General features: G+C 34.4%; 1 protein-coding gene and 2 long non-coding RNA genes across 3 annotated transcripts; 1 reads left to right on the forward strand and 2 right to left on the reverse strand.

Annotated features, from left to right (window-relative positions):
• Nucleotides 1–23,405: 23,405 nt before the first annotated feature.
• LOC145101331 (uncharacterized) lies at nt 23,406–31,759 on the reverse strand. Its single transcript, XR_013705604.1, has 2 exons — nt 24,037–31,759; nt 23,406–23,721 (listed from the first exon to the last, which is right to left on the reverse strand). It is a non-coding gene; the product is annotated as an uncharacterized LOC145101331 (long non-coding RNA).
• A 5,791-nt stretch (nt 31,760–37,550) lies between these two features.
• LOC145101332 (uncharacterized) lies at nt 37,551–38,573 on the reverse strand. The gene is made up of 2 exons (XR_013705605.1): nt 37,953–38,573; nt 37,551–37,852 (listed from the first exon to the last, which is right to left on the reverse strand). It is a non-coding gene; the product is annotated as an uncharacterized LOC145101332 (long non-coding RNA).
• Nucleotides 38,574–53,721: 15,148 nt separating this feature from the next.
• LOC145101333 (mediator of RNA polymerase II transcription subunit) lies at nt 53,722–56,381 on the forward strand. Its single transcript, XM_079038524.1, has 7 exons — nt 53,722–54,073; nt 54,674–54,839; nt 54,978–55,431; nt 55,540–55,599; nt 55,673–55,741; nt 55,942–55,985; nt 56,074–56,381. Exons 1-7 carry the CDS (start codon nt 53,776–53,778, stop codon nt 56,240–56,242), a joined length of 1,260 nt encoding a protein of 419 aa, XP_078894650.1. The 5' UTR covers nt 53,722–53,775; the 3' UTR covers nt 56,243–56,381.
• The last annotated feature ends 15,708 nt before the right edge of the window (nt 56,382–72,089 follow it).

A 72,089-nucleotide genomic window follows, 5' to 3' on the forward strand; every position in this document is an offset into this window, starting at 1 on the left:
GTGACATCAACGATTGTTTCAAATTCACACGTCTTTCCATACTTATCTCATCCTTATCGTTACAAATGTCGGACTCTTCATATTCATGCTGACTCATCCTTTCACTTTTAATAAACTTCATTCCATCATAATGAAACCGAAGCTATATATCTGAAAATAGCTTATGAGAAACTGAACCAGAGTTTGGAAAATGAAAGATCTTCGTGCAAGATAGTGTTAAAGATAAAGAAATAAATCAAATATTTTGTGGGATATATGTGATGTCTAGAGAGACATAAAACAGTGGATCCCGGTCACGAATCTCTACCTTCAAAGTCAAGAGAGACTTCAAAGTTCTTGTTTGGTTTCCCGTTGATTTACGATCAAATGCTTGTAAAGAGACATTGAAAGGCATCTTTTTATATAGAGATATTAGGGTGGCTTTTGCTTCAATCCATACTTGGGTACTTTACATAAGACCGAAAGTGGAAGAAGTGCTTGTGAGACCAGTGTAGCCTTTTAAACAAGTAGGTTTTGACCTTTTTCAGTGACTTGGTGATAATGGGAAATCTCAAATACAAAAATAAAATTGGATCTTATGGGAAGAAACGTCTTGGTGTAAGACAATTTCATAAAGATCATGCAAAAAAAAATTAAAAAAAAATCCTGAGATAACAAGTAATAGCTCGAACATATACGTGATCACCGTCAATTCATATAAGGTGTTGGATTTTGGGTTTCACTTAGCACGTGGTGAACGTATCTAAGATCATCAACACAGATGTTCTGTAACCATAAATCTCAGGGTCAATTGCTCAATTGCTGAGAGTCTCAAGGGTTACAATTATGGAGTGAAAGGAGATGGAGAAATAAAATAAGGTGGTTAAGAAATCGTAAGTACCCTTGCTATTTGAAAGTGACAACACATAAAACTCTTAACTCAATATGAGAAGAGTAAGGTAGCTCATGACTTGAGTAAATTTAGCAGCCTAATTGGGAAGAAATTATTGGTGTCGATCAAATCATTAAGGCTTCACTCACAGTCTTGGAGGCTCCGGCCTCCGGTCTACATACAACAGTATGCTTCTAGTGACACTTAACTAGTACAAAGATAGAAATGGTATACCTGCTTTAGCTCCAATCATTATAGCTCCTGTGATCATCAAGCTTAAGAAAAGAAACAAACATGAAACGAAATAGAAAAGAATAATATTTTTGAAGTTTTGGAATTTTCTGAAAAAAATAAACAGAAAACAAAAAGAACAGAAAATAGAATATTTTTGGAGTTTGTGAAATTTTAAAAAAATATATTTTTGGATTTTATGAAAAGTAAGAGAAAACATAAAATAAATAAAGATACAATAAAGTGTACAATAGGTACAACGGAAAAGTCACCATTATATAAGAGGGGAAAAGGACCGAGCATTCGGTTCATTTCGTTTCCCGAAAAATCAGGACCCAAAATAGACCGAGCTTTCGCTCTATTTCGCTTCCAACTTTGAATGAGGCGAAAGTGATTTCGGTACAGATTCAACTTCCATCAATGCTAAGCCTTGTAATATTTTATTAAAACTTGCTTTAGGCAAGACTTTTGTAAAGACCTCAGCTAATTGATCAGTGGTTCTTACAAAATGTATTTCGACATTACCGTCTTCCACGTGATCCTTAATAAAATGATACCTCAGTGCTATATGTTTCGTTTTGGAGTGTTGCACTAGGTTGTGACATATCCTCATTGCACTTTCAGAATCACAATATAATGGAGTTTTCTTCATGTTCAGGCCATAGTCTCGAAGTTGACTTTGTATTCAAATGACCTGTGATGTACATGATGATGCAGCTATATACTCTGCTTCAGCTGTAGAAAGAGACACACATGTTTGTTTCTTTGATTGACAGCTGACAAGCTTGCCATCAAGGAACTGGCATCCTCCAGTAGTGCTCTTCCGGTCCAGTCCGCATCCTCCTAGATCAGCATCAGAAAATGCCTGAACAAAGAATCCTGATTTTGCTGGGTACCATAGACCGAGAGAAGAGGTTCGCTTTAAATAACGAAAGATATTCTTCACAGCCAACAAGTGAGGTTCGCGTGGATTAGCTTGAAAGCTGGCACAATAAAAAATAGAAAACATTATGTTTGGTCGACTAGTTGTTAGATACATCAAGGACCCTATCATTTGACGATAGAGAGTCATGTCAGCAACCGATTTGTCCAGAGAAGGTGTTAACTTCGTGCCAAACGCCATAGGAACCTTCACTTTTGACTCTCCCATCATTCCAAACTTAGCAAGTAAGGTCTTTGTGTAAGCCTCTTGATTAATAAAAATGTCTTCGGGTCCCTGTCTAATATTTAAGCCAAGGAAGAAGTTAATTGGACCCATTGAGCTCATTTCAAATTTAGTCTCCGTTAACTTTCTAAATTCTAATGTTAAGCCATGATTCGTGGAACCGAAGATGATATCATCAGCATAAATCAGAACAATCATAAGGTGGTCACCCTCTTTCTTACGGAAGAAGGTTGGGTCAACCAAGCCTTCTTTAAACTTTGACATTTTTAGAAATCGAGTTAATGTTTCATACCATGCTCTTGGTGCTTGCTTCAAACCATAAACCGCCTTGTCAGAACGTAACAATGATCTGGATACTTCTTGTTTACAAATCCTGGTGGTTGCTCTACATACACCGTTTCTTCTAATTCTCCATTTAGAAATGCACACTTGACGTCCATTTGATATACTTCAAAGTTCTTGTGAGCAGCATAAGCCAGAAAGATTCTTACGATTTCCAATATAGCTACTAGAGCGAAGATCTCTTCGTAGTCTATCCCTTCTTCTTGACAATATCCCTTCACAACCAACCTTGCTTTGTTACGAATTACATTCCCTTCCTTGTCCATTTTGTTTCGAAATACCCATTTCAGTCCAACTACAGATGCATTCTTCGGTGTAGGAATCAGTCTCCATACCTTGTTTCGCTCAAACTCGTTGAATTCATCTTGCATTACCTGTACCCAATTAGAGTGATCAAGTGCAGTGTTGATAGTCTTCGGTTCGATTTTGGAGACAAACGAATTAAACATGCAAAATTCCAATTGAGATAATACAGCATTTTTCTTCGGTTTCAGTTGAGAATGAGTAAGAAATCTTTCTGATAAATCACCAATGATTTGGTTTTTTGGATGATCTTTTGTCCATTTGGTGAGAGGAGGGTAACTGGGATCATAGGAGGGATCTAACTCAACATTTACTTCTTCTTTGAATTCTGACTGAGTATCATCATCATTTGTGTTTGCATTCTCCCCCTCAAATGATGAGACAGTTTCGGCTACAGGCATTGAATTCTCCCCCTCAATTGTTCGTTCGGTTGACATGGTGGTAGATGGGTTCTCCCACTGGAATGTTAATTCATGGTTATCGGATGAAGATGAACCTTCCCCCTGAAATGTAGAACTTTCTTTTGGAGGTTCGCTTGTATTAGGCTGTTATGTAGCCTATGGTTGCTCTTTTTCCATATCCTTCGCTGCGTCATCAATGATTTGCTTCAAGGTGTCAATTTTAATGTCAGCTGCCTTTGCTTTAGAGAGAATGGCTTTCTTTGGTTCATCGAATAACGACAAGTATTGTTCAAATAAATTTTACATGGATACAGTGACTTGACCAGACGATGGAAAGATTTCCTCCATTGATCCTTTGGTTGTTTGAAGCTTCTTGACGTAGTTGTCATCGAAGGTGACATAATAGGCTTCTTCAATTTTCTTGGAACGTTTGTTCAAAACCCTATATGCCTTGGAGTTTAATGAGTAGCCAAGAAAAATTCCTTCGTCAACTTTGACATCAAACTTGTTTTGATGCTCATTTGAATTGAAAATAAATCATCTAGAACCGAACACATGGAAGAACTTGACATTTGGCTTACGATTGTTCAAGATCTCATAAGGAGTAATAAAAAAATGCTTGTTGAGAAGAGATCTGTTCTGAGTGTAGCAAGCAACAACAATAGCATCAGCCCAGAAATATAAAGGTAATGAGGTGAAACTGAGCATGGTTCGGGCTGCTTCACACAACGAGCGGTTTCGCCTTTCAACGACATCATTTTGTTGTGGAGTGTAGGGAGCAGAAAAGTTGTGAGATACTCCTTTTTCAGCAAGAAGGTCTTCAAAATCATTATTTTTGAACTCCAGCCCATTGTCACTTTCAATATTTCGAACCATCTTTCGCAGTTGAAGCTCTATTTGCTTGACAAAAACCATGAGCTTTGGTGTAGCCTAGAAAGAACACCCAGGTGAAATGAGAAAAATCATTTACAATTACTAGTATATATTTGTTACCACCAATGCTTTCAATAGCCGAAGGTCCACATAAATAAATATGCAGAAGCTCAAGTGGTTCGATGATCTTTATGTTAACATGTGTTGGATGATTTTTCCTGCTTTGCTTTCCTATTTCACATGCAGCACACAAATGTTCTTTATCAAACTTGAGTATTGGAAGTCCTCGTACATGATCACCAAGAACTAGCTTGTTGATGTCTTTGAAGTTGAGGTGCGAGAGTCTTCGGTGCCATAACCAACTTTCATCTGAGTGTGCTTTTGTCAGTAGATATACAGCTGGCTTCCCTCGAATGGGATTGAGGTTTAGTGGGTACATTTCACCTTTTCTTTTGGATTTTAGCGGAACTGTTTTGGATTTCTTCTCTACTATTTCAGATCCTTCATCATCGAATGAAACCTTCAGTACTGTTCCCACTACCAGTTGTGAAACATTGATGAGATTGTGTTGTAATTCCTCTACATATGCTACTGTTCTGATCGAGAATTCGCCATTTGTTCATTCCATAGCCTTTTGTTGTGCTAAATGAGTTATTGCCATACTTGACACATCAAATTCAGAAGTATTTTCAATATTAATTTTTGTTTCTAAACTCAACTTGGCATTCAAAGAGTCAAATTTATGTATAGGTTCGGTTCTAATCTTCAATTTACCATTTTCGTCAAATAAATTCTTAAGCATGTCCTTATGGTCTTTGGACTGGATAAAAGATTCAATTTTGTCAAGACCAATTTTATAGCCAGGAGAAACTTCATCAGACAAGACAACAACTTCACAATCATAAACATCAGCATCAATTTTGTCCTCCTTTAATTCAAGGAAGGAAAGAATCATTCTGTGGATTTTCCTGCCTATTTCACAATCCAAATGCAACTAAGTAATATTGGAATATAAATGTTTAGCAATTAAACAAAAAACATTTCTCTGTTTTAAAAGCTTCAAATTATCCATTTGCAAATAAATTGTCTCATCCTTAATTCTAATTATCTCTTTCTCCTTTTGCTCAATCCATATTCGCCTCTCCTCACTCTTCAAAGACACCCTGCTGAGTTGATCAGTTAGGTTAGAATTTGTGAGGCGATTTTGGGTTAAACTGGAAAATTTAGATTTTAAACCGTTCAATTCTTTTTCATAGTTTGTGACATGGATTTTTAAAGACTCAAGAATAGATTGTACCTTCTTGATCAATTGATCACACTCATTGATCTGCTCTCCAATAGGCTTGGCAACGAAGCACTTGTCTTCTCGTTCCTTTGCTTCTTCTCGACCCCCATCAGTGGTGTAACCCCTCATCTGTGACACTCCAGTTGTCACCATAAAGCATTTTCCTTCAGCAACATACTCATCTTCTTTTGCCACGAAAGCCCTGCCATGTGTAGGCTTTCTCACTTTTTCATCCTCTGAGTTAGTGGACCAAACTTCAACACCACCAAACTCATAATCTGCAACATTTTCCTGCACAATAAGAACATTCATAGTGTTATTTGCATTAGCTTTCTTCTTCTTAATCTCTTCTAGCTTTAGCAGGTGGTATGCTTCATCATCTTCATTTTCATTCTTCTCTGTCATCTTTCTTAACATACAGTCTTTGGTAAAATGGTTTTTGCCTCCACAAAAGTGACACTTGAATCCTGAGTCACTTAGCATCTTGCTTTCTTTCTTCGGTTCTTCTTGCTGGGGAGTGATCTTCGTTTCCTCCTTTGCCTTTTCGGAACTGTAGTTTCCTTGCCAGTTTCGGTTCTTATTGGTGGGAAACTTTCTGCGAATGAACTTCTTTGGGTTTGACACCATTAAAGCATATTCTTCGTTGGTCAAATCAAATTCAGACAAATCTAAATCTTCTTCCTCCTCAATTGTATTCTTTCCTTTGGAAATTAGAGCCCAGGAACCCATGCTTGAAACCACATTCATTTCTTTAGTCATAGAACATTCATGTGACTTCAGTATCCCACTAGCTTCGCCAAAGAATAAGCCTTGAATTGTTCATGGGCCTTTACAGTAGATACTACAGCCATCCATTCAGATCTTAGGCCATTCATGAAGGTGACCTTCTGTTCAATAACTTTCCTCTTTATGCCATGCTTTATCATTTTGCTAAGAAGATGATTAAAGTGATCAAAGGCTTGAATAAGCTTCTCTTCAGGTTTCTGCTTGAAGTCTCCAAACTCTAAAAGCAATAGAGTTTGAATCGAATGCTCAAGATCCTCATCTGTAGAATACAACTCTTTCAGTCTGTCCAAAACCTCTTTTACCGCCGTGCATGAGCTAACCAACCGAAAGGAGTCAGACTGTAAGGCAAACCTAATCATTTTAAGCGCTTTAATATTGCATACAAACTTATCCTTCTAATCTTGAGGAACATCTTTAACATCAACCATAAGTTGGTTGTACTCCTTTTGAGTCTTTATGATTCTTTCTATGCCAGAGTGAGCGAACGTACCAACAGTGATCGCTTCCCAAATCAGATACCCATTATCTTCAGAACCGATCACATAGTCTTCAAAGTGATGCGCCCATACTTCGTAATCCTGAGTATAAAGAATGGGAATCCTAGTTGTGGATCCAATGATGTTGGAAATATTAATAGGGTTTGTGTTGGAATCGTCGTGTGATATGATTATATTATGAAAAGCATGTGCAAGATCAGACATGTAAACAAAGTTAGGGTAAAATCGAAATCTAAGAACAACGTCAACAACAAGATGCCGGTTTCTAATAGAGATCAATATTAGCGGAAAACCCTGAAACCTTCTTCAACAGAAGAGATGCGTATAGATTACACAGTCTCGTGCTCTGATACCAATTGATGAGTTGAAAAACTCTTCAGGTCGATTAGATCTTCAACAGGTTAATGGAAAACAAATAATCAAACACCGCAAACACAAGTTGAATCAAAATAAAGCTTAATGATTCCAATATAGTCACACCTCAGTAGAGCTCGATAAAGAACTTCCGTTGTAGAGGTGAGCTAGGGTTTTTCAATTCAATTAATGAGAATAATAATCAATGGTGTTGATGATAAGATTGCATGCATGCAACTTATATACTAAACCCTAAAACAAAACAGACGGCTGGACATGCCCAAACCAGTGACAAAACTGGACTAACAGCCGAGCCCAAGACGCAACACTATAAGCCTAACAATACCACATACCATACAATAATATATCTAGCAAAGCATATCTGGGTGTCGGCCTCCCATTGATCTATTTCAAGTGGATAATTGCCTAGCATGTATGGGTGTTGGCCTCCCCTTCAGTCTATTTCAACCGGATAACTGCCTAGCATATCTAGGTGTTGGCCTCCCCTTCGGTCTATTTCAACAAGATATCGGGGACTATTTCACCCCTACCACTACCACATAGAATCATAACATATTAACACATAGAACATAACAGATAGTGGCATACCAAACAATTATCACACAGACAATCATCTAACTACAAGCTCCTACTAGTGGGCTGGCATTGTGGCCTTAGACCCACTTCTACTGGAAGGTAAATCACCACAATGTCGTGTTGCGTTTGAACTCTCCTCGACGTCGGGGTCAACTCCTCTCAACTCCTACACATAACAACCTTCCTTAATTACCACTTCATGCTCTTAACCCTTTTTAAGAGTCAACACCTTGGTCAAAGTCAACATCTGGTTGACTCGACTCGCCGAGTTGGTCCACCAACTCATCGAGTTCCATAATCCAAAAATTCTACAAGTTTCAATCCTACTCGTCGAGTCTTTCAAGAGCTCGCCGAGTTGTCCTTCATATAGAGTTGGGACCCTTTACACATGACTCAGGGAGTTTATCCTTTAACTCGTCGAGTCCGCCTTCATGATAGTTGTGACATTTAGTCCTTGACTCGCCGAGTTTCCCTTGAACTCATCGAGTCCTTCTTCATGCAAGTTGACACTTTTAGTCCTGGACTCACCGAGTTAGTCCTTGACTCGTCGAGTCCCTCTATGTTCAAAACTATTCAGTCGATTTCAGTCGGCCTTAAAGTATCCATAACACATATCTAACCTCCTAGGGTCCATATTACACGTAAAGTCACAAACTTTACGTCCATGCATGGATCTTCAAGCCCTAAAGACCCAAAAATGAGGTCCACAAGGTACATGGGACTCCCATGGCCATAAAGTTGACACCTTTATACCATGGGAACCCTCAATGGTTCAAGATCTGAAGTTATGCCCCCTTAGAATCACAAAATCCTAAAAATGGCTCCACTAAAGCTTAGAAAAGGTAGAAACTTGCCCTAACTAGAGATCTAAGAGAGAAATGGCCAAGGTTGAAGCTTTTTACCTTAAGCAAGCTGGAAATGTGCTAAAACTTCTGGATCTACTTGCATTCTCTTGATTTCCCAAGCTTTCTCCTTCTTCCTAAGATTCTAACACACACAAAATGGCACAAAGAGCTCAAGAACACTCAAAAAGCGGTTAGGTCTTCATGAGGATGGTCTGAGGGTGTTGGAGGTTGTACAGGAAGCCAGTTAAGGTATTTAAATAGGGTGCAAACCCTTAAAACTAGGGTTTCATCCAGACAGGCCTACTCGTCGAGTCGGGGCATCCGACTCGGCAAGTAGGTCCTTCCACACGCATCCAAGTTCCACCTTGACTCGACGAGTTGGGGCCTCCAACTCGACGAGTTCCAGAGAAAAATGCAAAAATTCATATTTAAAATGTGTACCAGGAACCAGGTGCTACATGTAGTGATCTGTTAGATCTGTATCTTGATATATGGGATGTTATGTATGTTGTAGTGATCTGTTAGATCTGTTTGTTGTTAATTGACTAGTTATATGTTTATCTGTTATGTATATGTCGACATGTTATGTGTGGTTGGGTTGAGGCGGACTGGTTCAACCAAAACATTAATTAACTTTAAGTCAACATTCTGTATTGTAACATCCTGATTTCCCAGGTATATTATTTTATTTAATTATTTTGGTGTTTGAGGAGGAACTCGGTGAGTTGGATCCAAGACTCGCCGAGTAGGGTCGCAAATGTTCATCCGGGTTCACGTCCGGACTCGGCGAGTCCATTAGTGGACTCGGCGAGTCCACGTTGTTTAATGAAACCCTAATCCCCCGGGTTTGGAGCCTATTTAAGGGCACTTATAGCCTCCCATTGCGGCTACCAGTCCCTTGAGAGAACCCTAAGTGAGCCAAATCGTTGTGAGGGAGAAGAAGTCACTTTTTGATCCTTGAACCCTTGGTTTAGCAAGAAGAAGGTGACAAGAGCAAAGAGGAGGTGCGATTCAAGTAGTTCCAGAGTTCAGAGACATCATTTTGAGGTAAGGTTCGAACCTCCTTCAGTTTTGGTGTTGATCATTAGATCTAGGGTTTTCTAACCCCTTTGGAGAGTGATTATGTGGAGCAAATGGTCCCTCTTCGAGTTTGTGCCTTGGATCTGGACTCAAAGAGGTCCAGAGACCTTGACCCTTGGAGCTTTATGGACTAGTTTGGGGTTATTGGCCTTAGGTTGCCATTTTTCGGACTAAATCTCCTTTTGATGCCTTGTTGTGGTTATACAAGCATCAAGTTTCGAACTTTACGTGACATTCATGCTTGGGGAGGCTAGATCTATGGTTTGGGGAAATAGATCTGACCTCAGGAGGTCAGTAGAGTTTGTGCATGGCATGAACTCGCTGAGTTGTTCTTGAGACTCGGCGAGTAGGGTTAGGGTTTCACGTAAATTGCTCAGTGGATAGACTTGTCGAGTTGGGGGATGACTCAGTGAGTCAGGAGGGGGGTTAGAGGACTGGAGTTCAAGGCGGTACTCGCCGAGTTGTTCTTGAGACTCGGCGAGTTGAGTCAGGGTGGCCCTGCGATTCCTGTCTAGTATGACTCGTCGAGCATAGGGAGGGACTCGACGTACCAAGCGGGACAAAGAGTTAGTGGACATGTGTGTACTCGCCGAGTCACCGGAGTGTAGTCGGCGAGTTGGGCCAAAGTTTGACCGTTGACTTCTGTTGACTTTTGGGGTTTGGTCAACAATTTGGTCTTTGGGCCTAGAAGGGGGTAAAATGGTCTTTTACCCTTAAGAGAGTGCCAAGAGAGGTTTGAGTCTAGTCTCGAGATTTATGTTCATGAGAGCATTTGCCTTGTGTGATAGATGGTGGCGAGTTCAAGATGCAAGCATGAGGATATCTGCTTACTGCTTGCCAGGTGAGTCTTCTCACTATACTTTACCTTGAGTAGGTAACCAGAGTTATGTGACAGAGTATCTGTATGCTGTGTATGTTATGTGTTGTACCGCCTTATTTCTCTGTGATTTCTGTTGTGCATGTTTACAAAGTTAGAACCGGAAGGTTCCCAAAGTTAGAATCGAAAGGTTCACAAAGTAGGGTCCACGGACCCACAAAGTTATAGCCTCGAGTGGCTAATATGTGTTATGTGTGGTATTTTGGGAACTCACTAAGCTTCGTGCTTACAGTGTTTTGTGTTATGTGTTTCAGGTTTCTCTCAGGATCACGGGACGGCACCGGCTCGATTGTACACACCAGAGAAAGAGTCATGTTTTGAAGATCCTGGTTTATTATGCAAGTGAAAAACGGAGTTATGTTTTGTAATTCGATTATGAATGAGATTTTAAGAAAAGTGTTTTAAGAATTAAACGATTATTTTTAAATGAAAAATTGTGTTGAAATTTACGGTGTTACAGGTATTCCTTTCCTAAATATTCAAAAGTACTTTGTAAAAAAACAATTATCAGAGTATAATCCCAAATTCATCTGAATGCGGAAACATGGGTTGATGCATTGCGATCAAGTCAGGCCTTTTCTTTCAAACTGGAAGTACTTGAAACATAAATTGAAAACCGTAAACACGAAGCTTAGTGAGTTCCCCACATTACCACATACCATGCATAATAAACATGTACTAGGCCCCCGCCCGACCTCGAGTCCCACTCGGACTTGGGCCCCGCTCGGTATCAACTCCCACCCGGCCTCGGGCCCCACTCGACATCGATCCCCACTCGCTTTACAGATCTGTCAATCACCAAGCCCCGCTTGACATTGGGTTCCGCCCATTACACATGTAATCATATAAACATATAATCATACTAGCACATGCAATAATCACAAAGATAATAGCATACCATATAGTCATCGAGCCCCGCCCGACATCGGGCCTTGCTCGTTAAGCGTAAAAACACATACTGATAACTAGCATACAATATACTCATCAGGCCCCCACCTGAAATCGGGCCTTGTCCGGTAAGCATACCATCACATAACACATAGAAGAGTCACACAGACATCTAGCATCCTAACATATAAACCATGGGCCGACATTGGTGCTTTCGACCCGCTAAACTCAGTGAAGAGACTCACCACAAACCAAGATAACCAAACACTCGAACTGTTGCTACCGGAAACCTCGCACTACCATCAACAAATAATGATCCATAAATAATTGATTCCGATCCAATCAAGAATTCTAGTCCAATAACGAAACCTTCAGGGTAAAATTCCATCTTACCTTTTCTCTTACTTTACCAAAATCCACAGGCCAATCCACTAGCATCATAAGCCTAAATCCCTATAATGGCACCACAAGGCCTAATAAGGCCCAGATATCCAAAATGGCCCAAACCCATCATATGGGCTTACCTCGAGAAGGCCCAATATCCTAAAAGGCCCAAAAATATCCAACGGTCAACCCTGGTCAAACTTATGGTCAATGGTCCAAGGTCAAAAGTCAACGAATCAAGAAACCCAACAGACTGAGTACGCACCACGTACTCAGTTGGTACACTCAACGTACGCATATTTAACACAGTACACACCACGTACTAGGAGGTATGCCCACTTACTCTACCCACAACCAACTTAAAAAAATGTCTATTCCTTAAGTCAAAACATCCAATGCCCAGATCAAATTCCAAAACATGCCTTAATCCATAAAGTTGTTAACTTTGAGCTTTTGCATGGCTCAATGGGTCCCAAATCCAAGTTCTTACTTTACCACTTCAACAAAGAGACTAATACACATGCATGGGTTGATATCAACTATCAAGATCACATTTTTATGCATTTAGGACACCTAAAACGTCCACATCTAGTGTCCAACTATTAGGGCAAGCTCGATGTCATAAATACAACCCAAAGGGACCAAAATGTGCCATAAACCACTCTAAATAAGATCTAACCAAAGAAATGCCAAGAGGAGAGCTTTTTACCTTCAATGGGTTGCAAAAGTTGGGAAACTTTTGGATCTACAAGCCCCACTCCAAGTGATGATCCTTCAACAACCTTCAATCTCTTCAATATGCACAAAGCACTCCAAGATTCCTCAGAAAAGCTTAAGAACTCCAAGATGTTGGTTAAGGGTCGAATATTAGGGATTAGGAGGCTTGGAGGCTGATGAGGAACAAGTCTTAAGAATAAAAGTTGCTTAAATACTGGTAAAACCCTAAAATGAGGGTTTCTAGATGAAGGGAGTACGCCCCACGTGCCCCTTAGTACACCCGGTGTACTCAAGAACCACCCACGATCAGACGAGGCATTACGCCCAGCATACTTGGTGAGTACGCCTCGCATACTCAACCGAGCCCCAAAACACCTAAACTTTATTTTACCATAACTCCCTCGATCTAAGTCTAATTTCGACGGACTTTATATCCATGGAAACGTGACGTGAAGCCCTTCACTTCTAACAACTCACCCCCGCCTTAAGACTTCCCGGACAAAAACCAAAAATTCATAAAGACTCAAACTGCCAAATTACAATTATACCCTGGGCTCCGAAACACAATCGAACTCTCGGATCACCTAATCTATAACGCCTACATACAAAACGGGTTAATTCTCCCTTCCCTCAAGGCCTGAAGCCTTATGATAACGGATGATCAGGTCACTGACCCGAATATGAAGCGATTCGAAACCGAGTGTTACAAATTTCCCCCACTTAAATTAGATTTCGTCCTAAAAATCATTCATTACCATCCGGCCATACCAGGCACGCCAAACAGCCTGAGGAACGTAAGCACAAACCTCAAGCATACAACGGCCCTCCCAAGGCAACCGAACCCATCTTAGCAGAACTCTCCAAACCCAATGATGAACGAATCCCTTCTCAGCCTACAAAAATCCTATTCAGAATAACCATTTCTACTAAACCTGAAGTCTAAAGTCTCAAATTGGTCTGAGTCCCCGACAAACCACCCATACTGAACCATTGCTAAATTCCATTCCACTAGTCTTCCAAACTGACTATTCAACTTATGATTATTGGAGGTTCGCACTCAAAGACAAAATCACATACCATACACTGCTACCACAACTTTTACTTGACCAAAGGGATTAGATATTCCTCCGATAAAAGGCTCGTCATGATGTTAACGATTCCATGAATATAATGAACGCCACGATACAACTGGGAGATAAACCTTCTAGTGCTAAACAAGAAACTGATTCCTTTAATTTCCGAACCAACATACCGCTGCTGAGATCCCGAAACCCCATACTTGCCTGACCCCCACACTGGAGGAGCCAAACAAAAACATAACCACAAGAACCTGATCTACCATCAAAACCGAACACATCCCTTAACCCTAAACCCTTCAATTGATGCCCTCGGCATATAGATTCCTTAATTCGAATCATACTGAAATGAAGACTTTGCACATAAGCACTCATGAGTTCTGACCAAAACCAACTCGATATATAATTCGCAACTGGAGATTCAAGGACTTACACCTACATTTCCTCTGAAATCTTCTGATTCACGACAACCCCTTACTAAACTGAGATATAAAGATTCTCAATCATCGCTGAAACTACCAGTCTCACACTTAGTCCAACCACTAGGTTCTTGAGAGTCCAACCGATGAGGCTACCCTAGCCTATGCACCGCACTAGGCCACTCGCTAGCCACCTAATCATCCTACTAAAGCCATAATCCAATTCCTTGACCCAACCGGTCTCTATCAGGTCTCACCTACATTGCCATAATCACACGGGCCTCGCTCACGGCTCTCACCACGGGATACACCTACAGGTCCCACCCCATCGAGAGCTACACAGGCCCAACCTTGCTTCGGACCCCAATGGTCATTCTCACATAACAGGGAGATATTCTCCGACAATACTGTCTGCCTTACCCTAGGCACAAACTGATCCTCTTTCATACCAACGACCACCCTAACGATGGTCTACCCTAATCTGGCGAATGCTACGATCCCATCGCAAACTTATAACGATTCCCACAACTGCCTGATATCCTGGTGAATGCTACGACCACACTATAGTCTTATAACACTTCCATACTATCTTAAAACCGAATGAATGCTATGACCACCCCGCAGTCTTACGACATGACTACCCTGCCATGGTCACCTCCCGTGGTCTTACCACACCTCTACCAAACCAACCACAATCATCCAAAGTCGATCCTGCGTCCGACTATACCCCAATCACGTGTTCGGTTCTTGCTTCAAACCCCAAAGCCTTCTTCAGACAAGAACATGTAGAAAGGCTCTAACAACACCCTCAACCTAAGTCCATCCACATACCCTCTGTGCGCCACTACTGATGTGCAACGAAACACGAATATCATTTTTTGTGCAATCCCTTAGACCAAAAGATTTACCCCCACTTGGGTTCGACTGCGCTCTCCCTATCCTTAAAGATTTGATAGATTTACAATCCATCTCACAACCCTACGACTCAAATTGTCGACAACCTGAGCTTACAAATGTCAACGTTTCATTACTAGCCAATCTCAATGATCACACAACTCTTAAAATCCAGACGAATACTCCCCAAAATTTTAACAATCCCGATAATCCTGATCACTTCCCATGATTCTGTACCAAAACCTTAAGTCCTTTATGTCGGTGACAAAGATTATAACCTTTGACCGGAACTGGCGAATCTTCACTCCAACTTCCCGTTCCCGGAAAGACCTCTGTATTCTGACCATCTTCAACCTCCGTGATTATGAAATTCCCTTGGCACATCCAATGACCAAACAACCCATGCGACTGCCACTACCATGTCCTTGCTACCGCTCCTTTCCTAGGAACAGTAGTGATCGAACTCAAAGGTTCTTCCATAGACGACTGTTGATCCTACCTGGACAAATGCCAACACGACTAAACTCTGACTTTTTGGAGAACTAAGCAACTATTCCGACCATAAACCTTCCAAACGATTCCTCTGAATTGACTGTTGTCAAAGAACTAGAACAATAACCCGGACCGGATGGACCCGGAAAACCCGAAACCGGTTAACGGGATTTTATAGAATCGGAAACCGGACCGGTATATAGGAACCGGTTCCGGTTCGATTCTGGGTACGGTACCGAGTAAAGTGGGTCTACAACCGGAAAACCTGGAAACATCAAAGTGGGTAGGTTGGAACCGAATAAAGTGGGTTTTGAATCGGAAAATCTGGAAAAACTGGAATTTTTTGGTAATTACTTACTACTTAGTGGGTTGAACTTTGAAAATTTTCATATTGATATCCCAAATGTGGGGGACTGTAACTCATTGAAAATGATACCAAAATTGACGAAATTATACTCTAAAATCATGTACAAACTATAAACTGCACTCTGGAAAAAAAAACCGCATGTCAATCCGAATTTAAACGAATGAGATATGCATTTGTTAACATTTTTACAAAATACAAAGTACAAAAACAAATAGCTGAAAAGTTGATAATTTTCAGTTTTGATATCCCAACTTCGGGGGACTGTAAATCATTGAATACTAAACCATAAATGACTAAATTATAGTCTAAACTCATGTACAAACTCTAAACTACAAGTTGGAAAAAAACATATGTCAATCCAACTTCAAACGAATTAGATATACATGTTTTAAAACTTTCAGCTTTGATATCTCCACTTTGGGGGAGTGTAAGACAATGAATATAAAACTAAAAATGGCAAATTTATAGTCTAAAATCATGTACATATTCTAAACTACACGTTGGAAAAAACCTAATGTCAATCGGAGTTGAAGCGAATGAGATATGCATATTTTAAACGTTTCGCAAAAACCGGTTCCGGCCCTAAAAGTGGTTTTGGTTCCTAACACCAGTTCCGGTTTTTAGACCCGGAAACCGGAACCAGTTCTATATATTCCGGTTCCGGTTCCAGTCCGATTCCGATTTTGGTCCGATTTTTCGATTCTAAATCTCATCCCTACTTGGCGTGCAAAATGGCATATAAAATTCTTGATGATATAACTTGTAACACCCATAATGTAACATCCAAAAATATGGTCCTCAAAAATTTTTGATTTAATATTAGATAAAATAGTAATTTTCCATATCATCCAAACATTTGAAATGAACCAATGTATCAATTGTCATAAATCAGAGTAAAACATCATAACAAAATCTCAATGGTGTGTGCGATGTAGTCATCCCGAGCTCTTCCCTCTGGAACTAGAAGTACCTGAAACATAAACTGAAAACGGTAAGCACGAAGCTTAGTGAGTTCCCCCAAAATACCGCATACCATTCATATCAAGCAATGATGAGATACGACCCCTACCCACACTCCAATAATATTGAGATACGGGCCCCACCCACACTCGGAAACAGGCCCCGCCCACACACGGATCAAAAGAAGATACGGGCCCCGCCCAATAGACATACACATACATGTATCATACAGACAGCAAGTACAACCACATAATCATACAAGGGTCGGCCTTGGTGCCTTAGACCCGCAGAACCTGGTGAGGAAACTCACCTCGAATGCTGAATGATAAATGGATAAATCCCCAGCCCCGGAAACATCTCTACTCAACCCCTAAACAGAAACAATCCCTTAGATATCGATCAATATTTCAAAACCCCTTAAAGGTCAAACTTGGCCAAAATCAAAGTCAATGCTCCGAGTTGACTCAACTCGTCGAGTTATCCCACAACTCACCGAGTTTCCCTTTAACTCGTCGAGTTCCTCCATTTTCAATAAAATCGGGACAAACCCAACCCAACTCGCCGAGTCCCCTTAAGAACTCGTCGAGTTCTTTGATCAGCCAACCCACTTAATGCATTAAGCCATTATTCTTCAAACCGAAGCCCAGTCTCCCAGATCTAGACTAATAATACGTCTAGGAGGATAAAATTTCCAACTCTACCCATTAAGAACCACCCCAAAGGCATTAAGCTCAAACCCTAATCCTAAAGTCTTATGTCTTAATCCAAAAACCACCATATCTTCAAGATAGAGCTCATGAACATAGATCTGGACCTTAAAGGCTAAAAGGTCACGTAAAGTCTTCAACTTTACTTACATGCATGGCCAAATGTAGTTTAAGAGGCCAAAATAAGGGCTTAGAAGGTGCATGGAGCTCTTAGGGCCATAAAATTGGCACCTTTATGCCATAATAGCTCCTTAAGACCGTGGATCTGGAAGGGTTTGTACATATGGGTGTCCAACTCCCAATGGCCAGTTAATTTGGACAAAAACAAGCAAAAGAAAATTAAGATGAAGATCTAAGTAACCACAAAGCAAGGTTGAGACTTTTTACCAGAAAGATATCGAAAAAGAAGCAAGGATTCTGGATCTAACAACTCCTTCTTGTAACTCCAAGCTCCCCTTTCTTCCAATGGCTTCAAACATACACAACACATTCAAAAATGGCTCACAGTCATTCAAAGATGCCTTAGGGTTTCGAGTTTAGGGTTTTGGACAGTGGAGGCTGGAAATGAAGCCAACTTATGGGGCTTAAGTTGTTTAAATAGGGAGCAAAACCCCGAAATTATGTTACATTAAATGCAATTAATAAAAACTAAATGAAACAGAAACATCAGTAAATCATGCAACCTTCATAGTTTTCATTCACTTTCGGTTACATTAAACGCAATTAATAAAACATAGGTTAGCCCTGAATATCCACTGAAGATATGAATAAAATAGAAAATATAATGTTCTCATTTCTGGCTACAGTTTTCTTTGAATTTTTTTTTTGGAAACGGCCAAAATTTATTAAAATACTTGAGTCAAGCAAGAAACTAGACAAGGGCAAAATGTGAAAAACACAACAAGAACGACCGACAGATGTTTACAAAATAGAAAAAGGAGACAATCTCCACTCATCCCAATTGCATAAATTACCACAACCTCTAACTTTGATCCAAAGGAACGTCATTGATTATGAACGTCTTTGACTTGGGAAGAAATTGGTGAGCACCAGCAGTATCGATGGGCAGTGAAGCGGTTACCCGATACGGCACATTGGAAGATGAGCCATTGTGAATCAATGTCGGTGTCAATGGCAACGTTTCACAAGGAAGTCAACGAGGCGTCCAATAAAACGTATAAATTTGATGTAGGCGGTAGGAGAATAAATTAAAATGCTCTTTCTTGAATTTTATATAAGGTTAAATGCAACAAATAGCAATGAACTTCCTTCCTACTTTTTCCATATTGATTCTATCTAAATGTAAGGAAAATGCTTTTATTGGTAAAGAAATACAAATGCTTTGCTATTAATGCGTAAAAAATTAAAGTACGTTGCCTATAATGGTACAAAGGGTAAAGTGCACTGCTATTTTTCTGGAATTTACGCATGTACAAATAACCATATAAAAATTGCATATATCAACTTCAATATGTGGATATTTTGGTAGAATTTTCAACGTATAATGTTCAAACACGTAAACATGAAAGTAGGTTGTTATTATTGACATATCAATTATAGTACATTGTAAGAGGTTACATCTTTGCCCTTTGCACAAGCTTAATTTCCCAGAATCATAAACTTAAACCTTTATCATTATGGATGATTGTCAATTGTTGATGACATATGCTGCCAATTGTTGACGCAGAGGGAGTAGATTGCTACTTCATGATTTTAATTCACATTAGTTATCTCACAAACATGGTGTTCATCTTTTCGCCTCTGGTGATGATAAAGGAAAACTAATGATTATAACATAGGAAAATAAATATTCAACGAAATATAAATAGTTCCACAAACATTCATATGTTTAAATAGATTAACTAAAAATAAAACCGCATACATAAAAAGCATACACAAAAACTAAAGGGCAAATTTCTCACTAGGAAACATGGATATTAAAGAATATTCATTTGATAATTAAAATATTATTTTCTACTTTAGTAATGCAAAAAAGTTCTTAATCTAAAATAATTTAAAACCTGGCTAACCTCATCAATTGACAATATAGTCTAGTAGTATAAAATCAAAATACAATTATTAATTGTTCAATTATCACCCAGGTGACACTTTACCAAGGTTGCAAGTTCATGCATCTTCTCATCTTTGAGACGTGAAGCCTCTTCCTACAAAACTATTAAAACTTCCCTGTAACACTGAAAAGAGATCAGTCCTATACATGTAAATTATAATGGAAGACCCTTTGTATCAACATATATTTTTGGAACAAGTGTATGAATACTTTATCAAGTTTGTTTTAACAGTTGTATTACTAAATTGTCATTAAATGTGTATCTTGATTCACATGCATGAGTTGGCTACTTAGATTCAAAACCATATTTTGAGTTCTAGCATGACCGGTTATGTACAAATCTGATGTGGTGTTGAATCTAAGTAGCCAACTCATGCAACATTTTGAACTATATAGCATTGTCAAAGTAAATATCATTGCGTAAATAGCATTTCACTTCTGGAAGGTTGTATAGATTCCCATAGATTCTTCATAGTACAATGACTTGCTAAGAAAAAATTTTGAAAATGTGATGTAATAATAGAAAGAAATGTAAGCAGGATGCTATAATAAGAAAAAAAAATGAAACTTCAATGACCAGGTAGATTTTCGAATGTTTTTATAAGAAAACAAAAAAGCAAAATACAATATGTAATCGAAAGTAATAAAAGTAGAATGCTAAAGAAAAAATATGGAACTACATTTCTATATAAAGGATCAGTTTAACATTGTGTACCTTGGCTTCGCATGGTCTGTCCAGAGAAGTAAAAACTAATATTACTGATCGTCAATTGCTCTTCTATTTTTATTATAGTAACCATTTTAAATTTCTACTTTTGGGCTTCAAAGACAATAAGATGTAGTTGAAACTTTTGCAGGTCGACCAAGAAAAACTTGAGCACGACCTCCACCTGGCTTCCACAAAAAAACCTCTTTTTCTGTGGTACGCTTTTTTCAAGGTTCAACTGTTCAATATATTTAATTTTTTTTAATGGAAAACTAATCTACTAACAAATTTAGGTTTTTTCTGTATTTATTATTTGAGAAGTGTACAGAATAAATACACAAGGCAAATCAAGAAAAGGAAACTATTCTATTGAATCCCTTGATATTAGGGATTCCTACAATAAATGCAGAATAATTTACATTTTCCCACACTCCCCGCCAAGCTGGTGAGTGGGAGCTTTCCATTCCCAGCTTGGATAAGATTCTTTCAAGCATTGGTGTACTTAGCCCTTTGGTGAAGACATCTGCTAGTTGTTCATGAATAGGCAAAATTTGGGTTCAAATTAAGCCACTAACTTCTCCTTGACAAAATGTCTGTCAACTTCAACATGCTTTGTCCGATCATGCTAAACTGGAATGTGAGCTATGTTTATTACACACTTATTGTCACAATAGAGCTTCATTGGTCCCTCCCGGTTGATCCTTAGATCTTCAAGGATAATTTCCAGCCATAATAGCTCATATACATCGTGTGTCATTGCGCGAAATTCTGCTTCAGCACTAGATCATGCCACCACGCTTTGCTTCTTTCTTCTCCATGTCATAAGGTTTCCTCCTAAGAGAGTGCAATACCTTGTTATTGATCTACTGTCAAACTGATGACGTAGCATAGCTTGTATCGGTCTACGCCTCAAGAGTCACACAATTATTTCTTTCAAACATGATCCCTTTCCTTGATGCTTCTTTAAGATACTGTAAATCCAATGTGCTGCTTGCAAATGGGTTTCCTTTGGATTATGAATAAATTGACTGACCATACTTACAGCATAAGCTTTGTCAGGTTTGGTATGAGACAAATATATAAGTTTCCCTAGGAATGGCAATGGGGCGGGGCATGGTGTCCCAAACCCGAACCCGATTTTCACATATGTACCCGAACCCGACCCGATACCTGACGGGTTTCTTATCGGGGCGCCCCGTCGGGGCTGAAACTTTCCCCGAACCCGACCCTAAACCCGAAACCCGATAATTACCCGATAACCCGAAATATGGCAGAAAAAAAAAGAAGGAAAAACTACAAATACATAATGATAAATTAAGACGTTGCATAGGATTAAAATACCAAATAAGTTTACATCTTGCTTTAACTTCATCATTCAATTTAAATTTTATAAAATGTTGCCATGCCGGTGAACGTGTTGCCCTTTTCGAACCAACAACTTCATCTCCATCTTCATCAAAAACTGTATCATTAATATTTGTTCCATCTTGTTGATCCACAAAATCAGTATTTTGTTGATTAGAACCCGAACCTCCCACATCTTGACAAGAAATGCTTTGTATATAGGGATGGCAAAAAAACCCGAACCCGACGGGGAAACCCGATTCCCGAATTTTGCCATCATGCTCCAACTGCAAGTAGTCAAGATGTGGGAGGTTCGGGTTCTAATCAACAAAATACTGATTTTGTGGATCAACAAGATGGAAAAAATATAATGATACAGTTTTTGATGAAGATGGAGATGAAGTTGTTGGTTCGAAAAGGGCAACACGTTCACCGGCATGGCAACATTTTATAAAATTTAAATTGAATGATGAAGTTAAAGCAAGATGTAAACTTATTTGGTATTTTAAGCCTATGCAACGTCTTAATTTATCATTATGTATTTGTAGTTTTTCCTTCTTTTTTTTTCTGCCATATTTCGGGTTATAGAGTCGGGTTATCGGGTAATTATCGGGTTTCGGGTTTAGGGTCGGGTTCGGGGAAAGTTTCAGCCCCGATAAGAAACCCGTCGGGTATCGGATCGGGTTCGGGTACATATGTGAAAATCGGGTTCGGGTTTGGGACACCATGCCCCGCCCCGAACCCGCCCCATTGCCATTCCTATTTGTATGTAGGAGAGAACCTTTGGAAAGATATGTAGTGTGATAAGGGATACAATGGTCTTTTTGTGCATTCTCTTATTCCTTTTCTAAAGGCAATGGTAATGGAGTTGAGATTTGAAGGATCAAAAGGACTAGAATTGGACACTTGGACTTGCTTAGGTCTAGGAATGTTCTTCTTTGTCTCGAGTATACCAGGTTCTTTCTAAACCGTGTGGATTCAGGTTTTGGAATAGTTTCATGAATCGGAACGGTTGAGATTAATTATGGATTAGGTACAAAATCATGGGTAGGAATAGGTGTGGAATGGGATCATATGACTGGAGTGAGAATGGGATGATGCAGGCAAAGATGTAGATAAGTCATGGAAAAGATCTTCCAAGCTTCCATTATCTTCTTTACAATTCTCTCCATAAAGATAAGGTTGGGTGAAGTAGGGATTGTTTTCGATAAAGGTTACATTCCTTGAAACAAAGAACCTTCTAGATGGGGGTGGTAGCATTTGTACCCTTTCTGGGTTGAGGAATATCCCAAAAAAAACACACTTTAGAGCCCGGGGATCAAGTTTGTTTCTGTCTTTGCTGTGGATGTGAACAAATCAAATACATCCAAAGATGCGCGGAACAAGATTGTCGGAAGTGGACACATTCGGGTAGAAGGAAGAAAGAACATCCATCAGACTTTTGAATCCAAGAACTCGGGTAGGAATTCTATTTATAAGGTAAGTTGTTGTGAACACAACTTATCCCCAAAAATATTTTGGAACGTTATTTTGGAATAATAATGCCCTGGTTTGATCTAATAAATGCCCATTTTTCCTCTGTGACACTCCGTTCTGTTGAGGCGTTTTGACACATGAAGATTCTTGAATTAGTCCCTCCTTTTGAAAATAAGAGGTGAGAGTTTGAGTGAAATAATCTCGAGCATTATCAAATCTTATCCTTTAAATTTTGACTCCAAATTGTTTTTTATCATTGAAATGAAATTAGGGAGAATAGTGCTAACATCTTATTTATGCTTTAACAAAAATACCCAAGTAACCCATGTACAATCATCAATGAATGTCACGAACCATCGTGCACCCGATACATTAGAAATATTAGATGGACCCCATATAAAAAGGAGAATTGCTTCTTTTATTATTGATAGAAAAAGGGATATGCTTGTGTTTAGCAAGCTCACATACTTCACAATGCATCATTTGATTTAAACAGAGAAGGAAAAAAAACTTTAATAATCCTAAATGAGGGATGACCTAAACGACAATGATGAAGTATGATTTTTTCTTTATTGGAGATAGCAAATTCTGATATTAGTGAGCGAGAATTTGTTATGAGTGAGTGAGATGATATGGGTGTTTTTTTGCAACTCAAGACGATATAGATCATTCTTTTCCTTAGCAAGTCCAATCATCTTCCCTGAATCATTTTCCTGAAGTACACAATATTTATTGGAAAATATCACATAACAATGTAAATCTCGTGCTAGTTTTTTTTTTTACAGATATCAGATTAGTGGACAATTTTGGGACATGAAGGACACTTTTTAAAGGAATGGATGGGCTAATTTGGATATCACCTTTACCAGCTACAGCAGTGGCAATTTTCTTGTTACTTAGACAAGGTGAGTATGTGGAGTAGTGTTTGGAAGAGTGAGGCATATGGTCAGTGGCTCCCGAATCAATGACCCAAGAGTAATTTAGGTTTGAATCTATGGCATTAAATCCAAATGAAAGTGGTTGTTTACCTGGGAATGAAGGTTTACCACCAGAAGGTTTTTCGAGAGAGCTGAAAAATGAAAGTGGTTGTTTACTTGGGAATGAAGGTTCACCACCAGAAGGTTTTTCGAGAGAGCTGAAAAATGATTTGAGCTTCTCTACTTCCTCTTGTTTAAGGCTTATTGGCTCTTGTTTGACTTCTTCTGGGGTTGGGTCAACTACAATATCAGCTTGTCCTTTGTCTCTAATTGTTGCACTTTTCTGGCCCTATTCATAACTTGGAGGTATGCCATGTAATTTCCAACATTTATCCCTCATGTGACGTGCCTTTTTGCAATGAGTGCACCATAGCCCATCTCGATTTTGAGTTCTAAATTGATCATTTTTCCCAGATCCAGACTCATAGTTGGTTCTATTTTCCCTTCCTATCTTGACATGTAATTTGTCATTGTCGAGCCATTCATTGGAAGGGTTTCAAGCGTTAAAGTTCTCCTGCTCTCCTCACTTCTAACAATGGCCACCACTTCATTAAAGCAAGGAACTTTAGGCTTTCCAAGGATTTGAATCATTACTTGATCAAAATCAGAGTTTAAACCTACAAGAAAATCATAAACTTTGTCTTGTTCAATGAAGTCCTTGAGTATTGCAGCATCTTCTGAGCAATTGGTCTTGATTACCCTATAATGATCGAATTATTGCCATAAAGTCCTTTTGTTCAATATTATGACTGGACTGAATAAGTTTAAATGCAAACAATTATTTTAAACTTCTAATCATAGATCCTTAATTAAATATAAACAACAATTAGGTGTTACTTTTTTGTCCAAAATAAGGTCTTAACTTTTTTTTCATGACCAACAATACTGGCAACTTCTGAGATAAAGATTAGTGGCAACGCTGACTCTACATGCCACAACATGTTAATTTTGAATAGTAAAAGTCACCATTCACAAAACCTAGGAGGCAAATGGTTAAATCTCACAATGGTTCCAGAAAAAAGTAATCAAGCTAATTTTTTTAGCATCACAAAAACCATCCAACAACAAAAGAAAATTTTAACCAAATTTAATGAGCGATGGAGAGAAATTACTGAAAAAAGTGATTGACGGCTTCAACTTGTGTATCTTTTTGGTTGGAGAAAAATGAAAGCGAGCTTATGACAATATATGTCCAAAACCAATGTGCGTTTAAATTTGGTTTGAAAATAAAGCATGTCACGAAAGAAGAAAAAAAAAAGGAATGGCCAGTTTTTCTAGTTTCGGGCACTTCAACAATCCATCAAGCAAAAAGAGGAAAAAACATTACCTTAAGTTGGGCTTCCAATTCTTCAAAATTGACGTTGTAATGCTTGCACAAGAATAGAAATTGAAAGAAAGACTAAAAATTTCTTCACCATGCATATTTTCCAGAAATTGAGAAATCACAGATAAATAGGTTGAGAAAAAAACAAGTAGAACATGGGAAATCAGAAATTAGAAATCAAAACACATGGAAAATCAAACTCAAAACAAAATGCGATGAGAAAATGCTTACGGATTCATATAAAACCCTAGATCGTAATATGAAAGTCTATGGAATTTCTCAAGTTAGAGCAAAGTTTGTGGGTGTAGTTAAATATAGAAGCGAGTGTAGCAAAATCAGAACCCAAATTTCCAATACACATAAATGGAAGTCCATTGCGATTTCCGGATATGATTTTTTCACTTTATGAAAAAAACTTATCAGCATCATATACAGTTCACCTTACGAACTTTATTTAAATACAAAGAAAAAGTTTATAAAAAAGCTCTATGGACTAAATGTTCTTAAATACCAACTAAAAGGTATGTAAAAAACTCTATTGACCGTATCTAAATTCTTTTGGAACCAAGTTCAATTAAATATAACATTATTGAGAAAAGAAAAAAAAATATTGGTTCTAAAAGATTACATGGAAAAAACACCAAAAGTATACTAAGCTAAGCCATTCTAGACAAATTTCAACAAAAACTTTCGGAAAATACTACAAGTAGTTCTTTTGCATTTCAACATGCACAAGGGCCATACAGGCAACTTAAACATTATAAGGTCATATATAGGTAACCAAAGTATAACATCCAAATAATAAAGAGATTGAAAGTATAATGCTATCGTTTGTTAGTTTTTGGAAGTAAAATGGTTGTGTACCAAAAAAAAAGAGATGATTTTATGCGACTTAAAGAAACGTAAGTAACTTAGTATTTATTGTACTTACCCCTAAGAAATAGCAGGAAAGAAAAAATGAAAGGTTAACCTTTACAAGCAGGGGTGTTCGTTTGGATGGATCGATTTGATCTGATCCAATCAAGTGAACCCAAATTGATTTCGGTTTTCAAAACATGGATCCTAATAGTCCAAACTAAATTCAAATCTGATCTGATCTGATCTGATCCGATTACAATTCAGTTGGATCAGTTTTTACAATTCGGTTTTCAAAAACCAAAACATTTTAAAACAACATATAATTATAATATTATAGATAGAAAACTTTTGAGAGAAAATGCATATTAATGTTTTTTTATCGGGTGAAACATTTTGAACCTATTTGAAAAAATAAATTACAAAATTAATAAATAACTATAGATATATTTTATAAATAAATAAATAAAAATATTTAATCGTTTTTTTTTGGACTATTCGGTTCTTATTTTATAAACCAAAATCAATCCGAAATCCAAAATAATAATTCGGTTTTGTTGAAAACCAATCCAAAAATCCGAATATACGAACCAAATAGTCCAATCCAAATTGTCCAGGTTTTATCCAATTAGTGAACAGCCATATTTACAAGGCCATAAAGTTGGCACCTTTATGCCATGAAAGTTCCTTAAGACCCTAGATCTGAAAGAGTTTGTCCATATGGCGCGTCCAACTCCCAATGACCACAAAGCAAGGTTGAGACTTTTTACCAGAAAGATGTCAAAAATGAAGCAAGGATTCTGGATCTAGCCGCTCCTTGTAACTTCAAGCTCCCCTTTCTTCCAATGGTTTCAAACACACACAACACACTAAAAAATAGCTCACAATCAGTCAAAGATGCCTTAGGGTTTATAACAGTGGAAGCTGAAAATGAGACCAACTTATGGGACTTAACTTGCATAAATAAGGTGCAAACCCCCGAAATTAGGTTACATTAAATGCAATTAAAAAAAACTAAATGAAACAAAAACATCAGTAAATCATGCAATCCTCATAGTTTTCATTCACTTTCGGTTAAATTAAATGAAATTAATAAAACATCTATTAGCCTTGAATATCCACCGAAGATATGAATAAAATGGAAAATATAATGTTCTCATTATTGCTTCAATTTTCTTTGATTTAGGGTTTTTTTCAGAAACGGCCAAAATTTATTAAAATACCCCAGTCAAGCAAGAAACTAGACAGGGGCAAAATGATAAAAACACGACAAGAACGACTAAGGAGACAATCTCCACTCATCCAAATTACATAAATTACCAGAACTTCTAACTTTGATCCAAAGGAATGTCATTGACTTGATAAGTTCCACTCCTCTACTTGAATATGATGTAAGAGAAGCAAGAACAATTACAGGGTAGGAAATCGATGCCACCAACATAAGATTGATGTTACCCCGATTAGAGATGAGAAGGGGAGGTCATTTGGAGGGGAATCAAAGATAACTCTTGGGAAGAAATTGGTGAGCACCGGCAGTATCGACGTGCAGTGAAGCGGTTTCTCGATACGACACATTGGAACATGAGCCAATTTGAATCGATGTTGGTGTCAATGGCAACGTTTCAAAAGGAAGTTGACGTGGCGTCCAATAAAACGTATAAATTTGATGTAGGCGGCAAGAGAACAAAAGAGAAAAAAAGGGCTTATATATATATATATATATATATATATATATATATATATATATATATATATATATATATATATATATATATAATAGGTATGTTTGAGGGTATTTTTGGCAACTCCTTGAAAAACCATAAGATCAAGTGAGAAACATTCCGCAAAACAAATTAAAATGCTCTTTCTTGAACTTTATATAAGGCTAAATGCAAAAAAATAGCAATGAACTTCCTTCCTACTTTTTCCATATCGATTCTATCTATTGAAAAAATGTAAGGAAAATGCTTTTATTGGTAAAGAAATACAAATGCATTGCTATTAATGCATAAAAAAATAAAGTACATTGCCTATAATGGTACAAAGGGTAAAGTGCATTGCTATTTTTCTGGAATTTACACATGTACTAATAACCATATAAAAATTGCTTATATCAACCTCAATATGTGGATATTTTGGTGGAATTTTCAACGTATAATGTTCAAACACGTAAACATGAAAGTAGGTTGCTATTATTGACATATCAATTAAAGTACATTGTAAGAGGTTGTCAATTGTTTATGACATATGCTGGCAATTGTTGACGCAGAGGAGAGAGTAGATTGCTACTTCATGATTTTAGCAAATGAGAACTCAAAGATATAGGTGTCATTCCACTACTACATGGGCTAGGTTTTAGTTTACATTAGTTATCTCACAAACATGGTGTTCATCTTCTCGCCTCTGGTGATATAGGAAAACTAATGATAATTAAAATATTATTTTCTACTTTAGTAATGCAAAAAAGTTCTTAATCTAAAAAAATTTAAAACCCGGCTAACCTCATCAATTGACAATATAGTCTAGTAGTATAAAATCGAAATTTTTTTTTTCAGTGAATTTGGTTCTAAATAAGTTGAGATGATTAGTTTGATCTTTTTTTTTTTTTGAATTAAACAACAAGTTCAATTGTCATCGTACAATTAGTTTGATCTTTTAATTGTTCAATTATCACCCAGGTGACACTTTACCTAGGTCGCAGGTTCATGTATCTTCTCTTCCTACAAAACTACGAAATACAAAACATTTTGAACTATATAGCATTGTCAAAGTAAATATCATTGCATAAAAGAGCATTTCACTTCTGGAAGGTTGTATAGATTCTTCATAGTACAATGACTTGCTAAGAAAAAAATTTGAAAATGTGATGTAATAATAGAAAGAAATGTAAGCTGGATGCTATAATAAGAAAAAAAAAATCGAAACTTCAATGACCAGGTAGATTTTCGAATGTTTATATAAGAAAACAAAAAATCAAAATACAAGATGTAATCGAAAGTAATAAAAGTAGAATGCTAAAGAAAAAATATGGAACTACATTTCTATATATAAAGGATCAGTTTAACATTGTGTACCTTGGCTTCGCATATTACTGATCGTCAATTGCAAATGAAATGAACCGGTAGGGTACATTTCTCTCATTAAAAATTAAATGAACTAAATCGGGCTTTATTGCAACTTTTCATTCCATTTCTTGAAATATTACAGAGTTTTAATTGGGCTTTCCAACTCCCAAGTGTTCCAGAAAATTGTTCAAAAAATAAGCATAACTTCAACAACATTCTAAAAAAATCAAATTAAGATACACTTCAAACCAATTGGAAACTCACCTGGACTACATAATTTCCATTATGATCTTGTGGTGGAATGCTTATACAGTCGAAAAAAGTGTTGAATATTGTGAATGGACTGAATAAGTTTCAATGAAAACAATTATTTTAAATTTTTAATCACAGACCCTTAATTAAATATAAACAACAAGTAGGTGTTACTTTTTTGTCCAAAATAGGAAGGTCTAACTTTTTTGTCATGACCACAACATGCTACTTTAGAATAGTAAAAGTCACCGGCAAATGGTTGAATCTCATAATGGTTCCAGAAAAAAGTAATCAAATTTATTTTTTTAGCATCACAAAAACCATCCAACAACAAAAGAAAGTTTTAACCAAAATTAATGAGCGATGGACAGAAATTACTGAAAAAAGTGATTAACAGCTTCAGTTTTTTGGCTGGAGAAAAATGAAAGCGAGCTTATTACAATGTATGTCCAAAACCAATGTGCGTTTAAATTTGGTTTGAAAAAAAAGCATGTCACAAAAACAAAAACAAAAAAAAAAAAGAATGGGCAGTTTTTCTAGTTTCGGGTACTTCAACAATCCATCAAGCAAAAAGAGGAAAAAACATTACCTTTTAGGTGGGCTTCCAATTCTTCAAAATTGATGCTGAAATCAGACACAACAGAAAACTAAAAAAAAATCGAAGAATTTTTTTTTAACGTTAAAACTTCAAGAAAGTGAGAAATCACAGATAAATAGTTTGAGACAAAAACAAATAGAACATGGGAAATCAGAAACTAGAAATCAAAACACATGGAAAATCAAACTCAAAACAAAATGCAATGAGAAAATGCTTACAGATTCATATAAAACCCTAGATCGTAATCTGAAAGTCTATTGAATTTCTCAAGTTAGAGCATAGTTTGCGGGTGTAGTTGAATATCAGAAGCGAGTGTAGCAAAATCAGAACCCAAATTTCCAATACACATAAATGAAAGTCCATTGCGATTTCCGGATATGATTTTTTCACTTTATGGAAAAAACTTATCAGCATCATATGCAGTTCACCTTACGGACTTTATTTAAATACAAAGTAAAAAGTTTATAAAAAAGCTCTATGGACTAAAAGTTATTAAATACCAAGTAAAAGGTATGTAAAAAACTCTATTGCACAAGGGTCATACAGGCAACTTAAACATTATAAGGCATGAATAGCATGAATATAAAATAGACAACTGCACAAAATGTCTTTGTATTTAGCTGAAAATTGCAACTTTGGTCCAAACAAGTTTGGACTAACACTATAGGTCCAAAGGTTTCATTTTGTTGCAAGTTTAGTCCGTTTCATAATTGGTGGAAAATTGCAACCATAAATGTTAGATAGTATAATAAGAAAACTTCAAGTAGAAAGCTAAATGAGATCTTTTAAATTGAAAAAAAAAATGGCTTTAAAAAAATTAAGAAATAAAATGACAACGCTGCAAATAGTTTAACTTTTGAAAGAAGTTAAAACGCAATGTGTTAGTAATAAGAAAAATGAAGGCGGTATGCTAAGATGGAAGATTTTTAAAAATAAATTGCATAGATAAAAAGTTTTTTAAGGATACAAGGCTTTAAAAGAATTTAAAAAAAATAAAAGTAGAATGCTATAAATATTTTGATTTTTGAAAATGTAATAACCGAAAGAAAACTAAAGTATAATGCTAAATGGGTTCACTTTCAAAGAAAAAGCATTGAATTTTTTTTTAAAGGGCATCAGAAAAGAATTTAAGAACTAAAAGTACAATGGGTTCATTTTTGAAAATGCTAGTAACAGTTACAAACTTAAGTTCAGAGCTAAAATAGAAGATTTTTAAAAGTAAAGTGCATTGATAAAAAAAACTTAAAAAATTACAAAGCCATAAATGCTATAAGAGGGTAGATTCTTCACTGTAAAAATCTTTGATATGAAAGAAAAGTTGGATGTTTCAATAACAGAATAAAAAACTAAAAGTACAATGTTAAAATGGATTGATTCTCAAAAATGCAATGTGTTAATAATAATAATTAAAAAAAACTAAAAGTAGAATGCTAAAGGGGAAGATTTTTCAAATTAAATAGCATTGAAAAAATAATTATAAAAATTAACAATGCCATAAATGGTTTAATTTTTAAAAACAAACAAATGCTTGAAAGCTATAAGTACAATGTTGTGATTTGTGAAAATGCAATAACCGAATTAAAACTAAAAGCGCAATGCTAAAAAGGGATGATTTTTTAAAAAGCAATGTGTTAATAATAAGTAAAGTTTTAAAAGTTATATGACTTTAAAAGAATTAAACCTAAAAATATAATGCCATAAATGGTCAAGTGTTTGAAAATGCAATAATGATTGAAAACATTAAGTAGAATGCTAAAATGGGATAATTTTTGAGCATGCAAGGTGTTAATAATAAGAAAATAAAAGTAGAATACTATATTGAAAGAATTTGGGAAAAAAATGCATCGATAAAAAAACTTTTAAAAATGACAACGATTAAAAAGACTTTAAGAACTAAAAAGCTATTAATGATTTGATTTCTAAAAATGCAATATGCTAGTTATAAAAAAGCTAAAAGTCCAATGCTACAATTTTTGGTAGATTTTTCAAAGTAAAATTCCTTGATATGAAAGAAAAGTTGAATTTTTTAATAGCATAACGAAAACTAAAAGTAAAATGCTAAAATGGGTTGATTTTTGAAAATGCAATGCGCTAATTAAAAAAATACTTTAAATCAAAAACTAAATTGGAATGTTTTTCAAAAGAAATTGCACTGATGAAAAAACTTTTTAAAAGTTACAAGGATTATAATAAACTAAGAACTAATAGCAGAATGCTATAAATGTTTTGATTTGTGAAAATGCAATACCAGAATTAAAACTAAGACTGGAATGCAAAAAGGTGTTATTTTTTAAAATGCAATGTACTATGATAAGAAAAAAAAAAAAGCAGAATCTAAATTGGAAGATTTTTCAAAAAAAATGCATTAAAATTATTATTATTTTTTTAAATGCAAGGCTTTGAAAAGTACAATAAGAAAACTGAAGTTCAACACTATACTAAAAGATTTTTCAAAATAAAATGCACCGAAAAAAAAACTTTTAAATATTATTTGGCTTTACAAGAAATAAGAATTAACAATTAACAATACAATGCCATGAATGATTAAATTTTTGAATAAATAATAATGAGAAAAAAGTACAATGCTAATGGGTTGATTTTTGAAAATGCAATGTGCTAATAATAAGAAAACTGAAGTAGGATACTAAATTGGCAAATTTTTCAAAGAAAAGGCATTTATAAAAAGCTTTAAAAACATGACAATACATTAAAAGACTTGAGTACTAAAAGTAAAATGCTATAAAGGGTTAGATTTCTAAAAAAGCAATATGTAATTTTTTTTTTAAAAAAAAGGAAAAGAAAAAAACTGAAAGTCCAATGCTATAATTGGTAGATTTCTTAAACTAAAAGGCCTTGATATGAAATAAAAGTTGGATGTTTCAATAACAGAATGAAACCTAAAAATACAATGTTAAAAAGTAGAATGATAAATTGGAAGATTTTTCTAAAAAAAACGCATTGAAAAAAAAAACACTTTTAAAAATTACAAGGCTTGAAAAGAATTAAGAACTAAAATCACAATGCCATAAATGGTTTAATTTTTGAAAATGTAAATAATGATTGAAAACTACAAGTACAATGCTATAAGATAATTGGTTGATTTTTTAAAATGCAATGTGCTAATAATAAGAAAATTAAAATTGAATACTAAAATGAAAGAATTTTCGAAGAAAATGCATTGATAAAAAAAGCTTTTAAAATGACAATGATTTAAAAGACTTCGGAACTAAAATGCTATTAATGATTTGATTTCTAAAAAATGCAACATGCTAGTTATAAAAAAACTTAAAGTCCAATGCAATAATTGGTAGATTTTTCAAAATAAGATTCCTCATATGAAAGAAAAGTTGAATTTTTTAATAACATAACGAAAACTAAAAGTAAAAGGCTAAAATGGGTTGATTTTTTAAAATGCAACATGTTAATGATAAGAAAAAAAAAAGTAGAATGCTATTTAGGAAGATTTTTCAAAGAAAATGCATTCAAATTTTAAAAACAAAAATAATTACAAGGCTTCAAAAGATTTAAATAAAAGTAAAATGGGTTAATTTTTTAAAATACATTGTGGTAACAATATGAAAATTGAAGTTCAATGCTAAATTGGAAGGTTTTTCAAAGTAAAGATTGCATTGGTAACAGAACTAAAAGTAAAATGCTGAAAATGTGTTAAGTTTTGAAAATGCAATGTGCTAATAATGAAAAAGGGAAAATGGAACGCTAAAATCAAAGATTTTTCTAAATAAAACACATTGCAGAAAAAACTTTTAAAAATTACACAGCTTTAAAAGAATCAAGAATTAAAAATACAATGCCATATTTGTTAATTTTTTTAAAATCTAATAATGATTGAAAAGTACAATGCTAAAATGGGTTATTTTAAAAGTAAAAATCCTTGATATGAAAGAAAAGTTGAATTTTTGAATAACATATAAAAATAAAAGTACAATGCTAAAAATGTGTTGATTTTTTAAATTACAACACTAAACTTGAAGATTTTTTATATAAAATGCTTTGAAAAAAAAATACATTTGAACTTTCAAAACTTTAAAATAATTAAAAACTAAAAGTACAATGCCATAAGTGATTAAATTTTCGAAAATGCAATAGTGATTGAAAACTATAAGTACAATGCTAGAATAGGTTGATTTTTTGAAAATTAACAGTAGAATGCTATAAATGTTTTGATTTGTGAAAATACAATAACCAAATTAAAAACTATAAAAAGAACTTTCAAAATTACAAAGCTTTAAAAAAGATAACTAAAAGTACAATTCCATTACTGTTTTTGACTTTTGAAAAGGCAAAAACAGAGTGAAAAAAGTAAAAGTAGAATGCTAAAAATTTGTTGATTTTAGAAAATGCGAAGTGTTATAAAAAGAAAACAGAAACTAGAATGCTAAAATTAAAAAAAAAAATTAAATAAAATGATTTGGAAGTTTTTTCAAAGAAAATGCATTTGTAAAAAAATTTATTGGAAGATTTTTCAAAATAAATATTTTTAGAAGTGTCAAAGATTTAAAAGAATTAGGAACTAAACATACAATGCCATTGATTTTTTAGTTTATAATCCAATAATGCTTGAAAACTATAAGTACAATGCGAAAATTAGTTGATTTTTTAAAATGCAATTTGCTAATAAAAAAAAACAGAAGTAGAATATTAAATTGAAAGAGTTTTTAAAGCAAATGCATTGATAAAAAACTTCTAAAAATGAAAATGATATAAAAGACTTATGAACTAAAGCGAAATACTAAATTGAAAGAACTTTTAAAGAAAATCCATTGATAATGCAATTTGTTAATAATAAAAAACCGAAGTAGAATATTAAATTGAAAGATCTTTCAAAGAAAATGCATTTAAAAAAAACTTCAAAAAATGAAAATGATTTAAAAGACTTAAGAGCTAAAAGTAAAAAGCTATAACTGGTTTGATTACTAAGAATGCAATATGCTAGTTATAAAAAACAGAAAATATGATGCTATAATTGGTATATTTTTCAAAGTAAAATTCATTGATATGAAAGAAAAGTAAGATTTTTCAATAACAATAACAATGAACACAAAAAGTACAATGTACAAATGGATTGATTTTTGAAAATGCAATGTGTTAACAATAAGAAAATGAAAAGCAGAATGCTAAATTGGAAGATTTTTCAAATTATAATGCATTGAAAAAAAATATGTTTAAATTTTCGAGGCTTTAAAAGAACTAAAAACTAAAAATATAATGCCATAAATGGTTTAAGTTTTTGAAAAAGCAATATTGATTAAAAACTTTAAGTAGAATGCTAAAATGGGTTAATTTTTGAACATGCAATGTACTAATAATAAGAAGACCAAAAGTAGAATACTATATTGAAAGAACTTTGGAAAAAAGGCATTGATAAAAAAAACTTTTTAAATGACAATGATTTTAAAAACTTAAGAACAAAGAGTAAATTGCTATAAATTGTTTGATTTCTAAAAATGCAATATGAAAGTTATTAAAAAACTGAAAATACAATGCTATAATTGGTAGATTTTTCAAAGCAAAATTCCTTGATATGAGAGAAAAGTTAATTTTTTTAAAAACATAATGAAAACTAAAAGTACAATGCTAAAATGGTTTGGATTTTGAAAATGCAATGTGCTATTAATAAAAAACAGTTTAAGTTAAATGCTAATTTGGAAGGGTTTTCAAAAGAAATGCATTGATAAAAAACTTTTTTAAAAGTTACAATTCTTTAGTTTAATAAAGAACTAATAGTAGAATGTTATAAATGTTTTGATTTGATGTTATAATTAGTGGATTTTTCAAAGTAAAAAAGTTTGAATGATATGAAAGAAAAGTTGGATGTTACAATGACTGAATTAAAACATAAAAACAATGCTATAAAGGTTGATATTTTAAAATGCAATGCCCTAACAATAAGAATTAAGAAAACTTAAAGTTAGATGATAAATTGAAAGATTTTTCAAAAAAAACTGTACTGATAAAAAAAACTTTTAGATGATAAATTGAATGCAATAACCGAATTAAAAATAAACAAAATTGAAAGTAGAATGCTAAATTAGAAGATTTTTCAAAGAAAAAGCATTATAAAAAATTTAAACAAAATTAAAAAGTTTCAAAAGAATTCAGAACTAAGAGTACAATTGTTTGATTTTTGAAAATGAAATAACCAAATGAAAACTAAAAGTAAAAGTACAATGCAAAAATACAATGTGCTATTAATAAGAAAACCTAACGTCAATGCTAAACTGGAGGATTTTTTGAAATAAAACACATTGAAAAAAAACTTTAGAAACTACAAGTCTAGTGCTATAAATGGTAGTTTTTCAATGTAAAATTCTTTGATATGAACGAAAAGTTGACTTTTTGAATAACATAATAAAAAGTAAAAAGTACAATGCTAAAATGGGTTGATTTTTGAAAATGCAATGTGCTAATAATAAAAAACACTTCAAGTTAAATGCTAAAGTGGAAGGTTTTTCAAAAGAAATTGCATTAATAAAAGAAGTTTTTAAAAGTTACAAGGCTTTAAATAAACTAAGAACTAATAATAGAATGCTATAAATTTTTTGATCTGAGAAGATGCAATAACCGAATTAAAACAGAAAGTGGAATGCAAAAGTGGGTTGATTTTGAAAAAGTACAATGCTAAATTGGAATATTTTTCAAAATAAATACATAAGAAGTAAAAGTACAATAATTTGATTTTTGAAAATGCAATAACCAAATGAAAACTAAAAATAAAATGCAATGTGTTAAAAAGAAGAGAACTGAAGTTCAATGCTAAATTGGAAAAAATTTCAAAATAAATTGCATTGGTAAAAAGAACTTTCAAAATTACAAAGTAAAAAAAGTTAGAAGAACTAAAAGTACAATGCTATGACAGTTTTGAATTTTAAATATGCAATGTGCTAATAATGAAAAAAAGAAAGTAATAAGCTAAAATGGAAGATTTTTCAAATTAAAATGTTTTAAAAAAAATATTTTTATATTTTCAAGGCTTTAAAAGAAATAAGGACTAAAAGTACAATGCCATAATAGGTTTAATTTTAGAAAATTTAATAATGATTGAAAACTAAAAGTACAATGCTAAAAAGGGATGATTTTTAAAAATGCAGTGTGCTAATAAAAAGAAAACTGAACTTAAATGGATAGATTTTTCAAAGTAAATTGCATTAATAATAATAATAACATTTAAATTTACAAAGTTTTAAAAAAATAAAGAACTAAAGGTGCAATGCTATAAATAGTTTGAATTTTTAAAATACAGCCTAATAAAAACTAATGGTACAATGCTAAAAATGTGTGATATTTGAAAATACAATGTGCAAATAATAAGAAAACTATAAGTAGAATGTTAAATTGGAAGATTTTTTAAAGAAAATGCAATGTGCTAATATAAAGAAAAGTAAAGATGCAAAAACTTTTAAAATATTACTACAAACAAAAGAAAATTAGGAGACAACAAAATATATAGAAGTTTATTGGAACATACCTGGATTAATAAATGAAAGTATTTTTCAATTTCTTGATACACTTCTAGTGAAACTAGATTTGGTATCCCCAGTCTATAATGGGTAAACTCAAGCTTTTATCTCACAGACATTTGATCGAACACATTAAGTGCAAAATAAAAAGTTGTTTGAAAAAACATAAGAGATGTACGCAAATCCTTTCAAGTAACTCAGGATCTCATCTTGCCCGTTCTTGAAACTGCTTAAACCACCGATTGAATAGCACCAACAACTTACTCCCATCAACCATCATAACTGATCGGAACACCTAAAAAAACAAAATTGGTAAGTTTGAGGCAACATACGATTATATACAACTTCACACCTCATGTAAAGGTTAAATAAAAACAAATAGGATTCAAAAATACCTCAAGATTGTGAAAGTGGGAAACGAATGCTGGAATCAGACTGGCAAAAGAAACTATCTGTCCACTGTGGCCATCACCGGCGCAAGAAGCCAGTGAAAGGTGTCGATTTGGGTGAAAGCCACGCCGAACATAGTTGATGATTTCTCTGCTTTGTAACAGGATTCCGGAGGTTTGATTTGTTGAGATCAAACGAAAGAATTTATCAAAAGTTCGCTTCAGATGGGAAGTTACTAAGGCAAGCGAAGCGTTCGATCAAGAAGGGAAAAAGAAGAGGGAAAGGTGGCGTGAGATGAATAGTGAATGTGCTATTCATCCGATAGAAACTGTAAGTAGAGAGAATGTGGGTTTATAGAATGGATAATAGTACCTGAAGAAAAAAAAATGGAAAACATGAAAAGAAAAGGAGAACAGCCAAGAACGTTTGCTCTCCAAAATCATCGTCTTCAATTTCTAGACATTTTGTCCGTTTCTTTCCAATCGCCGTCTTTCTCCACTGTCACCAATTTCTTGAAATCAATTTATATTAGAAGTGAGATTGTTTCTTGAAACGCAAAAAAAAAAAAAAAAAAAAAACATAGAATCGCATATGTATTTTGGATCTAGAGAAGGAAAGGGACGAAGGAGAAGATAAAAACGAGTGGATGCGCAGAGGAAAAAAGAAATATGGAGAGTTAAAAGATCATGATTTAAATTAAGAATCTTACTCATTAATTGTGCGTTATTAACCGACCTAATTAATATAGTTTTTTTTATATTGATGGACCATTTATATTATTTTGTGACGTTATTTTAAATTAATAATTATCTTTCATATTAATATACATTAATAAAAATAATTATTGGAAAGTAATATCTTTTTATTGGTTTAAATTATGAGAAAATTATAAGTTTATCTATTTTTCTTAATGATTTTTTGAGTCTTTAGTCAAAAATTAACTAACTATAAAAAAAATAGACATCAAAATAATAGACGATTACCTACAATTTCATTCATGTTAGATGCGATTTCACAACGTAGGGCATAGGCTATAATCTCAATGCATATTTTTTATTTTCATGTCCATTTGGATATAAAAACCAAAATATCAAATAGTATTTTTCAAGTCCACTTAGATATGAAAACCCAAAATATCAAATGGTAAAAAGTTAAAATCGCATGACACAAAGCCACCAAAGATTTTTCCTAGTTTGGCTGTAAATTTATACATTTTTTTTTCTTTTATTATAAAAACATGATATTTTGACTATAATTTCTAACACTTTGATTCTTATTTCTCGTCATTTTAATTACATTTGATATAAAGTTTAGAGTATGAGTTCTATTTACCAAAATTTTGGTGTTTTTCCAATTGATTTTGAACCAAAAGGTATGGGATCTAGTGAGCATTTCGTTGTAACTTGTGACAGGAGCAAGAATATGTTGATTATCAATGAAGATTTGTTACGACTTCCATTAAGAATTACAGAGTGAGATTTGTGTCTTTAAACATGATGATATTGAATAACTACAAAAGATCCCCTTTTGAACAATGCCAGTATAGTATATGATGTTACAGAGATTCGGTAGATTTTTTTTTAATTTATCCAATCTAGAAAGTAATTAGGATATAGAATGGTATCATGTACATAATCACATGTGATTATATGTATCAAATCACATATGATTTATATTGATAATATTCGTTTTTGCATTTTTTATTCAATATTTTTCTCATGTATTTAATCATATGTGATTGTATGTATTACTTTACATATGATTAATGTGGAAAAAAGAAAACTATTGAATCGAAAACACAAAAAATGAATCTTGTGTACATAAATCATATGTAACTAAATGTAAAAGAACAGCTATTGAACGATATTGCGAAAACGAATATTGTCCATATAAATCATATATGGTTAAATACATACAATCTCATGTAATTAAATACACAAGAACTACAACTAAATCGAGAACATGAAAATGAAACTTTTCCACATAAATTATATGTGATTAGATACATATAATTACATGTGATTATATGCACTTAATCACATATGGTATATGTGGACAATATTTATCTTTGTGTTCTCGATTCAATACGTGTTCTAGTGTATATAATCATATGTGATTATATGTATCTAATCACATATGATTTATATAGACATCATTTTTTTGTCCATATAAATCATATGTGATTAGATACATATGATCACATGTAATTAGATGTATTTAATCTCATATGATTAAAGTTGACAAAGAACAGTTACTGAATCGAGAATGTGATAATGAATCTTATCTACATAAACCATGTGTGTGTAACATCCGCTTTCGTGGATGAATCGAATTAGGCTTTTAGAGGGTCAAAGGGTTGGGTTTTTTTTTAGAAAAAGGGGTCCTCACGATGTGAGGAGGGCCGCATAAAGATTCTATCCGGGACTGAGCTCATTACGTGAACAATAAGAGCTCACGATGTGAGGTTCGCTGTAGCCCAAGCCCACAAAGTTTTAGGGTTTCCCATGTATTTAAGCCCCCTTAACTTGGTTTTAGGGTTCATTTCTCAACCTCCACCTTCCCCTAACTCAGAAAAAACCCTAACCCTAATCCATCTTGGTGATTTTGGATCCATTTTAGTGTTTTGGTGACTAGAAGAATAAAAAGAAGGAGAAGTTCTAGAGTGTTGGTTCAGCAAGGCGGCTTCATCATCATCTTGTGCACATTTTGGACCACTATAAGTGTTCAATATCCAATCTTTATGAGCTCAAATTGCTAGAACTAAGTTATAAGCTCCTTTTTGCATGTTTATGATGGATTGCATGCATAGGATCCATAATGTTGGCAACTTTATGGATCAATGAGTCATTCTCTATGATTTAGTCTTATGGATCTGAAGTATGGTTATAATTCGTGAATCTTGTTTGAGTTTGGGGACATTTCTTGTCAATTTTGACCTAAAAGATGGGTTTAGGGCATGCGTGGGGCATTCATGTCCATAAAGTAATCGTTTTATTGGCCTTGGGAGTCCTTGTTAGCTTCTGGAAGAATTAGGATTGAAAGCTTAATGGATTAAGGACTTAAAATTTGGATTTTTAGCCTCAAAATGTTCTCACGATGTGAGAAGTGCTTGGTCCCGTTTTCTAGTTATCTGCTTGAGCCTTACGACGTGAGGGCAGCCCCGTTAACTATCCGTTAGCTAAGTTGTCTAGGTTGAGTCGTGATGAGTTGGGATCTTATTGAGTGAGCTCTCACGACATGACCAGGGCTAGTCACGACGTGAGAGGTGGTTTTCGACCTTGTTGGGCCATTTTAGGCTTTGAGTTGCCATCTTGGGCTTTTATGTGATTTGGTTGGGCCTTGGTCTTAGTCCAAATGAGAAAAGGGTAAATTGGTATTTTACTCTTTAGGAAGTTGGTTTTATGGACTGGGCCTTGGATTTTGGATTATCGGGAAAATTATTGATTAAAATTATATTTTGTTAGTTGGTGCGAGGTTATCCGGTTTAGCAACCTGAGCAAGCATTTGATTATCAGCGGATTGAGGTGAGTTTTCCTCCTTGTATTTATGGGTCGAAGGCACCAAGGTCAGCCTATTGGATTGATATCCTAGTTTACCGTATGTTGCTATGTTGTAGTGATTTGTTAGATCTGTATCCTGGTATATGGGATGTAGTCATGTTGTAGTGATCTGTTAGATCTGTTTGTTGTCTATTGAATGGTTATGTGTTTATCTGTTATGTATATATCAACATGTTATGTGTGGTTGCGTTGAGACATACCATTTATAATGTCTCAAAAATTATAAGGTGAAATTTTCATTTTTAATTCAACTAAAACATTAATTAACTTTATGTCAACATTCAGTTTTCCTTTCCTAAATATTAAGTGCTTTGTAAGAAAACAATTATCATAGTATAATCCCAAAATCATCATAATACGGAAGTATGGTTATAATTTAGTCATATAGATATGAAGTATGGTTATAATTTATGAATCTTGTTTGAGTTTGGGGCCATTTATTGTCTGTTTTGACCTAAGATGGGTTTACGACATGCTTGGGGGAATGCATGTCCATCAAATAATCGTTTTTATTAGCCTTGGGAGTCCTTGTTAGCTTATGGAAGAATTAGGATTGAAATCTTAATGGGTTAAGGACTTAAAAGTTGGATTTTTAGCCTCAAATGGACATGACACGAGAGACATAAGGTCTCACGGCGTGAGAAGTGTTTGGTCCCGTTTCTAGTTATCTATTTGAGGCTCACAACATGAAAAAAGGCCTCTCACGACATGAGGGCGGGCATGTTGACTTTCCGTTAGCTAAGTTGGCTAGGTTGAGTTGTGATGAGGTGGGATCTGATTGAGTGAGCTCTCATGACGTCACCATGGTTGGTCACGATGTGAGAGGTGGTTTTGTACCTTGTTAGGCTTTGAGTTTCCATCTTGGACTTTTGTATATGTAGACATGTTATGTGGTTGGTTTGAGGCGGAACAGTGTATATTGAAGGCCAAGAGAACCATGGAGGTTTGAATAGACTGAAGGCCAAGAGAACCATGGCGGCCTGAATAGATTGAAGGCCTGAGAGGCATACCAGTCAGGCTGAAGGCTTGGAGAACGGTCCAGATAAGTTAAAGGCCCGATCAGGCGGTCCAGTTGTGTTGAAGGTTTTATGAACGATCCAGATAGTCTGTAGGTTGGTGCGGTGTTCCAGTCAGGTTGAAGGCTCTGTATACATGATGTTTGTTATTATGGTTATGTGGTGGTATTTTGGGGGAACTCACTAAGCTTCGTGCTTACAGCTTTGGTTTATGGTTTCAGGTACTTTGGAGGACCATGGCAAGGCGAAGGCATGACAATACACATCCTTTGTTTTAAGACCTATTGAATCTTGGGAGACTCTGATTTTAAATAATGCTTTGGAAATAATGATGTTGTAAACACTTTTATTAGGAAATGGGTTGTTTTGAAAGGTTTAAATTTGTTGAAATTATTGGGATGTTACAATGTGATTGATACATATAATCACATGTGATTATATGTATTAATCAAATATGATTTATGTCGATTTATTTTTGCGGTTTCGATTGAATAATTGGCTATGTGTATTTAATCATATGTGATTATATGTATATAATCACATATGATTTGAGGTGGACAAGATTCATTTTTGCCTTCTCGATTCAATAGTCGTGCTCCTCTACTTAATCACATGCGATTATACATATAATTACATGTGATAAAATACGTGAGAACAACTATTGAATCAACAAAGCGAAAATGAACTGTGTCCACATAAATCATATGTGATTAGATTCATATAATCACATGTGATCAAATATATTTAATCAATACGATTAATGTAGATAAATATTTGTTTTCGCTTCATGATTCAATATTTGTTATCGTGTATATAATCGTATGTGATTATATGTATCTAATCACATATGATTTATATAGACAATATTCATTTTCCCCAAATAAAGTCATATTTGATTATAAACATATAACCACAATCTTATTAAATGTATTTAGTCACATATAATTAAAGTGGAGAAAAACAATTATTGAATCGAAACGCGAAAATGAATCTTAGCCACATAAATCATATATGATTATATTCATATAATCACATGTGATTATATGTATCTAAACATATATGATTTATGTGGACACTATTCATTTCATGTTCTCGATTCAATAGTTATTCTCGTGTATTTAATCAGATGTGATTATATGTATTTAATCACATATAATGTATGTGAATAAGATTCGAATTCGCGTTTTCAATTTAATAGTTGTTATCATGTATTTAATCTAGTTGTTATCATGTATTTTATCATATGTCATTTTATGTATTTAATCACATACAATTAATATGGATAAAGAACAACTATTAAATCGGAAACACAAAAATGTTTCTAATGCATATAAGTCATATGTGATTGGATCATATAATCACATGTGATTTAATACACGGGAAACAATTAACGAATCGAGAACGCAAAAATGAATCTTGTCTTCTTTTCTCACTAGAGAACAAACTACATTCTATCTTTCATTGTTCACTCTACCGGATTAGGGCATCCGTGAACAATAACACAAAACAAGTAATGCCTACATAATAGGAGAGTTAGTGTAACTGACCTCCTTAAACTTGAAAAATAGCTAGCGTAAGCTAGATGGATCACTTCCTTTCCGAGTACCTACACAACAATTATAACATTGTTTAGCTTGTGCTTTGTTGTATTACTCTTATAAAACTTATGTACATATTTCCTTATTTTCTCTTTGATTGTAGTGCTTTGTTTGGGATCTGTTTTCTTACCTTTCAACCCATTCTTAAAATTCGATAGAATAATATTAGTAAATTCCCCCCCCCCCCCTTTATATTTTTAGAAATATAAAGATCCCGTTCTAATGATTTTTGTTTGATTTTATATTAAATTTACAAGTTAGTAACGTTAAGTTGTCACTTTCTGGACCACTCAACACTCTTGGAATAAACTGTAAAAATATACTAAGAATTACATCAGCCCCTTTATATGTGGGAAACTATACATCCATATCTAACTATAGGCTCTGGAATTTTGGCATTTGGATTTCTAATGAATTTATTATGATTTTTTGAAGACACTGCATGAAATCCGTGACAGCATGGGCCACCTTGAGACGATTGCCAATTATACCCCTCAAGGAGTTGGAATTTCGAAATGTGATTCAAATTTTGAAGAAACTAGACACACTAAGATTTCTAGAAAACAAAGTCTCATGATTTTTAGGTGTTCTTATTGACTTGCACGAATTTTAGAAATTGGAGTACAAATTTGGGAAAATTGATCATAATAGCTTTTAAATCACTTTTGGTGTTCTACTAAGGACTTAATGGTCACACCTTAAGTTTATCACTTTTAACATTATTGTTGGTTACTTATTAGGCTATTGATATGTGATATTCGATTCAACCTAATGGATTTAATGTTTCGCTTAATGCGGGTTCAAAGTTAAGGACTTTCACATAAAATGCCACTTTTACACTTATTAGGTTCTTTCAGACAATATGACAAACACCTTGTGTGCATGAAATCCTACAGTGGTCATCAACTCTGTAATATAATCCAATCCAGCTCCTTGAGCTTATTATTTTCATTTATCATATGAAAAAAAATTAATCAAGAAGCAACCTAAGAGATTCCACTTCTACTTGATGATTTATTGATTCCAAAGCCAATATCATGCTCCCAACATGAACAAATAGAAGATAATAGTTTCCAAAATTTGAACTTACATAGCTATTGAAAACAACTAAGTTACCATGGCAGTTGGAAAGGGCAACGAAATTGGTTATTGGCCTCCAACAAATTCCTCTACAAGTACAATTTCAAATAGATATACCAAATTGGTCAAACTAAAGTATAAAATGAAATGTTTCTTAATGAGTTTATTATAAAATTGTGTTTCAAAACCATTAAACTAATAACAAATATAAAAAAATTGGAAATAAAGTTACATAGGATAAGGATAAGGATAAGGAAGCGTACCAACCAATCACGGCAAAATGTCTCTATTAGCTCCTTCATCGACGTTCTCCAGGTGAATGAAAAATTGAAGCAACAACTCCGACTATATCTCTAACAAGCTTGATACGAAGAGCTTTTGGGCAGTAGGTTCACAGAATCGAGACTTGACCGGTGGCGAATGAATATATGTACTAGAGTTTCGTGAAATCCAGGTAGCATCGGAAATCGTAGAGAGGTCAGCAATTAGAGAAGTGGTGAAGATCGACATCTTCAATTTGATGCATAGCTTCTTCAGTGTGTTATCTTCTTATCTCATTTGTGTTGCTTGTTACATGAATGTAATAACTATAAAAAAAATTACATACACACCCTCGCTTCATTAAAAGCAAAGCACTTGTTTTCATATTGCTGATTTTTATTCTAAAATGTTCTCAAACCCATAACTGTTCTCATTTGAATATATATATATATATATATATATATATATATATATGGTTATGATTAAATGCGAATCACAAGTATTGTGTGAACTTGTGACTACATTCTGATAATTAGATTAAAATAATGAAAGGGGATGATTTTAGGGTACATGTTATTAATATGAACCAACATGTATTCTATAAGTGCATTTAATTAGTTATAAGGGCAAAAACGTAACAATTGGTAATAAATATATATGGAATTTCCGGATTATAAGCAAAAATATTAACACTTCTCCCATTTTTTAAGGAAAAACAAACATATATGAAAATAATAAAATTTATGTTTGAAATTTCCAAATGATTACCAAATTTTCATCCCTTCGCAATACTCATATAATCAATTCTTAAAAAAATACCAATGTCCTCAATAAATTCTTAAAGAATAAAGTGTTTTTGAACAATTATTTTTTCAAATACAACATAAAAAGCTCAAAGATAATACCTAATGTAGAATTATTTATTGAATTCTTAAAGAATGCAATATTCTTATAGAATTCTCTAGACAAATATTTACATAAATCTATTTACATATAGAATCGTGTATCCACTTGTTCATGTTGAGTTTGTATAGTTTATGTTTGTTGTTGTTGTGGTGGTGCTGCTTGTACGACAACTGCAACTACAACAAATATCATTAGTATCATATAAAACTAAAGTAAATAACCCATTTTTACGATCGTAATTCCTTTAAAATATTTTACAAGGTATTCATATTAACTACTACAAAATTTCAGTTATAACAACTTTCTGATATATGATGTGAAACAAATACATATATATTCTTTAGGCATATATCTTCTAATGCATAAAACAAACAAAGCATTATTGGTGAATATATAGACAAAAAACATACACATTCTTGTATAATATATGATTTCAAATCCCAGTCTTTCATAAATTAACAATAAAATAGTATACATCTGACTAACTCTTAACGAATAAGTCATGTTCACAAAATTAAGAACAAATGAATTGAAGAACTCATCGATATCGCTCAATAAAATCAAACAAATATACACAAGTGAAATTAGTGAACTCGTTTATATATTCAATCGCTAGAAAAAAAAAAGAATTAGATGATCAGAGTCATTAATTTTTGAGGTAGGAATAAGATCACAATCAAGTTGTAAATGTCCAATCTTTCACCCAAATATATGGTGGGTCTACAATTATTCGTCAAAACGATAACAAATAGAAACTTCAAATAAACTCTCATAGTTTATGGGTTTGCTATGTTCATCGTCTCCATTAGCAAGGCCTGTAGGAAATACCAGGTAGAACATGGGAAATAGAATTAGGAAATTTACGGACTTCCAAGTAAAATATATAAAGAATCAATAAACCTTAATTTCTCATGAAATAAGGATGAAAACACAAGGATGAAAGATCATTGTTTTTACTTTTATAATCCAAATTATAAATTTAACCACGTTATGTTTTGTATACAACTATGGACCTGGATACACAAATTAACAAGGATTTGAACTTTGATAATTATGCAAGTCATTAATTGAGATCATTAGGTTACCATTCTATATGATTTGCTTCAAATAGGTTCTAGAATCCCACATTCACTTAACCATGCTCCTTAAGGACTTACTCCACTGTTCCATCAATATTCCCAAAATAATAGATTAACTTTAATTTGTTATAAAACAACATATATAACGGTGATGAATCAAAATTAAGCATCCGATTATACAAAATTATGATGCAGAAACTCGATTTTGTATATCTAAAACAATTTTTTGTTGCAGAGTGCCTTAGATTCTAGTGGAATAAATAAAAATTCAAAATTTTTAAGGGTGAAATTGTAGATTAAAGATCGGACCAGAGTGACCTAAATTCCATAAATCATAAAGAAAGAAAACCAGAGGTAGAGAGAGTTCGTACCAAACTTCATTATTTGTAGACATCAATGATGGTTGAAAGGGCGACATATTGTACTGCTTGATTTTCCGGATGAAGGAATGGTCGAAGTCCGATGTTGATGGGGTGGGATAAATAACATATTTAAATAGTTTATTTCAATCATTTATGTCAACCAAAAAGTGTAATGGTTCATGGTCCAAGATTTTAGTTTCAAGTTTTTACGAATCACGACGAACCAAGTCGTTTGTAAGGTGTGAGTTGATGAGGTAACTTTATATGCAATTAATAATTATTTATTTACTTTTTACTATTATTCATTTTTATATACATATATGATTTAATGCGACGTTTTATTAAAACTATGCGAATGCCCGCGTGTTGCGCATAAACACCTATATAGTTGAAGTCTTTACAAAAATATGATTTTTTTAAATATAAAAATAATGTTGTTGCTAAATGTGATATAATAATTCGTATACTAAATTGATATAATATATTAAATATTTTGAATTATATGATAATATACACATCTATTATACCTGCATTATCTTAATCGTTTGAATGACTTCTACCCGCGAGTTACACATGAATAAAATTAAATATAATATATGATTTAATGTTATTTATAGTTACTGTTATTGTTAATATAGTTTTTAAAACTTATTTGCTTAATATTTTAATTTCTATCATTATAATTATTTAAAACATCAAACATTGTTTTTTGATTTTAAAGGTAACAATATAATAATTTATATATAGTTATTTTTAACTACTGTTATTATAAGTTATTTTAAGCTACTTATTTGAAAACTTTTAATGATTATAAAAATATCTTTAGCAAATACTTTAGTTAAATTAAGATTACAATTTAGTTTTTGCATTTATCATTACAATTTATCACCTTTAACTATTTACAAAATATTCTTTGATTTTTTAAGTGGAACTGAAATTTATAGTTAAGTTGACAATGTAATATTATATTTAAATTAACAATTTAAGTATTTTGTCTAAACTGTTCAAAAGTTGTAGCTTTAAATTGATAATGATTTACATACAACAACACTTAAAATCTAATAAATTAAATATAATATGTTAAAAGTTAAAGACATAACTTTATAAGTAGAAGTAAAAATATTATTTTAAAATTGAAATTTAGTTTATTTATGATTATACTTTAGAATTTATATTTATTTAACCTTATTAACTGTGACATCCCCATTTTTACGGCCAGAAAAGACCGATTTTGTTTATGCTTTATAAAAATCAGAGTATCTCTTTTAATAAAAATGTTGCGGAATTTGTTCCCAGAAAAACATGATAATCGCGTTATCAAAGCATTTCTAAAGAAATATATTTTTATTCACTTTTAAAACATTTGAGATGTCATCGTCAATACAGGAACATAAACATAAACAGAACTTACATTCATTTACTCTAGTGATCTACATCTCTTTTAAATCTCTCAGTGTAATGTGACTTCATATCAACAACTGTGATATAAATAAACTGAGTGATTTAGGTTGGGAAACCTGGTGAGTACATAGGGTTTTCAACCCACAATAATATAATTATTATGTTTAAACAATCAAATAATCAACACAATTACCCATCCTCATTATCTTCTTTATTATTAAGGATCTACCCTAAGAATCAGCTATTTCTTGTTCATTCATTCCTAAGGAGTATCCTAAGAAATATGTATGAATTTCATCGTTGTAAATGACCCATCTGTCAAACATAACTACTAGTTCTGTCACTAGGGCGCAGTTGCCAAAATTGTGACATTCTCTATGGGGCGCATCTGTCGGAATAGTCCTTAAGGCGCATATGCCGGGATTATAAGGTTCTCTATTAGGCGCTTCTGCCGGTAGAGCCCTTTAGGCGCTTCTCCCGGGTTTTATTGACGGTATCGTTTTTGAGAATCCACTCGCAATACATATCAATGAGTTTTTAGAGTACACCAGTGAACACGTCGTTCACAACACCTACAGGTTGCGAGTCTGCTAGTGTTCCACTGGACTGTCTAGAATAGTCCGTGGTTGTCATCCATACTCTGCTGAATGACGGGGCCATCATTTGGGAAAAAGGCTTCTCACATCGTCCACCTCTCACCCTCACCTTACGGTCTGTTTCACCTCTCAACTCATCATCCAACTCATATTCCATCTATTACATCTACCCATGTCTTACCCCAACATTTTTGTAGATATAAAATACATATACAGTTTAAATCATTTAAAACGTGTATAGAATCGTTCACCCAGCATAGATAACAAGTATTCAGATAATATGCACACATAGCACGTAATTTATATAAAATACTTCATATCTATGTGTAAGCTGAAAGTAACTATGCACTCACTTGAGTAGGTGGTGACTCAGCACTCGGACAACGCTTCGATACTTTCAAAACATTTTCCTTCGATAAAACCTAGTATCAATACCACTAGGGTTTAGTCTAACGATAACCGCGATTAATTAATGGTACAACTATTATTATTATATCAGCGTTAAATAACACTCAATATAACTCATAATAATAGCCCACATACTTATTATAAGGTCCTAATAACATTACTATATTAAAACATAAGCTATACTAAAGATAGGTTAGGCGTAGCTCACTTACATCGGGTTTTCTCGAAAACCGGGCTTCGCTGGACCAGCGTTCCCGAGCCAAAAGGATCTTTTCTCGGATCCGTCGGGCGCTCCGGGGCTTCCGCCTCGTGCTAGGGAGTTACCCTAGGCTTTGGGGGGTTAGGGAGGCTTAGAGAGAGAAAGAAGAGGGTTGAGGGGTGAGGAAGTTGGAATGCCCGACACCTCTGTTTATAGGGGTGCTGACTGATCTACTCGCCGAGTAGGAGGACCTACTCGCCGATTTGGTGCATGTGGCAACCTTCTGGTGGTGCCACGTGTCCAATTCTGGTGGTGCCACGTCACCCCCTATTGCGTATCAGCCTTCAAACTTAGAAAAATCATAACTCTCGCATTCGAGCTCCGTTTTCGACGTTCTTTATATCCACGCGTAGGTAAAATCAAGATCTACAACTTTCATTTAGACTCCGTCGGCTAATTCTCGACCGATCTTAAATTTAACAGTAGGAGGCGTTTAGACTGTTAAATGACCGCGAAGAATTCGTAACTCCTTCTTACGGACTCCGTTTTCATCTATATTTTTACCGTTGAGTACCTATTAATGAGAACTTCAACTCTCACTTAGGTCGCGTAAGCCAAAAACCGCTCGAACTAAAATTCGAGTTTCGGGCCGTGCACTGCTAAACCGAATCTTAGAAAAATCATAACTTCCTCATACGAAGTCAGATTTGGGCGTTCTTTTTATGGATTTTCTCGGTTTAACATATTCTACGACTTTTGTTTAGATCACTAAGGCTAAAAAGTCTTCTATCGTAAATTCACTTTTTACGTCTCCCGATGTCGTGCCGGTTTTGCCGTAAAACTTCGACGGGTCATAACTTCTTCGTTATAACTCGGATTTCGGCGTTCTTTATATGTACGGAAACCTTGAGACATATTCTACAACTTGGTTAAGACTATTTATTATAAATAATCTTTTGCCGAAAAATCATTTTCGACACTTATCGCCTCTAAATTTACTAACCCGGATCTGCGGGCGTTACATTAACCAACTTATAATTATTAATAGAAAAGACACTACAGTTTATCACTTTTAACAATTTACAAAATATTTTTTGGGTTGTTTAAGGTAAACTAAAATTTATATTTAAGTCGACTCTGTAATGTTATATTTAAATTAATAATTTAACTATTTTATACAAATTGTTCGAAAAATATATCTTTAAAATGACAATCATTTACATTCAACAATATATTAAAACTAACAATTAAGCATAATATGTTAAAAGTTAAAAACATAACTTTACAAGTAGAAGTAAATATATTATTTTAATATTGAAATTTAGTTTATATATGATTCCACTTTAAGTTTGATATTTATTTAACCTTATTAACCAACTTATAATTATTATTAAAAAGAAATTGAAAAGTCATGGGAGTTTCAAATTAATGCGGTGAAATGAAAAATGCATGGGAGTTTCAAATGCATAAGATTCAAGAAAAAAAGCTAGCTTTATAAGATATATAGATATAGATATAGATATAGATAGATAGATATAGATATAGATGTAGCGTCAAATACAAGTCTTGGAGTCATGACGGGTCATGACGAAATTTTTAGAACCTTGGTTCACACTATTAACTTATTCATTTCATTATATGTTGTGAATTTCATTTAATTAAATTACAATTTCATTAAGTCACGCCAACCAAACTTTTAATATATGTAAGACAAAACTGCACAAATGGTCCTTATGGTTTGTCAAAAATTGCCACCTTGGTCCAAAAAGGTTTGGACTAGCACCAGATGTCCAAACTTTTAATTTTTTTGCGAGTTTGGTCCAATTTACTATTAACCTTTTCATAATGACGATTTTGCCCTTATTTTTTTTCATTTTTTTTATTATTTAAAGATTTTTTCAGATTAAAAGAAAAAAGAAAAAAGAAAATTTTCCTTTTCTATTTAATTTATATAATTTTTATAACATAAAAAATAGAAAATAAAAATTCAACGTCTCTTTGCCTCTCTCTCTCTCTCTCTCTTGGGTGAAACCTGCCAACAGAGATGGAGTCTCCGATCACCAAAAAGGAGGCAATTTCCCTTCACTGTCGATTAGCAAACCCCAAACCCCTCTTTCGATTTATATGACCCCCTTTGATCTCTACAGCCCTGTAGATGGCCAAAGCGGAGATTACGACCACCGAAAAAGGCACAACCCTCCCCCTCTTTTCTCCTTTCTCCCTTACTGGTTTCAATTTATCCATGAGTAATAACCAGGAAATGAAAAAGCCGTATACATATTCATATCATCGTCACCAAATTGTGCCCATCTCCATTGTTTGTGATCAATACACATTGAATGTGTGTGTGTGTGGCGTTGCGTCCCGGTCGAATAGAACATATACATACTTGTTGTTTAAAGTCGATCTGCAGGTGAGAGGAAGGATGGCAAAGCCGATCTAGCACCTTGCCACCGCTATGATACCCACTTCGTTGGACATTATCTGATACCAATTCAACTGTTCGGAAAACCTACCATACCGGTTCCAGCGTCTTCAAATCAAAGTGAGAGTCCCTAATTTAAGGTTCGTTGTTGTGTTTCATCATTCCTAATTTGGGATCTTTCTAGGTCTTGATCTAGTCTTGATCTATATCACTCTATGCTTTTCTAATTGAAGTTGATTTAAGCTTTTTAACCTAACAAAAAACATAGAAAATGACGAATGAAGAAGGGAGATCAAATTGAAGTGTGTATTGGGTGGATTATGTGTATTGTTTAAGTTGCAGATGAAATGAAAATAGACAAGGAAGAAGAGAATGGGGGTGTTTGGGGGTGATTTTCTTCTCACATGGAGAGAGAGAGAGAGAGAGAGAGAGAGATTTTCTTTTTTATTTTCTATTTTTTTGTTATAAAAGTTATATAAATTAAATAGAAAAGGAAAATTTTCTTTTTTATTTTAATCTGAAAAAACCTTTAAATAATAAAAAAATAAAAAAGAAAAAAGTAAGGGCAAAGTCGTCATTATGAAAAAGTTAATAGTAAGCGGATCAAACTCGAAAAAAATGTAAAGTTTGGACCTCTAATGCTAGTCCAAACCTTTTTAAACCAAATTGGTAATTTTTGAGAAACCACAAAGACCATTTGTGCAGTTTTGTCTATATATAATCGACATTTTCATAAAAACTTAATATGTATTTGGAGCGAGTAAGAAAAAAAAGGTGAAAGAGAGGAAATATGTGGCAAAGAACTAAAAGAATAGGAGCTAAAACGTAAAACAGAACTAGGCACGAGGCAAGTCTTATTTCTTTAATTTTTCAGCTACTAGTGCACGTGGCAGCTAAAATTTTGCACAAGAGGCATTTTACAACACACAACATCGAGATGCAGCACCAACACTCACAACCACCACTGTATTCCGCCGGAAACCCCATCTCTTCTCCACCGGATTCGCAAGATTCTACGACGGAGGCTCCTCCGAAACAAGTAGCCTTAGCTATGGATCGTTTGGCCCATGCTGCTCGACTCATTGCCGACATTAGACTCGGTGCAGATCGCCTTCTGGAGGCCCTATTTATTGCCGGACAGCATCCTCAACAGTCAAGCACCGGTAAACCCGTGCATTTGATTCTTCAAGAAGGAGCTTCTATGCGTCAGTACCTTCAAGATCTTCGAACTATTGGTAACTACTAATTTTACGTTTCGCTGTTTTAGGGTTTATGTTACAAGGGCTATCGTACAACCTTTGCTCCAAATAGTTTTGTAATTTAAGTTTTAGATCCTTCGATTCTAATCGATTGAATTCATTTATGCTGATGCTCCAATCCCCTGCAAAACAACGATCACGCGATGGTGTGACGACCCATGGGTCCGCCTCTCGCACATACATAGTCTAAGCTCGAAGCAAAGATGTTAAAATTAAAACTAATAAATCAGATCCTATATAAAAGTTGTTGCAATACATCTTTGGCATCAAGTATTTCATCAGACTCTTTGTACTGATTAGACCTGCTCTCAAGTCTCAACATGAAAATGGATTGAATTCTTTAGTTTTTGCAGAAAAATTTGGAAGTTGCAATAAAGCTTTATAATGATGTAATAAGGTAACATTAGTATTATATCCACATCAAACTCTACAACTGGTTTGGAATCTCAAAATGATTAGGTTTCATCTCAAGAATCATGGAGCATAACTTTATTTCAGGAATCATGTACATCTATCTTGTGTCAAATCTGAATTACTAAGCTGTAATATTGAATGTGTGATTTCTGAATCTGTTAGGAAGACAATTGGAAGATTCTGGAGTTCTGAATGAATCACTTAAGTCAAGAAGTAATTCTTGGGGTCTTCACATGCCTTTAGTTTGTCCTGATGGTGCTGTTGTTGCATATGCATGGAAGCGACAACTTGCTGGTCAGGCTGGAGCTTCTGCTGTTGATAGAACCAGGTATGCTTTCACTTCTTGGATATCTCTAATTCTTCTTCTTCTTCTTCTTCTTCTTCTTGATTTCTAGTTTCTTTCTGTTCCTTAGCAACCTTCCTATTTCATTCATCTTTAAAACAACAGTATGTTATAACATCCTAGGTTGGCTCTCAAGGCATTTACTGATCAAAAGCGACGTTTTTTCCCTCATCTTGATGATGATTCAGTAGACGAGTCAGTCACAAAAAAGCCCCGTGGGTCCCACTCCATAACCATGAGTCAGCAAGAAGAAGAGGAGTTGAGTGAATTGAGAATGAGAAGCGTGTCAGATGTTCTAACACAACTTGAAAAACAAATCCCAGAAGTCAAAACCTCAACTTACCAAAGATTAGACTGGTCAAAAAGAGCTTCATTACTCCCTAATGACACTTCAGATGAATCACAAAACACTCACAGTTTTCACATTAGGCCAGGATCAGGTGCAGGTGGTGCACCGGATGCTGACCAGATTGCTGTAATTGAGGTTTTACTCCCTTCGGTTTTTAGAGCAGTAATTTCTTTGCATCCAACTGGCTCCCTTAATCCTGATGCAGTAGCTTTCTTTTCACCCGATGAGGTAAATTCAATCCTGATGAATTATATATATATATATATATATATATATATATATATATATATATATAATTAATAATTAATTTGTGTTTTTAAAACTTTATCCAAAAAGGGTGGGAGCTATGTACATGCACGTGGGGTTTCAGGTTTTCACATCTTCAGGAACATCACGGTAAATTGGTTTTTTTTTTTATAATAATTTTAAAAATTAATTTAATTAATGTTTTATTAAATCTGAATTACAGGAACATGCTGCCATGGCTCCACAGCATTTTATTGGTGTGAATGCTGACATGGCACTCTATTCTCTACTGGTATGTCATCTCCATACTTTTTCATATGTTATTTGTGGTCCTTCAAGTTTGAGTTTTTATACAAATCCAGTTCACGGTTGAGTTTATAACTATATACAAATGATTAGTTTGATTATTGTAACAAAAAGATAGTAGAAGGGGTGTTTTTGAAAATATTGTAGATAAGTTTGAAAAAGAGAAAATAATACTTGTTTTTGCAGCATTGGATATGCAGCTATGAAAGTCTATTCACGAAAGTATGCAGGTATATAATAGTTTGATTTTGTTTGAATAGTGAAATAATATTTATTATTGTGAAGTAATAATAATATTGTAAATATAAATGTGTGCAGTAAATGTGGGAAATTACTGTGGATGGATAAAGAATCGGCTTTGTTATTACCTCCTGTTCAAAGGCCTTATCGGAATTTTAGTGTGAGTAAAGAGAAATTGTCAAGTAAGAATGAGAAGGTGAATGATATAGCAGCATATCACATTGGTTGTTTCCCTCAAGAAGCATAATAGACCTTATAACACTTTTTAACTTTCATCTTTATTTTTAACTTAATTTATATTTGTAGATAATTAATTTCTGACTTCAAATTTTTGAACAACAATGGTGGTGAGAGTAAACAAGGATGTCAAGTTTTTTAAAACAAAATCGCTAGACTAGAAGCTATATTGAAATTACAATATTTAATCATTTGGAGTGGAATTTCAATGTTAGGCAAAGTAAGAATTGAAAAAAAAATCATTAATTTTAAATGTTTTGTGTATATTTTTATTATAAATCTTCTCTTTTGTTGTCTAAATAAAATGATGAACATGAACACACAATAAGTTGAACTTGATCGGAGAGTATATGGGCTTCGATGAGCACATCTTTACAAGCTGTTTGATTAAGGAATGTGAGTTTGTTCAGCAAAATCTTCTTTTTTATCAATAACAATCTCATCAGATTTCAGCATTCTAAATTCCATCTGGACATTCTGACTTACAAATATGCCACTAGTAATATGTTTTTCAATATACAAATATAAACCAGACGATATTCCATGTGTTGCGTAGCCATAATTAAAATATTTGTAAATATAAACAAATATATTTTGTTAGTAATTTTAAATTAATATTTTTTACATTAATTTATTATAAAACATTCTAAGTATTTTAAATAAATGATAAGAATTATCAAACATGGGCGTACGAAATTACTTTCGTAATGGATTTATAAATATTAAATAACAAACCCTATATTATTTAATTTAAAGTCACATCTCAATAGCAGTTACCATGAAAATAAAAATAAACTTAATTTAGATAAATATATATTATGTGATATTATTTCAATAAAATATATCTATGGGTTGTATGTGAATCTTGAATTACGATATAGGTTTTGTATTTAACATTTTATTTATATACCTTTATAATGAATTTTAAAACTATCGTTAATGCATGTTTTATATTTAATATTATATTTAAACTTTTAATATTTTAATTTATTTTAAACTATTTAATTTGAGAAAAAAACTATTATTATAAAAAGTAAATTTTAATCAATTTTTTTTTGTTAATTTGACATTTTTATTTAGATCTTATATTTAAACTTTTTAACTATTTAGAAAAAATAGATTTTGAATATATTATAAAAACTATGTTTTGAATTCAACATCATATTTGGATTAACAAACTAACTATATTATAACAAGAATAAATTTTTTATATTGAAATTACAATAATATAGAAATTAATGTTTAATTTAAAAAGAAGTTGAAAAGTTGGGGGATTCAAATGAATGTGGTGGGAAAAAAAAATATTTTTATTACAAGTATATTATGCGAATGTCTGCGCGTTGCGTAGTGTAATAATTATGTAGTTTAATATATATATATATATATATATATATATATATATATATATATATATATATATATATATATAGGTAAAATAAATACTTAAAATTCTTTTTAAGCATATGGTTAATTGAGAAGTTATGATTTTAAAACAAATAAGATACTAACGTAATGCAATTAAGAAAGTTATTGCATTGATATGATTTAGTCTTTTCTAAATAGGTTGTACATAAAGGTTGTATGCGATTAAATAGTATGTATATTTTTTTTAAAACTGATTAAATATGGGTTCTTATTTGTGGCCGTATGCATTTAACTATAATAATAATAATAATAATAATAATAATAATAATTATTATTATTATTATTATTATTATTATTATGATTTATATACTAAAGTTTAGGTATATTGTTTTTTTTTCCTGCAATTATATTATATTGATGAATCATTTTAGAATTAATAATAAAAAGCATTACACAAATTATGAGAGTCTCAAATAAATATGATATAAATAATATTATAGAGATAGACAAACTTCTTTGAACTTATATATGAAAATTAAATCTAATAAAATATTTATTTAAATGAAATTCTATATATTATAAATATATTAAATTTTTAATTAGCAGCTAAATCTTTTAATTAACAACATTTGATTAATTATTTAATATTACTTTTTTAAAATTTAACAATATAAATATAAATTTGTGTTAGAATCTTATTAAATAAGAACATTATACAATAATAAAAATAGTTAATTATATTCAAAAATGAATAATTTAATATAACATACACTAATTAAAATAAAACAAATGTAAAATAGAAAAGTGAGGTGTTGTAGTGACAATTATGGAAGTAATAATTGTAAGAGAAAATGTGGTTGGGTGCAATATGCAACATTGAGCAAACCATAGAGACTGAAAGTGTAACGTTTGCATTAAACAATCAGATCTGACCCTCTACAATTTGTGACCTTTGTTTTTTTTACCAAGTATACATGCATTTGAGGCCATTATGGATCCATATATGATTACCGTATAAGATTAGGGTTGTTTATTATAAATTGTCGCCAGAGTGAGAGTGGATAGAGATTACTTGCAGTAAGAGAGATCTCATATGAAGCGAGCCTCTCATGTGTCATATGTGGATAAACAAAAAGATAATTGACATGATGTAACATCCTGATTTCCCAGGTATATTATTTTATTTAATTATTTTGGTGTTTGAGGAGGAACTCGGTGAGTTGGAGCCAAGACTTGCCGAGTAGGGTCGCGGATGTTCATCCGGGTTCACGTCCGGACTCGGCGAGTCCACGCTGTTTAATGAAACCCTACTCCCCCGGGTTTGGAGCCTATTTAAGGGCACTTATAGCCTCCCATTGTGGCTACCAGTCCCTTGAGAGAACCCTAAGCGAGCCAAATCGTTGTGAGGGAGAAGAAGTCACTTTTTGATCCTTGAACCCTTGGTTTAGCAAGAAGAAGGTGACAAGAGCAAAGAGGAGGTGCGATTCAAGCAGTACCAGAGTTCAGAGACATCATTTTGAGGTAATGGTTTGAACCTCCTTCAGTTTTGGTGTTGATCATTAGATTTAGGGTTTTCTAACCCCTTTGGAGAGTGATTATGTGGAGCAAATGGTCCCTCTTCGAGTTTGTGCCTTGGATCTGGACTCAAAGAGGTCCAGAGACCTTGACCCTTGGAGCTTTATGGACCAATTTGGGGTTATTGGCCATAGGTTGCCATTTTTGGGACTAAATCTCCTTTTGATGCCTTGTTGTGGTTATACAAGCATCAAGTTTCGAACTTTACGTGACATTCATGCTTGGGGAGGCCAGATCTATGGTTTGGGTGTTGGATTAGTGTCTAAGTCCATAACTGTTTTGGTATGTACTTGACCCGATTATGAGCATGGTCCTTTTGGGTTGCCTTCACCATAGCAATATGTAGGATGATTTAAGGAGAAAAAGGTTTAAATATGATTTATTAATATATTATGAGAATAATATATTAAAGGAGAAATCATATTGTTTAATTAATATTAGTCAAGAATTAATTGATAATTAATTTTGTGGCTAAAAGAGATTAATTAAACTCAGGGGACTGGACTGCAATTATTGGATAATTGAGTTATTGGGCTAAGGAATGCTAAAGGATCAAGGGGTGAACGAAATTATGATGGAAGCTCATCATATTTTCGTCCATGGCCTTATCCAGAAGGTTCCATGGGCTGCTTAGAGTTTAAGCTGTCCATTAGGGTTTTTACTGAAACCCTAGCAGCCTACACAAGTATATAAAGGACCCCTTAGGCTCCAAAAACGTGCACAACTGATTCTCTAGGGTTTCTAGCCGTTTTTGGGCAGCCTCTCTTCTTCTCCTCTTCATCCAAGTTGTATATGGTGTTTGTGACTCCATTAGAGGTGCAACATTTGAGACACTAAGCTTTTGAAGCCAATCCAAGCAAGGAATTATTGTTATTACTATATAACAATCAAAGGTAATTCTCTAAACCCTAATTCAGTTTATAATATGTTAGATCTTAGTTTATTAGTCTTGGATTCAAAGCATGTACAATAGAGAAACCTAGATCCAAGCATTAGGGTTTGTATGAGCACATAGGATTGTTCTTATGCATAAAACCCATCAGTGGTATCAGAGCCTTGATTGGTTTCAGTTGTATGTGATGCTTAACTGATTTATTTGCTGGAAAATCGATTTTTGGCCTCTGCCCGACCTGACTCGGCGAGTCAGTGGATGAACTCGGCGAGTCTGTCCCTAACTCGGCGAGTCCAGGGGTCAGACAGAGGGAATTCCGGGTTTTTGCTGCTGTTTTGACTTGGATTTGATACCTAAGTCGTTTTTTGAAGTTAAAATCCGATTTTTATCTTAAATTAGTGATTATCCTTGCCAAAACAATAGATAATTTCAAATCTTTTAAATAATAGTTTGTTTATATGATAAATATGGATTATTTCAAATTATTTGGTAATTATCTAATGACTAAAATAAGATTAGGTCAAATATAGATAATTATGAAATTAATTGTTTAATTTGAATTATTTGTTGTTTGATCCCTAATGTTTTGAAATGTTTCAAAACTTGCCCTCAAGTTTTGGAATTTAAAAGTTGATCAAAAGTTTAATTTTGAAATGTTAAATTCTAAAACCTTAGTATTTTGAAAAGTTCAAATCACACCCTTATGGTTTTATTAATTGATTAAAGTGTGTAATTAAAAGTGATTTAATAAACCCATAAAGTTTTGGTTTACATTTAATTAAATTAAAAGTATAATTTTACTAAATTAAACCACCTAGTATTTTAAAAGTGTAAAATACACCCTATACTATATATAACATTAAAAGTCTAATATTATATATGAGTAATCAGTCAGTCTTACCGTTAGTAGGCCTCATTCACGAAGCTGGTCTATAAGGGGTGTTTAAGGAAATTGCCTATAAAATGACGATTGAATGGGTATCCACTCTTACCCACCGCACTCTTGACTAGTGGAGGGTCGTTAGCCGAACGGGTAGGATAGGACAGAAACCTTCCATTATAAGTATAATGAAGTACAAAGTAACTAAATGCTTTTTCAAATTCCCAAATCATAGTTACTTTAGGCAAAATGTGAAATTGTATGCTAACCCATGGAATTACACTTCGTACCCTTGTCAAACGTTAGTGGAGCGTGTGTGGTTAACCGGCACACTAATTTGGGGATGACATTGGTAGCGAAGGGTGACTCGATGTTTGTCATAGATCAATGGAGCGTGTGTGGCTAACCGGCACATTGATTAGGTGATTGTAGCATTGGGTGCACCACGTGATTCGTATGGTTATTCACACCTTGTTTGTGATCCTCGGCATCCCAGTCACAATTAGTAGGGCATAATCGAGATTAAACATGCCATTGAAATGTTCAATGAATCTCAAAAGATCTAGGAGTTTCAATTCATTTAAAACTTAATCTTCCTTTTCGTTTTTCATGGTGGAAATTGGTAAATCGTCATTTACCTACCTTCAAATATTCTGCAACTAGATTACGGCATCCCTCTTCTAGGTTGTAGAGTATTGTGTTGGATCCTAGCTTGATGTTTCATTTGGGTGTTACATCAAGAATTCTAATCAACATAACTTGAATTTTCTCCCGTTTTGTAGATGTCTGAATCTTACAATGGTCTTCCCAAATCCTTTGGAACAAGCTTTCCAAATGAAGATGACGTTCCGAGATATGATCAAGGAAATGAGAGTCATGCTTCACTTCCTCCACCTCCTCCAATTGTTCTCCCTGACCCACAAGTTCAAAGGCTTGAAAAGTTCAAGCTCACTCAAGCCCTTTTGGCAAGTAAACACGAAGATGGGAAACCTGTGTGTGCGCACGTCTTAGAGATGAAAACACACATTGATAGGTTAAACATGTTGGGTGTCGAGATTTCAAGTGAGTTGGCTGTTGACTGGGTTCTTCAGTCACTTCCTGAATCATATAGTGATTTCGTTAGAGAGTACTATATGATGGACCACGACGTGACCCTTATTGATCTCACCTATTTGCTTATAGCTGCTGAATCAGCAATGATTTGGCGTGCTAATCAAGCAAATTTGTCTGTTGAATCAAACTCCCAAACTTCAATGGACACTGGCAACATTGGAAGTCCAGAAAGAACTAAGTCTGTGATTGTCCGATGTGCTGTGCCAAAGGAGTCCATTTGCTTTTATTGCCAAGAGAAGGGGCATTGGAGACGAAGTTGCCCTAACTACCTGAGAGATCTAAGAGATGGGAGAGTCAAGAAGTATGGCTCTGCTTCAGGTAAAATCCATTATCTAACTCTTTTAAGTTCCTATTCTAGATTCTTAATACATGATGTGATAAGATTACATTTTGATGATCGAAGAAAATAGAGGAAGCTTGAGAAAAGAAGTGAGCTGAATCTAATCATGAAGAAATGGATTTCCATCGCATTACTTGAAGAATGGATTCTTGAGCTACTACTTGGAGTTAGATTAGATTGTTAAGAAATATGTAATAACATAGTTTTTCAATTGAAATGCATTGTAAGGACAAATTTTTTCCGCAATAAAATGAATTTTGATTTTATCTTATTTATTTATCCTTGCAATGGCATGTATGAAAAAATTGATGTTTGAATGTTTCTATTATTAGCAATAATGGATTTGATTCTTAATTATGTTATTTGTGGAAGTGTCAAAAGTTTACCAAATAGGAAGAGTTTCTCATCGCCCAAGTTTCAATTGGACAGAAACTTGGAATCATGCAATATGTATTGTATGATGAATGAAAAAAACTTTCACAATTGGGAAACTTAGACTAATTCTTTGACAAAGTGTCAATTGAAGGACTAGGAGATCAAGTACACTAGGTTGTGCGTTGATCAAATCCACCACAAGAGTGACAAAGATATTCGTCATGATTTACTAAAGTTTAGTAAATATGATTATACTTATAAGATTAAGTGTAATTCTGAGTTGGTTGAAAGAGTTTCAGTGAATAGTAGAATGAATAAAGAAGAATCAAGTAGGCAGAAAGATAAAAGTTTCTCTTTTCTAAGAAGAAGGGAGAGTACCTTTTATTGTGTTTATGATAGGTCTTGATGATTAAGAACCATGTTTCAATTGATCCTCTAAGTGAGTCTTAGTGCATTTTCATGTCTAAGAAGAGGAACAAGAATTGTATAAATGGTTAAATCAAGAAGTCAATCATACTTCGTTCCAATATCAAGTCTTAAAGTTAAAATTGTGACATTGAGTGAAAAGTCTTAAGTAGGTTTATAACACTCATCAAATGTGGAATTTAGAAAAAGGTTTTCTTATTCTTGCACATTCAAAATTAGTAAGTTGTGATGTCTTGAATAAGACAAAGACCAACTAGGACCAATTGTGTGAAGTGTTTTGTCTTGATAAGAACTACACTAACTCTTGAATATTTGCTTTGTCAAGAAATGTTTCTTGACAAGAGAATCTTATATGTCAAGGAGTCAGTGGGAGTCTTAATGGTCTTGAAAAGTTTCAAGAAAAAATCAAGAATAAACCTTATCGATCATCATTAGCACACGACTTGAGGTTTACAACCTGTCGTACTGACATTATCTTGTTTTCTGTGCCATTCCAATTAAGTTAATTGCGTATGTGAGTTCTATGAGTTCTCAATTGAATGCATACTAGAGCCTTAGTCGATGAAAGTACATTGATATGTAAGGACAAGTTACTAAACTACTTGGAAGACATGGTGGGCACTCGTGTTACCATAAGGCAAGATATCAAGATTAAGAAAGTTCAGTCCATATGAGTTTGGATTTGTCGCAAACCTTGGTTTTGGCAAATTCACATGGATAGGAACTCATACACCATAAAATCTAAGTGTCATAAGATTTTCTACTTCATGAAAATGACTGTGAGGAAATGCTTTCACTAAAAGAGATTTTAAGAAGATAGCGATTGTGAAAATTTTATTCTCAAAATTCGATTATGGTTACGGCATCCCTTTCCATAGTTCGAATTATGGGATTTGGCAATTAGTTTCAACATTTGGAACTTAGTAACATAAGTTCTGAATTGTTTAAACACACATATGAGCTATCTAAGACAAAGGTGTATAAGGTTAAGAAGCCTAGATAAAGGCTTATCAAAGCATCTGGTATTAGAAATATGAATTTCAGAAATTCAATAGGCATTGTTTTCTGAAAGTTCATTTTTTTTCTGAATACATGTCAAAGTTAGTGGGAGCATAAGTGTTATGCTTATATGATAATAATCATCATGATAGTGGGATCATAAGTGTTATGATTGTATGATTATTATGGCGAGTATTGCAAGTTAGCAATATTAATTATAGAAAAACAAAGATTCAAATTTGCAAAGTTGCATGGGTTGAAAAGTTGTTTTGCTATAATTAAGGGAGAGAATATTATACTTCGTTTCAATATCTAAAGCTTAGATTGAGAAATTTTAATAGTTTCAGTCAAAGGATACATTGTGAGTTCTTAAAATTCGATTATGATTATGGCATCCCTCTTCATAGTTCGAATTATGAGAACATGACACATAAAATATTATGGCAAAAGATTGGTAAAGTATCATATCTTTATGTGAGACATTATGCATCGTGTCCCATACACTTCGGGTATAGGATCGATTGCAAATGCTATAATATTTTACCATTCTAAATTTTTTCAAATGTCTAGCGCATTAAGAGGGAAAAAGGACTAGAATGGGTTTTGACTAAAATTATTAAACAACTATCAAAGGACGATCCAAAGTTCGCTGAGGATTGGTCGGTTGTGAGTAGTTGGAAGTATGGTATGATGGGTTTTAGCCATAAGAACTTTCCTATGTGCGCATGCAAAACCCTAATGCTTGGATCTAGGCTTTCTAATAAACATGCTTTGAATCCAAGACTTCTAATTACTAATTAGGTTAAATAAGAACATTGAAACAGATCTAGAATCATACCTTTGAGTTCCTTGTTGATCTTGAGGTCTTGGAGCTTCTAGAGTCACAAATGTCACTCCTCTAATGGCTTACAAACACCAAAGCAAAGAGGATGATTTGGGAGAGAGGAGAGGGGAGGAATTTCGACCAGAGGTTCCTTACTTTAGGTCAAGTGTCGAATTCCATCAGCCATGGGGTCTATTTATACTTGTAGACTCCTTAAGGGTTACAACCTAAACCCTAATTGGATAATCTTCTCTTAAGGCTATCCAAATCCATTCCTAGATATCTCTAATGGACGATTTTAGCTATCCTAATCCTCTTAGAATCCGTCCATAGTATATCCAAATGGATTTACAGTCTAAAGCTTAACTATCAAACAATTGACAGTTTATACCCCTTTATTTAATTAATCTCTTTAAGTCACCAAATTAATTCTAATTAATTCTATGACTTATATTAATCAAATAACAAATATATTATTCATTATATTATTCTCATAATATATTAATAATATTTATTCTCTCTTAATAAATCATCCTATCAAGTTGCTATGGTGAAGGCAACCCAAAAGGACCATGCACAACCGGATATAGTTACAGCCTTAGACACTATTCCAACAGTCTCCCACTTGGATAAGTCTAGTAACTATACAAGTACAATTCGGTTTGCAATCGTAGCTCTCAAAGACGCTGTCAACTCTGATCTAATCAATCTTGTCCTTTAGATAAGGGAACGTACAGTCCTCTGTTAGATATCATGCTGACAATCCTATGGAATGGTTAGTCAAGCATTTAGGTTTCTCGATCTCTGATTTATTTGACATAGAACTTAATCGAACACATCAATTCAGTTCTGACCGGGCCCGACACATAAGTCAAATCAAATCATCGAGCGGCCGAGATATCGCTTTTACCTTCTTAGATAAAAGTTACAGATAAACTTCGACTTATATGCATTTACTTATTCATTAACCAACTATACACAACAATACGTTTTATAACACCAAGTTACTGATGCATTTTCGTATTATCAATGTACAATCAATTAACAAATAATAAACCATATATCTAGGTTTTAAGACTATATGATATTATCGTCTTGCGATCACCTTTTATATCGTATTCCATAAGGTGATTCCAGCAAGCGCGGGTTTATTCCAATGCTCAAAACTAGTTCATAAGCACTCATGAACGTTGCAGCAATCCTTTGCTATGTCTAACACCATTTAGACATTCTACACACCAATTCATGACAACCTTCATTCATATCTACTCCCAACATATGAACGATTGTGGACCATTTGAATAATTCGATTATTCCTAATAAACTCAATTATTCTGGAAGTCAAAACATGCAAAGTGAAACAATAGCTAAACAATTAACATAAGATAGTAACATTACTCATAAATAAAACTCCTTTATTTAATCATCAAATGTCAATTACATTTATCTATTACACGTTTCTAATACTATCTAATCTATACTAATATCATCCTTCAGCCCAATATTCCTAGCATGCTGTAAGTGCTTAACCCTACTCAGTCCCTTCGTAAGCGGATCTGCTGGGTTATCTTCTGATGATATCCTCTTCACTATGAGTTGTCCTTCTTCTACACGATGTCTGATGAAGTGATATTTTCTGTCGATATGTCTTGATCTACCATGATCCCTCGGTTCCTTGGTCAAGGCAACCGCTCCTTCGTTATCACAGAAAATTTCCATGGGCTCCTTTATGGCAGGTACGACTCCAAGATCACCGATGAAGTTCTTTAGCCATATTGCCTCCTTCGACGCTTCGCTCGCTGCAATGTACTCTGATTCGCACGTTGAATCAGCTACGGTTTCCTGCTTGGAACTTTTCCATGTCACTGCTCCTCCATTTAGGGTAAAGACCCAGCCTGACTGCGAACGGTAGTTGTCCCTGTCGGTCTGAAAACTGGCGTCACTATACCCTCGCACCTTCAAGTCATCACTCTCTCCGAGGACTAAGAACCATTCCTTCGTCCTCCGAAGGTACTTAAGGATATTCTTCACCGCAATCCAATGGGCTTTGCCAGGATTCCCTTGATATCTGCTAACCATGCTCAAAGCTAAGGCTACATCAAGGCGAGTACAAGTCATAGCGTACATGATTGAGCCAACTGCGGAAGCGTATGGTACTCGGCTCATTTCTGCTATCTCAGCATCGGTACTCGGACTTTGAGTCTTACTCAATTTGGCATTATTTTGTATCGGTAGTTCTCCCTTCTTTGAGTTTTCCATACTAAAACGTTTTAGTACCTTTTCTAAGTAAGTGTTCTGACTAAGTCCAATTAGTCTCTTACTTCTTTCTCTTACTATCCTTATTCCCAAAATGTAAGAAGCCTCTCCGAGGTCCTTCATAGCGAAGCACTTCCCGAGCCAGGATTTTACCTCCTGCAGAGTCGGGATGTCGTTTCCTATGAGTAATATGTCATCAACATATAGAACGAGGAAGCTTACTATACTCCCACTGGCTTTGACATATACACAAGATTCGTCTTCGCTTCGTACAAAACCAAACTCCTTGAATTTCTCATCGAAACAAAGATTCCATCTGCGAGATGCTTGCTTAAGTCCATAAATGGACTTCTCAAGCTTACACACTCTATTCGGATGCTTCGGATCCACAAACCCCTCTGGCTGAGCCATGTAAACATCCTCAGCCAACTTTCCGTTAAGGAAAGCGGTCTTGACATCCATTTGCCAAATCTCATAATCATGAAATGCGGCAATTGCTAACATCACTCTAATAGATTTAATCTTCGCAACTGGTGAGAAGGTCTCATCATAGTCAACTCCGGGAGTTTGAGTAAAGCCCTTCGCGACCAATCGCGCTTTATATGTGTGTACGTTCCCATCCACGTCGGTCTTCTTCTTGAAGATCCATTTGTACCCAACGGTCTTATGTCCGGGCACGTAATCAACCAAATTCCAAACTTGGTTATCATACATGGATTGGATCTCGCTATCCATTGCCTCTTTCCATTTTACAGACTCCGGGCCTGCCATGGATTCCTTATAGCTATTAGGTTCATCAAGATTTACTAGTGTACCATCACTAATATACGTGTCCCCTTCGGTAGTAATATGAAAACCATAAAACTGGGGGTGAACTCTAATTCTATCGGAACGTCTAAGAGGTAAGGATTCGTCAATTGGTTCAACCGGAGTTTCCTCCTCGGGTTGAGTGCCAGCGGTAGAGGTTCCTTCATCTATCGATTCTTGTATCTCTTCAAGTTCGATTTGCCTCCCACTGTCTCCTTGGCTTATGAGTTCTCGCTCTCGGAAAACTCCTCTCCTCGCAACGAAGACAACATTGTCCTTCGGTCTATAGAAGAGATATCCAAAGGATGTCTGCGGATAGCCGATGAAAATACATCGCTCACTCCGAGGTTCAAGCTTGTCGTGAGTATCTCGTCTTACGAAAGCCTCGCAACCCCAAACCTTGATATGTGCCAACGAGGGAGCTTTCCCTGTCCACATCTCGTGAGGTGTTTTGGCAACCTTCTTAGTAGGGACTCGGTTAAGGATATGGGCGGCAGTCTCTAAGGCATACCCCCAAAAAGAGATTGGTAGTGAAGCACGACTCATCATAGAGCGAACCATATCCAATAAGGTTCGATTACGCCTTTCTGCCACACCATTCAACTGCGGTGTCCTAGGAGGCGTCAATTGCGAAACTATTCCACACTCCTTGAGATAATCGTGGAATTCAAGACTTAGGTACTCTCCTCCTCGATCGGATCGAAGCATCTTGATTTTCCTGCCCAATTGATTCTCCACTTCATTCTTGAACTCTTTGAACTTTTCAAAGGTGTCTGACTTTTGCTTGATTAAGTAGATATACCCATATCTACTATAGTCATCGGTAAAAGTCACATAGAAGCGGTTCCCATCCTTCGTGGTTGATCTAAACGGTCCACACACATCGGTATGTATTAGGTCCAACAGACCCTCGCCCCTTTCACAAGTGCTCGTGAAGGGCGACTTAGTCATCTTTCCAAGCAAACAAGACTCGCATGTGTCATCTTCCCTAAGGTCGAATGACTCCAACACTCCATCCTTTTGGAGTTGGGCTATGCGTTTCTTGTTGACATGTCCAAGACGACAATGCCACAAGGATGCTTTATCCATACTAGTGGAAGAATCAATATTCAAAACATCATTTCCTAAGTTATCAACAATCATAACGGTTTCATATATTCCATTACATGGTATAGCTTCAAAGTAAAAGACACCATTTAGATAAGCCAAAATAGAACCATTCTCATTATTAAAAGAAAATCTAAATCCTTGTCTATATAAACCATGAAATGAAATGATGTTTCTTGCCATTTCTGGCGAATAGCAACAATTGTTCAAATCTAAAACTAAACTATTCCTAAGCACTAAGGAATACACTCCAATCTTGGTCACAGGCGACGATCTTCTGTTCCCCATGATTAGATTGATCCTTCCTTGCTCCACATCCCTACTTCTTCTTAGTCCCTGCACATTAGAACAAATGTGATAACCACAACCGGTATCAAGAACCCAAGAAATAGCATGATTAGAATCGTTAGATTTGATTGTATATATACCTGCGAAAGATGGCTTGATCTTTCCTTCTTTGATTGCTTGCAGGTAATCCGGGCAGCTTCTCTTCCAATGTCCTATCTTGTGGCAGTGGTGGCACTCTGCCTCCTTTGGGTTAGAGCAGGGCTTAGCAGGATCAACTTTGGTCCCACTAGAAGAGGCACCATCTCGGGCTTTCACCTTGCGATAGTTCTTCGATGAAGCTTTCCTCTTCTTTCCTTTCCCTTGTCCAATAGCCAAGACAGGAGCAGCGGGCGGATTGGGAGTGGGTGCAACAGACTTGTCCTTGAAGTTGCTCTCAGCAACCCTCAAGAGACCTTGGAGCTTGCTTAGGGTGACCTCTTCTTTGTTCATGTGGTAGGTCATCCTAAATTGGTTGTACATCGGAGGTAAAGAGTGAAGCACCATGTCGATCGCCAAGTCCTCACCGAAGTCAACATTTAACTTGCGAAGGCGGTCGACATACCTTTGCATCTTTTGCAAGTGCACGGTAAGAGATTCTCCATGACCCATCTTCGCGGAAATCATGTTAGTGAAAATCTCGTACCTCTCTTGTCTCGCGTTTTGGTGGTACCTCTCCAATAAGTCTTGGTGCATCTCGTACGGGTACATGTCCTCGTAGGACTTTTGGAATTCGGAGTTCATGGTGGCGATCATGATGCAATGTACCTTCGTTGCATCTCGCTCATGAGTTTCAAAGGCGGTGATTTCGGCTGGAGTAGCGATTTCGGTGTTGATTTTCTCGAGCTTCTCATCAAGGACATACTCTTTGTCCTCATAGCGAGCAATGGTGCGAATGTATCTTATCCATTCGCTAAAGTTCGTTCCATCGAAGGTGACCTTTTGGCAAAGGCTCATCAATGTGAAAGAACTAGCAGCAGCGTTGTTTGCGTTCGACATCTACAATTAGAAAAGGACAAAGATAGATTAGAATAAGAATCCCTAATTATCACCCAATAAGAAAAATTAGGGCTAGGATCCAACAATAACATTTACATACTAGAAAAGGGATGCCGTAATCTAACATGCAAATAAATTGAAGGTAAGTGAATGACGATTCACTAATTCTCCATCACGAAACTTAAACTATTAGTCCTAAGTGTTTTTGAGAATTCCTAGGTTCGGATGAGATTCATTGAAACTATTCAATGGCATGTTTAAATCTCGATATGCCCCTCTTGTTTGTGACTGGGATGCCGAGGATCACAAAGCGGGTGTGAATTACCATGCAAATTCACATGGTGCCTTCATTGTAACGATCACCTATTCGATGTGCCGGTAAACCACACACGCTCCATCGAACTATGATATACAATGAATCACCCTTTTCCACCTTCGCTTAGAACCAATTAGTGTGCCGGTAAACCACACACGCTCCACTAACATCTTAGCAAGGTGCAAAGTGTAATTTCATGGGATTGCATCAATTCACTTTTCCTAAAGTAACTAGGATTGGGAAATTTTAAAAAATGTGTAGTTACTTTATATTTCTTATTATACTTTTAATGAGAGGATGAGGTTGCCCTATCCTACCCGTTCGGCTAACGACCCTCCACCAATCAAGCAAGCGGTAGGTGTGAGTGTACACCCATTAAGCGCCATTTTATAGGCCGCAACCTTATACCCACCTTATAGATCGGCTTTGTGAATGAGGCCTACTAACGGTAAGACTAGCATTTAGTTATACATATATATATTATTCTAGTAATATCATATTAGTATAGGGTTGTATTTTAAAACTTTTAAAATCTAGGGTTTGAAATTTAAGTTGTCTAAAATAAAACTTTTAATCACAAAAGTAAATTTCAAAACAAGAGGGTAGGTTTTAAACATTTAAAACATGAAGGATCAAATAACAAATAATTCCAATTAACAATTAATATCCTAATTATCTATATTTGATTTATTCAAGATTTCTTTTTAAGATAATTACCAAAATAATCAAAATAATTAATTAATTATCATATAAGGAAATCAAATATTTAATTAGTTGATAATTACCTTTAACTAGATCAAGATAATAGTTATATTTATCAGAAAAACGAATTAATATTGATCTAATTAGTTTATGGTAAGTTAAGATAAGATAAACACAAAGAAATCCCGAATTTGGCCATTCCTGACGCCTGAACTCGCCGAGTGCACAAAGGGACTCGCCGAGTCAGGCCTACTCGCTGAGTCCACTTTGAGACTCGCCGAGTCCATGACTCAGAAACCAAAAATCGAATTTTGCAGGTTTGTTTCAGTTAATCAAGCAACAATTTACAGAAAACCAAGCTAGGCTTTGATACCACTGATGGGTTTTAGCCATAAGAACTTTCCTATGTGCGCATGCAAAACCCTAATGCTTGGATCTAGGCTTTCTAATAAACATGCTTTGAATCCAAGACTTCTAATTACTAATTAGGTTAAATAAGAACATTGAAACAGATCTAGAATCATACCTTTGAGTTCCTTGTTGATCTTGAGGTCTTGG

The sequence above is a fragment of the Lactuca serriola genome, chromosome 4, assembly GCF_051521515.1.
Source record: "Lactuca serriola cultivar US96UC23 chromosome 4, Lser_US96UC23_V15, whole genome shotgun sequence".
Taxonomy (NCBI): Eukaryota; Viridiplantae; Streptophyta; class Magnoliopsida; order Asterales; family Asteraceae; genus Lactuca; species Lactuca serriola.

Excerpts from the sequence above, each read along its gene's own strand:
- LOC145101333 (XM_079038524.1), top strand. The coding sequence starts at position 53,776 with ATGCAGCACCAACACTCACAACCACCACTGTATTCCGCCGGAAACCCC. Across the intron at positions 55,432-55,539 it reads CTTTCTTTTCACCCGATGAG|GGTGGGAGCTATGTACATGC; the intron begins GTAAATTCAATC and ends TTATCCAAAAAG. Across the intron at positions 55,600-55,672 it reads ACATCTTCAGGAACATCACG|GAACATGCTGCCATGGCTCC; the intron begins GTAAATTGGTTT and ends TCTGAATTACAG.